General features: G+C 40.9%; 1 protein-coding gene across 4 annotated transcripts; it reads right to left on the bottom strand.

Moving 5' to 3' along the window:
* Positions 1-13,154: 13,154 nt before the first annotated feature.
* Positions 13,155-69,136, bottom strand: plppr2b (phospholipid phosphatase related 2b). Of its 4 annotated transcripts, XM_031285952.1 has the most exons (9): positions 68,544-68,648; positions 67,420-67,549; positions 63,769-63,879; positions 40,890-41,078; positions 21,704-21,824; positions 20,990-21,240; positions 18,956-19,132; positions 14,645-14,775; positions 13,155-13,657 (listed from the first exon to the last, which is right to left on the bottom strand). In XM_031285952.1, the coding sequence occupies exons 3-9, from the start codon at positions 63,877-63,879 to the stop codon at positions 13,549-13,551; spliced, it is 1,089 nt and encodes a 362-aa protein (XP_031141812.1). In that variant the 5' UTR covers positions 67,420-67,549; positions 68,544-68,648; the 3' UTR covers positions 13,155-13,548. The 4 variants fall into 4 exon arrangements, with proteins under 4 accessions (XP_031141812.1, XP_031141814.1, XP_031141813.1 ...); XM_031285954.2 differs by lacking the exon at positions 67,420-67,549 and having other exon boundaries at positions 68,544-69,136; XM_031285953.2 differs by lacking the exon at positions 67,420-67,549 and having other exon boundaries at positions 14,629-14,775; positions 68,544-69,135.
* Positions 69,137-71,347: the final 2,211 nt, after the last annotated feature.

The following is a 71,347-nucleotide window of genomic DNA, read 5'->3' as shown; positions in this document are numbered from 1 at the left end:
TTTAAAAATACATTTTAATAATTGCTGCACTTAAATTCAAAGGTGTCAAAGACACTGGCAGTGCCAGTTTCAAAGTAAAATGTATGTGTGCACGGCTATTGATCTACTCTCCAGTGACATCTGTGACCGTGACACATCTTTAGGAGTCCAGTATCCATTCATCTCTACAGAGCACAGGATGTAGCAGATCACAAATGAAAGAAGACACAGTGTAGCGAGGCTGTGCACCAGGCAGGGCTGAGTGATAATAGATGAGATGTGGAGTGTCTCCATGCGCGCACTGCTCTGTGTATTGTGTTTGATGATGGACCCCAGCTGGAGAGGTATTGACGACGCCTTATGAAACATGCTGGAGGATGATTACAATGGAGAATGATTATCACTTAGTCTCTCGTCTGTCTCTGCACGTCCCCTCCCACTCCCTCCCCCTCTCTTCTATATCTCGCTCCTTCTTTCTCCTCTCCCATTCAGCACGCGAGGTCAAGTGTCACTCCGTCTCCGTTGTCAAGGCTGCCAATCACCCACACAGTGAGTGCGAGGCAACTGTTGCCAAGGAAACAGCGATTTGGTTGCTAGGCACCTGGAGCTGTGCTCACAATAGTCATTTTGTTGCTTAGAAGCACACACACATACATACAGAAATACACACAAAACCACAGAAATGGCTTTGCCAAATCAACAAGTTTACACAACGTCAGTGTAAAATTCGTATAAATTATAATTACAAACTGTGCTATTTGGATTTGCTTGCACAGTAAGAAATCATAGAATAGTACATGAAAAGAGTGTAATTCATCATGGGCACATTTGCAGACGGATGCTAATATATTGCTGAATTTGCAATGAAATGTTGATTTTCTAATTTATAATACTTAGCAATAATGCTAATGCACCAAAGATGTAATTCAGGATGTTTTATTCCAACACCTTTGCTACCTGATTAATCAGCCAACCCTGACGTCCAAGAACTCTTCAGACCCACACCTCAACTTGATCAATAAAAGACATAAACATCCATCATTCTGACTAAAAATAGTTTCCCATAAAATCAATCAATCCCTTATTTCCCCACTGGCACATGGACTCAGTGAACCTAGCTGCAGTGTGTGTGTATTCACACATATGGGGATCTGTCTGTATGCTTGTTTTCACAAGATCCATCAATCCCATATTTCCCCACTGGCATGTAGATCACGTGAACCCTCATGCAGTTTATATACACGTGCGGGGGTCTGAGTCTCCATCATGACAGCCAGTCAGCTGAGCCGAATGCTGAAATGTCAGCCACGGGTGTAAGTCTTGACATGTCCTCATGTGTTACTGTCTCCTGTTGCTGCTACAGGCATCAAACTCTCACACATTTTTAGCATGAGCTGGGGAGTAAAAAATAGGAGTGCAAGAGTAGTTGGTAGTGCAGTGGGATGATGGTTTTGCACAGCTACCAATGTACCATCCCATGGCATCGCAGTCATTTAAGTCCGAGGAGCCAATTTTGCAAACTTCAAATTTCTGTTCAGTATGAGGAAAATGTTTAGTGCAGAGTGTGAAGGTCTGTGAAAGACACTTATCAACTGATAAGATTATAGGCTCACTTGTAAGCACGACTGACTGACAAGGGTATGTAATCAAGAAGGTTTGGAATTAACGTCTGAGTCTGAAGACTTTCGTGTTAAGCTCCCTGAACTAATGCCCGGGGGTTTAGCTTAGTGGCATGGTGCAAGTCCTCCCCACCAGCAGCTCTGCGAAACAAACTCATTTCCTCCACAGGTGTAAAGAGTGACATGGTTGATAAATCTACGATGATAAAACCTTTTCAGTGGCTGGATTTGATTTGGCTAGTCCTGATTGCGTTCTATTTAAAAACCTCTCTGATTGAACAAAATAAGCCTTTCCCCATAAAAAGTCACCTCGGGGTGCTTAAATAAAAACAGCCCAATGTCTGTGTCACCTGCTCAGTTTGACCATACATTTATACTGTATGTGTCTGCCTGGTTTCTGCCTTTGTACTCTACTGAATAGAGTTCTGCTTTTGGTCCACTGTAGATGATGAAGCTTCCACTCGACTACGCGTATTCTCAAGCAATAACATCCACATCTGTATTATCAACCCAAGAATACCCGTGGTCGAGACCGGAGCAAAGAGGCCCACCTCCTCCTCCCTCAATTCCTTTCTCTCTCCTCTCAGCTCTGGATCTCATTCTCCTTGTTTGTGTGCATCCCTTCAGCTCTTGCACTCTGAATAAGATTGCAGTTTGGACGGAGGAGGTCTCTCTATGTGGAGGCATATCTTTATGAACAGCACCTAGAATAAGAGAGACAAAAGAGATCATATTTATCTTTGAATAACAATGCAGCAGTATTGCTCAAGGGTTATAATACACATTTCACGCACACCTCAAGTCACATCTCGAGCTCATTGTTAGACTAATAACCAGGTTGTAAGCTTTAGCCACACACACACACACACACACACACACACACACACACAAAGCAGCCTGGTATGCATCTACAGTACCTGAGCTGCAGCAAGTAAACAGATTGCACTGCCAACAGCTAGTCCTTTTGCTCTCGCTGGTATCAAGCAACCATTTAGCCAAGCGCTGAGGGAGAGGGCACCAATTATCAAATAGGTGTCAGTGTGTGTTATACTGCACTGAGGGGAGAGACTGATTACCAAACAGATGTTCAGCCCTCACCTCCATACCCTCCTCCTCACCTCATGTCTTCCTTCATTCCATTCTCCATTCCTTTTTTTTTTTTCCATCTATCTCTGTTTCTCCTCACTCACTTATTGTTGGAAGGTTCCCTTGTATGTCCCCCATCTCCCTCCCCCTCACACTCCTTCTCTTTTCCTTGGTCTGTCCCATGGAGAATAAGCCTGGCTCTTCCCTATCCACACTTGCCAATTAGAGACACAGTAGTTGTCAATCAACAGCTGAGGAGGAAAAGAGGAGGTGGGGGGGTGGTGGGGTTGCATCACCACCACAGACAGCTCCCCCTGGAAAACTCAGGCTAGTTTACAAACATGACTTGACTGTCTCTCTTTTTGTTTTTTCTCACTTCCCCTCACTTTTGCCCCTGACCTTTCCTCTCTAATCATTGTGATCCCTCTGTCGTCTTTCTCGCTCTCGCCCTGTGTTTGACATTTTACATCTTCCCTACTTTCCCGTCCTCAGATCAGTGCGTAGATCCATCCAGACGCATGTATAAATCATACATCCGTCTCTGTATCCCTTCACCTATCAAAGCTGCACACCATGAAACCTGACACTCCCGGAAAGTTCTCATTTGCCACTGACAATGCTCTCACCTCTCACACCTGTAGCAGTCTACATCCTATAATCCCCTGTCATTGCAAAGGAAGTGCCAAAAAGTAGCTGGGGCCATCATGTCTAGAAGAAGATCTTGACACTCGTCTTCCTCATTACCCATACTCCTCTAGTTATCTCTCCTCATCTATTTCTCCTCGCCTCTTGCCTCCATCCTCCATCCCAACTGTCCATGTCTGGGCTGCTGCTGATGACAACTCAAGTGGACGTGTCTTCTGTTCTCACCAAGAGCTGTGAAGAGATGCACGTAGGTGTCAGAAATCTGGCGTAAAAATATACCCTGCTGCTGCCCTTTTCACTACACAGGACCGATCTGTGTCTTTCTCGCTGTCACTGGAATGTCCCTGTCTAATTTGAAGACATGCTTCAGTGTAGTTTTTTGCAATGTGGGGGCTAAGCTACGAGGGAATGACTCTCACAAACAATGGGTGTGCCTGCAGAAGCCGCTTTGAATGTATGGGCTTTTTTGTCCCCTCAGTTTTACTTTTCCATTCTTATAAACTGACTCTGCATCCATGTATTTACAATGATGCCTTTATTCCCAATAATAGCTATGTAGACTGGATGTGAACTTTATTTCATGGTGAAAGACATCTGGTGTGCATTTATAAGAAAATCCATTTCCTGGGTTGACTTGATTGAATGTGAACTGGCTCCAGCTGGAGGGCTTAATGAAAGACAATCGGTCTGTGTTAGATATTTATGTCTGATGCAACAGACTTATCAATCCTTTAATGTACCTGGTGTTTCAGATGGGATGCAGAATCACAAGTGCACTGTGCCGGAGGAAAAGACAAGACAGGCTTGAGATGGAGACAGAGACTGAGCGGACGCTGCACTGCTGCTGCTGCTTGCACATTACTGCTTAATTGCTTGGAACTAAAGGCACTGTTATGAGGATGTTTATGCTTATGCCTGCAACAGCAAATCTTTCCAGTCATTTTGGCTACACTGTGGAGTCTAATAGTCACTACCCAGACAAAAAATAAATGACCCAGTGATGGCTATTGCAACAAATTCAGCCTAGAGTGCAGAATAAGAAACTACCCTCTCTGCCTTTGGCCACACTTTCAGTGACAAACTTAACAGAGACACTTTGGTTTTCTTAATCTTGCTGGGCCTAAATGCATGGGCTCCAGTTGGCCTACTAGCCCAGATAACCACACACGACCACACACCACTGTACAAATCTCAGACAGCCAGCACCTGTCTTCTACGTGACAGGCTTGGATATTAAGCTTTCTTTGTTTGTAAATACATCCGCTCCCACTGACAAGGAGAACCCAGTTCAGAGTGACAAAGCGTGGATTGAATCTTTAACCCTTTGCAGGGTGTGTGAAAGAGATTTGAACCATCTTTGTTTTTCATCCAACAGGCTACAAAGGAGGAGCTGACATGCTGTTGGTTAAACATTAAGCTGCGTGCAGGTGCAATTCTCGTCAAGTAATTTGGAACTTGGGAGTGATGCTGATAGGACCAACCTGTTCAGTTATCAATTCATAAAGCGTGCCAATGAGATCGGGCGTTAATCCCATACCATTCAGTGCTAAAACCCGGCTCCTTAAAGCTTACATCTATAAGTCTTGTTTTCTTCACTTCAGGGATTTTTAACAAATATCTCTTAATATTAGGACAGTGTTAAGTAATGTGACCCCACGCAACGCCGCGCGATGTGTGTCCAAATCGTTTTTTTTTTTTTTCATGGTAAATAGCGAAAAAATAAATTAACTTACCGCTACCTCCACCTAGCTCCCCCTGAAGAAGACCCTCCATATGCCATACATTGTATCCATGCTGAAGTGTGAGAATTGTGCAGGGAAACGCCCCCCCTCCCCTGCTAGTCCTTTCTCTCGTGTGCGCTTCTCCTCCTGCTTGTGGGAAATCACATAACCACTCCTTGTTTTTTCGGTTTTCTCCGAGGGAGGGATGGAGCCTATATATGCAGCAGCATCAGCATCCCATGCAACTCTGCTGCAACCTCTCACCTCTCCTCTTCTCCTCCTCCTCTGCTCCTCGCATCCTCTCCTCCTCCTCCTCTCTTTCCCTCGTGTCCATGTCCAGCCCTGGAGCCGAAGAGCATGCCCTCTAGAGCAACGGTTCCCAGGCTTGGGTCCGGGGACCTCAACGGGTCCACGATGGAGCTCTGCCGTAGCAAAATAAAATAAAAAATAAAACAGTTTGGGGTTGGCATAATGACTGCACGTGTTAGAGTGTCAGTAGGCTACAAATAGCTTTGTGTAGCTACTGAAGCTTACAGGGGGAATCTTGTCAGATGGGAGCCTTGAGACAAAATCTGTTTAAGGTCTTTTGTGACTTACAGTTTGTGTTTCTCACTAGAGAGTTAATTGGACCTGTTCCATGGTGTTGTGTGTCTCATGCATCTCTCTATAGTATTGTTATTAATGGAGGTGGACGGACCTGAAAAATACAATGCAATCCTGTGCAACAGCCATGAAATAAATAATTAAGCCTGCTGCCTTTTTAGAGGCTTATAATGTTGTAAAATATTGCTTCAACTCCATGGTCATATTTGAAGTCACAGTGTGTAGGCTATTGGTTTGTTTTGTTTACACCATCAGAGTAAGTTAGATGCTTTTGGACAAAATAGCAAAAATGCTTACAATGTAGCAATACAATATAGTGGTATTATTGTTTCTATTATTTTGTCCAAGAAGTGGACACAACAATATTAATACAATATAATAGACATACAATAGGGGTTGTGATATAATGCTGTCCAAAAACACACATTAGAAACCGACAGCTATTTGACACAACATTAAGGCTTTATTGCTGGGCTGTTGCCTTATACAATTTTGCATTTGCAAACATTTACAGATTATCTACTATTATTTTACTTGTTTTACATCTTGATTTGATTCTTTGATTATTTATTTTTTACATATAAAAAAGGGACGGATGTGTCTCAGATGCAGAAATAGAAGAACATCATGTGAGACAAAGCCGCTGCTCTGTCAGTCATTAGTGCTGAAATCATAATAGACTGAAATGGGGCTCAGTTTGCGTGTCCTGAATGGTGTTCCCTGCAGGGTCTTAACAGAGGTTTCTACATGAGTTGAGGTGAGTGTGTGTGTGTGTGTGTGTGTGTGTGTGTGTGTGTGTGTGTGTGTGTGTTCCTACTCCCTACTCCCTACTCCTAATCCAGTCTAGTGGGACCTCTGCATCCGGTTGATGGTCTTCCTTAACAGACATACTGGATGGGATAGGCAGTAAGGCCCTTTATAATCCTCTCCTCGTCTGGTGGCCTGTAAAGGAGCTGCCCCTCGAAACCCAAAATGTGTTTGTGTGAGTGCTGAATGCTCAGTAATGATCCACACCAGCTAAATTGGCTTTGGTCTTTTCTGTAAGTTATTTTTTTAATTCCTTTTAATTCTTTTCTTCCCTCTTTCTTTTGGTGAAAGATGTCAGAAACAGAACAGCAGACCGACAGCAAACATGTAAATTTCATGTTTTGAGAGTCAAAGGCTAAAGCTGTAAGGTTCTGGTTCCTTCAAGTCCATAAAAAAACCCCATAACAGCATATTTCCTCAAATAAGCAGCTATTTACTTTCCCTCTCTCTCTCTCTCTCTCTCTCTCTCTCTCTCTCTCTCTCTCTCTCTCTCTCTCTCACACACACACACACACACACACACACACACACACACACACACACACACACACACACACACACACACACACACATGTACATACACACCACACTCACACAGTGTTAATGGCTTCATAATTGTCAGAGGCAGACCATTGAGCATAATCAGGAGACTGCAGCAAGGCGAAGACCAATATTTGTAATTTACTATGACAGATAGTACATTTTTATTACCCAGGGGCTGCTGGTTTGTTTTGGGTTGCGATAAACCCACACTCATCCATATACTTTGTATTACAGTACTCTTAGTTCACATGCTTTTTTCTTTCTTTCTTTCTTTCTTTCTTCCTTTCTTTCTTTCTTTCTCTCTCTCTCTCTCTCTCTCTCTCTCTCTCTCTCTCTCTCTCTCTCTCTCTCTCTCTCTCTCTCTCTCTCTCTCTCACAACACACACACACACACACACACACACACACTGGTTCAGCCCCAGACAGTGTGTGACCTCAGGGTCAGGAACATTACGCCAAACAGACAGACACTGAGTCAGGGAGCAAAGTTCAGCTCATCACAGGAAATCACACACACACGCGCGCGCACACACACACACACACACACACACACACACACACAGTTTTCTGCATCCTGACTGCCAGCACACACACAATGAGAAGCAATGTAAGTTGGCATGACTGACTGTCTCTTCTGTTGCTGTCCATGTTGTTCACTTTGATGTTTAAAACTACAATTTCAAAATTACCCACAACTCAACTCAACCGTGTTATGATAGAAGCGGCTAATGTATCTTCGAGCTGCTAGCCTCAAGCAAAGTTGAGGAGTGAGCTACAGAGGTCTTTTAAGCTCACTTCTTTCTCCACACCTCCAGACGTTTTTTTTCCCCATTTTCCAACTTGCCTTCAGCGCTAAGCGATGCTGACTCAAGTGACATCCCTTTTATATAGTTATATATCAGATTTATCAAATTTCGCGCAGCTCCCTCTGGAGCCGCAAAAGGCTTTACACTACTTTTTTCATAATATATTCAGCAGTTCTCTTACCTTGCCTGGCAGCTGGATTCTCTGGATATCCCGAGATCACGCAAGAACACATATCATACGAAAATCCATCTTGTCAGGCTTCAAGTAATGTATTTGTGTCTTATATACCAGCTTAGAGCTGATGGCAGCTCTGGGCATGGTTTAGGTGTGTGTAACCTTGTAATACATTGTTTGACAGCCGCAACTGTTCGTTCAAAACAACAATGCCGGATGAGATAGACGGTGGTTCATCCAATCACCTACCAGGTGTTTTTTTAAATTGCCTGCCCTTTTCCAAACAGTTTCCAAACAGTCCAATGGCGGCTTCTTTGATGGATCTGTGTAACAAACCATGCCACGTCAGGCTAGTAGTTCTCCCCAAGACCTAAAAACAGACTTTGATATTTTAAATTGGTGGAATTCCCCTTCAATGTGGTCTACCACACATATATGTTTTTTTCTTAAAAGATAGTAGCCTAGGTACCATGTGCTGGCATACATGCTTATGCCATAATGTACATAACAGTACGTTGTGTCAATCCCGTTCATTTAGGTAATACAAATCACTTCTGTCTCTGAGTAATCACTTCCAAATGTTTAAGTTATCAAATAACTATGATGAGAACATTAAATTACTATAAGTGTGTATATGAATAACCAAAATGAGTTTCTCATTCATTTCTCATGGAGTAAGCCTGGCCTGCTCACAGCAGTGACATGACATTTTATAAAATATCTTGTTTTCCCAATGCGTAGCTTTGAGAGAGAATTACTCATGTCCAAAACACTGATTTAGAATACACATGTCAATTATTAAATTGAGTGGTGCACTCTGGTGCAGAACTTCAAAATGTCAGCGATTCACACTCTAACTGGAGTGGAAGGATGCTTGTGCTGCTCAGTAGTCAGTTTGTAGGATTGGGAATGGGGAAGCTGGCAGTCAGGATGCAGAAAACTGTGTGTGTGTGTGTGTGTGTGTGTGTGTGTGTGTGTGTGTGTATGTGTGTCAGTGTTAACAAGAGAGACAAATAGGACACACAAATAGGAACAGAGAGAGAGAGAGAGAGAAGCAGGTGCATCACTAATGGCTTTTTAAAAAGGTTACAGCGTAGAGCTCTTCTTTTCTAATGGGGCTCCGGCTGTGCTTGAGAAGCAATTTCCGGAAAAGATAATGTTGTCGAGAGAGTGCAGAGCGTTCTGTGTGTGTGTGTGTGTGTGTGTGTGTGTGTGTGTGTGTGTGTGTGTGTTTGTGTGTGTGTGTGTGTGTGTGTGTGTGTGTGTGTGTGTGTGTGTGTGTGTGTGTGTGTGTGTGTGTGTGTGTGTGTGTGTGTGTGTGTGTGAGTGTGTGTGTGTGAGTGTGTGTGTGCCTTGTCATTACAGTTTTTCTCGATTGTTTACACACATTTTCTGAAAGCATGCCTCATACTCTCAGAACTCTACACACAAATCCAAAAACACACACACAATGGGCAGAACCCCTCAATTCTCCTGCAAAATGAAACTTTACATTCAAAACAATGTTATTTCTTCTCAAAATGGTATTTTGTTTTCAAATGACACACACAAACCATCATATCAATAGACATTTATAAGAACCAGTTGAACACTGATGTGCTCAATGTAAAACACTATGATGAATGGAAAACACCATTCATCATAATGACTTAGGCCTTTTTTGTGTTCAGTGTTACACCTACTACAGACAGTACATGTAAAATATTTGAGAATATTGTTTTTATACTCAGAACACACAAATACACGGTAATAAATATATTTTATTTTCCCACAGAAACAATGTACACAGTGTACATCCCAACCAACACAAAGTTGCACATACAGTGGTCTACATACAAAACAACAGAAGAATTTACTGTATACAGTTACAGTAAAAAAAACAAACAAAAAAAAAACTATGGTGCATCCTCTCTTCTGTTTCGGTCTGGCCACAGCACCTCATCCACATCACAAGCAATGTTTTCCCTGGCCAAGCAGCGGGGGAAATATCGCCTAGCATGGCAAATCCAGCCATGAAAAGCATCAACTGCTATATCTCCACATGCATCTTCCATAGCTTGGAGAAGGGGTATACGCGTTTGAGGATTTCGGTCATACACTTTCCATCTCTGGCAGAAACAAATTCTCCAAAACAGAAGAGCTCACCTGTTGCCCCTTTATGCTAAAGCTCTGATTGCTAATTGTAAAACTGTGTGACAGGTGTTTGCCCATGTGATGAGTCAGTGTGCATATTTGAATGGCAGTGTGTTCCTTGTGAAAACAAGAGATTTTCTTCATGAAAATTGTGCCAAATGCAGAGAATTGTGTGTAGTGTTTTGAAAAAAGTGTGTTTTAGAACTGCAATTTGAGTGTAAAGCAGGAATTGTGCTTGTAGTTTAGCAGAATTGGTTCAGGGGGTTGGTGCATGAGTTACATGTTGTGGTCATTGTGTCTCAAGTACCAGTATCTGTGTGTAAACAATTGAGAAAAACTGTATCAAGACTGACAAACACAAACTCAAACGAACACAAAGAGTGGGCGGGGAGACACTAGGGGACAATTGAGAAAGAGAGAGAGAGAGAGAGAGAGAGAGAGAGAGAGAGAGAGAGAGAGAGACATTGCCTGTGTCTACATTTTGGAGTAATTTTGCCATTGCATTGTATTTATTAACTTGATGACTAATGCCTACTGTGGGGCAGCGGAGGTCTTGTGTGAAAAACATTTTTGGTTTCCACCAGGTTTCCACTTTCTTCAGTTCAGCATGGTAAACACAGCCATCTGGTGTCCACAGTACCTTACTGCAACTTTTTGAACTGAAGTGGTCCCCCATCTTTGCATAGAGGAGTAAATCCACTATCTGTAATAGTAATAGTACATTTTTCAGAGCTTTCCATCACAGAATTTACTGTACACATATAATCGTATGTCAGAAGACATATACTAATTACACATTTTAAATCCATACTTAATATCTAAGAATAAACTAGGTAATGGCCACTAAGGGGCAGTATGTTCCCATTAGTATGTCTCAGTTCCTGATTCTCATGGGATTCACATTGGAAAACACAATTAACTACATTAATAGTAAATGATATTGTTTGAGTGTATCATGTAATCAATTGTATGCACAGAAATTGGGACACAGCTCCAATGTTTTAGTTTTTCAAAGCCCTAATACAGATCTTCAGCCTTTACAACCTTTACACAGGTGTAAATACATGAATGATAGCTGAATTCCATGCTGCTGCTTCAGTTTCAGGGTCCTGCTATTGTGCATGCTGGCTCACTGTCACACTGCCATGACTTACTGGGGACATTAAATAAAACAGAGCCATTGTTAATGTTATTAGCGTTGTTATTAGTGTGACCTCTGCTTTTCCTACTATGACAAATCAAAATGTCTGCTGTCAAAAAGGCATCTTGCTCTTAGTTTGATTGATGGTCAATATTAATATTAGGCAGGTGTGTGATATCCCACAATATGTCTCTTTATATTCTAACATACAGTGTTCATGGCTACTGTATTTCAATGATTTGAAGTAACTGTATAAAACAAATGGAACTGGTATAACAGCATAGACATATCCTCACTAAAGTGTGCAACAACAAATCAAGTGAAAATGCAGCTCGGGCAGTGATGTCTGGTAATTGTAATTTATTTTGATAAATAAATACAAAACAGAGACATTTTGAACATGAAAATAACATTATTTGAACAATTATGGTGTTCTCTACCTCTTCAGTTGTTTACAAAAAATTCAGACTGAAAAGTTTCACTGTAGGTAATCTCAGAGCTATAATGAGCACTTGCTGCTATAACAGGCATTGTTAGGACGCCTTGGCAGGGGTCCTTTGAAGGCCTGCATTTACACACAAGCACAAGTGTGTAATTATAGCAGCTACTTTTGACAGTTTAACTTAAGAAAACAGATTGCACAATAAACAGTTATGTTGCCATACAGTGTGCTCATTATGAACATACACACAAATCCCTATAAGCACACACATATACACACACACACACACACACACACACCCTTAATAAAACTGTAGCAATGTCTTCTTTATATAACCCATTTGTGTACTGTCCTACTAGAATAACCTGCCTGCAGTGTCCTTTTGAACAGAGCAGAACCAAAGCAAATTGAGCCAAACACACCAGCTGTATGCTGTTAGGTTTTACACACCTCCGCGCTACATTCCTGCTTTAGACCATGTTCCTACAAGACAGCTTCAGGTATAGCTTCACATTGTTGACACAATTTCAACATAATGTTAATGTAGTATACTGTGTAAAGAAACCTATATACTGTACAAAACTATACAAAACTCAGAGGTCTTACCTGTGTCGTACACACTAGTCTGTGCCATTGGTTTCCTAAAGTCAGTGTAAGGAAAGGATGGTGGACTGAAGCAGGAAATAACTGGATAGATGAATAAACAGTGGCATCAACAACTGATGCCAAACTACTCTTTTATTATTATATACTATTATATAATTATTATATATTCATCTTTGGAAAGCAAAGGGAGTAAATACATTAACATTTAGATAGAGGTAATTTAAAGAAGAAAAAAAGAACAGAACACGAGAGTGTTAAAGGGGGTATGGGAAAAAGAAAGTGAGACATTTATGCAAACTAACACAAACAAAGAACTCCATATGGTAATAGGCAGTAGGTGAAATGATAAGACCTTCCAAATATTTCACAGCATGGACGTAGAACCTACCGACATTTAGAAAAACCCACCTGAATAGTAGATAAAAGATATTTGGAAAGTAAATACAAATGTAGTAGTTCACTTCAGGGATAGATTAACTCATGCCCTAAAACAAATGTGGCATCACAAGCACAGCTCTAGTGTGTATAAATCTATCTTCTGTCACTTCACACAATATACAGCAAGAGATCAAAACCAAATCCCCCAAAACAAATAAGATCCAACACAGTATACTGAACACTAAATTGGTCCATCTGTGCTAAAATTTACAAAGGTGCTTTCCTCTTTGACCGCGACTCGACAGAAATAAAAATCTGTACCATAATACTAGACGGTACCTGCATTTTGATTACGTAAAGGTTTTTGTTTGTCCCTTTTTCCATTGTATTGTCCTGAGAGTTGCAAAATGGTCTGTTGAGGACAATCCACCAGTGATTGGAATTCTCTTTGATTCCCAAACCCTTTTTAGTTTTTTTTCAATTAAGCGTTTTATCAAGTCATCACCAGACAACAGTCTTTAGAGTCACTGTCAGGTCTTTGTGGAAAACAGAACAGGGAAAGAGGACACAGTATTGCTTCAACAGCTCTGGCTTTGGCGATTCTTTCATTCGGTCTTTTACACCTGAAAGAAAAGGAGGCCATCTTGGAGGACAAACAGGACAGAACAGGACAGAAGGACATGTATCCGTCTCCTATTGGTCCTTAGCGGATGACAGGTTTCAGCCATGCTTGCAATGCGCAGATGTTGCTGCTCTGCCTCCTGTGATTGGTGGTCCTTCAGACCTGCGTGGATTTGACTCGTCTGAGAGGATGTCGTCCTACGGGGTGGGCAGGGCAGGGCGGAGGGCATTCAGTGGGCAGGTCTAGACTGCGCTGGTGAGGCAACGCCGTGAGGGGAGGAGCACATCGGGAGGGGCGGGGGACGGGATTGGCTGATGGTCATGTGATCTCAGAATACGGTAGCCCTGGAGTCTAACAGGAGGGAAAAGGACAGAGAAAAGATTAGGAGAGATAGAGAGGGAGAGAACTAAAAAGTAGACATCATTTCAAAACATGTGGGGAATTAAAACCCAAGGGAATAGAGCAGATACATTTTACTTGACTGAGACAGCGAGAGACAAGAAATGCAAAATGATGTCTAGAAATAGGGTGCACACAACAGAGATATCAGACAGAAAGAAGCATAAATCCAGATACAATGCAACAACCAAGGTTATCAGTGAGGACAAAATAGAGTCAAAGATAGCCACGTACACATTTAAAAACAAGACTGAAGGTCTAGAGCCATGCTAGCGTCTTTGTGAGGCTGTTTTTCAGGCTAACATCAGTATTCTAACAGTTTATCATGTTAACATGCTAACATATGTATCTCTAAATGCAAAGCACAGCTGTGTCTGATGGGAATGGTATTAGTTTTTTAGGTATTTGTCCATTAACAATCACAAAGAGCTGGGGATTTTGGTTGGACCAAAGTCTCTCTATCTTGCTAAGAAAATAAAAAATCACACTGGTCTTTCTGTACAGGCTAAAGTCCTGTTTTCCATGGCATCAAGGACACTCTTAGTTGTTATCGATTTTAGTGATACTATCTGCCTCACTGTCCACCTTGTCCAAACTTGACCCCTTGTGTCACTCAGCCCTGAGGAATGTCACTAATTCTAGCTCCAGGACACATCATTGTACCTCAATGCGTTGCATACAGCATGGTAGGATGGCCATACCTTACCTTGCGTAGGTTACAACACTGGTACATTTACATTTCGAAATATTTCACGTCAGTAGGATTATTCTTCTGGGAAACATGACATTTTGGACATTTCCAAAGCCATGTCGTTAAGACACTTTTCAGTCAAAAACAAATACATAATGGACACTTTGTGCTGCTATAGATTATTTCAACTATATGATCAATGTTTTTCCATAATGTTTTTCCCACCCCTTACCTGGAGGACACTTAACTTTTCGAGTGGACTCTCCACGCGGGGCAAGCTGAGGAGAGGAATTCCGATCGGGGCCTCTCGACGCTGTGGGGGTGGAGGAGTCGGCATTGCTATCTGAGTTTGCTGGAAATTGTTGATCACACATGACACCTGATGGAGTGGAGAGCATAGAAAAGAGGTAAAAGAAAAAGAAGGGGAGAGATTCACTCCACTGCACTACGACGATGAAGGACAGATTTTCTGGTGGGTGAAATGACTGTGTGCATAGGAACAGAAACTAAAGAGGACACTTGCCTCTACATGGGAGGTATAGAAAGAGATAAAAGAAAGAGACAGAAAGACATATGGGAGGAAAGACAAGGATGAATCACAGGGATCACTTTGATCTTTACACCCTAGAAATTTTTCCCGAAAATTCGAAAATTAATTTTTTATTAAAGGTGCTGTAGGTAGGATTGTGAAGATCCAGGATTTAGCCAAATAATTTGAACATTGTCAACTTCTCAGTCCCTCCCCCCCTTTCTGCTAAAGCCCAAACGGTCTCCTAAGCCCCTCCCCCCTCGAGGGAGAATGAATGCGTGTGCACGAGCAGTGATTGACACGCAGTTAGACACCCCCCTCTGGCCCTGATTGGTGAATCTAACAGGGAGCGGTGGATTTTTGCAAATCACACTACAGGCTGTAGGTGGTGCCAGAGAAGCTAGATTTGTTTTTAATTACCTGCTTAATGTAGTTCTACTCGAACATAGGGTCAGTTTCAGCAAATATGAAAGTTAGTTTTATAAGTCTTACCTACTGCATCTTTAAGCGAAGAGGTCCCAAGACCAAATTAATTTAAATGTACCATGTTAAAGATTCAGAACAGTACAGAAGAACAGAACATTCATAGATGTGACAAAGTGTGTGTCATCTATCACACAGGCAGTAAGGCTCTTTCAAGTTTGCCTTAATCATCAGTTCATCCTCCATCCCTCCTGCACCTACAGTATGTCACACCACACTGCTCTCTCTTCTATGATGCAATCCTTCCCTTCTCTCTTCATTATACTACCCTGCCATACAAAGACAAAATGCAGTAACTAGCTATTTAGCCAAAATGAGTTAAGGGTGCATTTTTTTGATGCCTGTATCTAAAGAATATTATGCCACAAAAAGGAAAACAGCATGTAAAATTAACAGTAGCTACACACTCTGACACAGAGCTAAAGCAAGCAAGCTAAGCTATATCAAGTTCAAGCTAGCTGGTGAGATAGCCACAACTAGACTGTTTCCTCATTCATTTATTTAAAGATGACTTTTTTGGGCATTTTGGCCTTTAATTCCACAGGACAGATGAAGACATGACAGGGGAGAGAGAAGGGGAATGACATGCAGAAAAGGGCCGCAGGTCGGAGTCAAACCGCGTCAAGGAGTAAACCTCCATATATGTGTGCCTGCTCTACCAACTGAGCTAACCTAGACACCCTCATTCATTTATTAATTAAAAAAAATATCCACTTTAATAAACCAACATCATTAGTTAGTTAATCCACATAACTACATGAGCCATAGGCTAAAATCAACCATGATGAAGAGAAAAACCAAGCTAAACTCCTGCTAAAGCTAACTAGCTTACAGAAAAATGGTTACTGATATCCCAGGTTTTTAGGGTGACCAGATGTCCCGGTTTGACCGGGACAGTCCCGATTTTCAGTTGTGTGTCCCGAGTCCCGACAAAAGCCTGTCGGGATGCTAAAATGTCCCGGTTTACACCAACCACTATGAAATTGTCCCGGTTGTTGATTGATTACATAGCCGACGTGGTCTTGTTATAGTCGATCGTTAACTAAACCCATGTAGAAACACTAATAAAGCGTCTAGTGTATGGTTTTAACAATGTGTGTGTGTGTCAGTCAATCGTAGCGGTCTGCGTCTGCATAATCTATGCAGCCAGCGTTACAATGTATATTTGTAAACATTGTTGCAATGCCTCTTCTTATCTGTCTCGTTTTAACCATAGACAGTGAAAGAAATGGACACAGCGACGCCTGGTGGAAATGTTCGCGCATTTCAAAAGCAGGGAGATTCTGTTCAAAAATGTAGGTCTCCTTTGTCAGTTCGCCATGTGTCTACTGGGCACAAATGCTTCTGTTGAGCGAACCTTTGTGTTGTCATGAACAACACATTGACTGACGAGAGGAACCGCATGACCATTCGCACCTTAAAGGTGCTACTCATCACACGCGCCAATTTTGCTGACACCTGTGTGCAATTTCACAGTAGACTTTCAGCCAACAAATTGATTCTTGAGCAAATTCACTCCTCTAACAAATATACAGAATTAATGTTTCCATTAGGTAAGCTATCTGCTCTATCAAATGAGATTACATTTGTGTGTGTGTGCTGTTGGTTAGAATAACACTGGTAACACTTTATGGTAAGGGTACATGAATTATCATGAAATGTGGTCATCACTCTTATTTGAATATAACTTGTGCATAATGATGTATCCACCTTACCTAATGCTTTAGTTGATGTGTTGTTCATGCATGAGGTCATGAATGAGAGGCTATGAACTCATGTCAATTCCTGAGGATTCATAAGATATAAAGGAATGAAGTAATGCACAAATCATGAATTAATTCATGCATGAATTCATAATTCATGTACCCTTACCGTAAAGTGTTACCATAACTTTAGTTCAAGCCTGTGGCAGCAGTTCCAATTAATTCGTTTAGTGCCATGCAATGAAAAATACCTTTTCACAAAGTTTTTCACAAGTTCAGTGGGTGCATTTTCCAAAAGAATGCTTTACTTCTGAAAAATAAAGTTGGTCCCACATGAAACTCAGTCAATGTCTTTTAATATTATTTCTTAGTTATGTAGGCTACATACCAAGAGAATTCATGTTGTGAGCAGTTGGCTTACGTGTGCTGTTGGCAAAATTGTGTCTAATCTGTCTGTGTCTATGTCTGACCTGGGCTGGCACATGTTCATGTTAACAAGCCGAAGCGTGTACGTGCACGAGCACTAAGGTCACGCGCAAAGTGTCCCAGTTTTAGTTCCGGGAAATCTGGTTACCCTAGTTTTGACTCTAGTGAGATTAATGCCATTTAGTGTTATTAAGATACCTATGAGTCACATATTTAAATGTATTAAATTGTAAACAGATGTATTTTACTTATACTTGTATTATACTTTTAAATATTAAATATAAATAATAACTGACAGACAGATATACAGCTAGCACAACAGATAGGCTTACTTAATCCCTATGAACCACGGACTGTAAACAATGAAATTAGGTAAGTAACACTTTATTTATATAGTACTTTTAAAAACGGTTAATTTTTTTAAACTAGTTAAAGGAGCAGTGTGTAGGATTTAGGGGGACGACATAAAAAAACAGTCGTCATGGAGGTCGAGCAGCACAGAACAGTTGAGTAGGAGGAGCATGATTTAAAAGAAGCCATAATGCAACACCCGATGGTGACATTATAATCGCAAGAAAAAAGGTGGCTGAGTAAAAAAAGGAGACGAGCAACGCATGTACTGGGGTTTTATAGGGGGTGGGTGCCATAAGGTGCTACCCCCTGAGGCGGAGCCTCACGAGGGTAAACCAGTGGGGTAAACCAATAACGAAGCCTGTTAGAGGGCGGAGTACATACAAAATAGAACTAAGAATTGTTGTGTTTTCGTAGGGAGTGGGTCCTCTTGGTCCTGTTCCCACGGAGCCCACCATGTTGCACTGCCATGTTTCTACAGTAGACCAGAACGGACAAACCAAACACTGGCTGTAGAGAGGGCATTTTGTGTTTATATGTTACCCAAAGGCCACCACTGAATGCTTGGAAAGGAAGAGGTGAGGGTAGGGGTATTCAGTTGGTTGCAATCTACAACTTCACCACTAGATGTCACTCTACACAAGGCTTCTTTAAAATGGACAAGAGAGGTGAAAGAACACAGCTTGTTTGTATGTGTCTACTCACTTCTGAAGATAATGAAAAAGCAGAGTTTAGTATTTAAGGTGTTATTTAGCTTATTTTATGTCATTGATAAAATAATCTGCTTAAATGGCATAAAAGCTAATAATAACATTCCAACCTTTACTATCAGAATAGGAACCTTCCTATTCAAACAACATACATACAAAATACATCAACTTCACTGCATCTGTATTGCCCTCTGCCTTTGTAGGGCAACATCTTTTACTCTTGTCTTTTTACCCTTTTCCATCCATCTACCACTATCTCCCCTCCCTCCATCCTTTTTTGATCCCTGAAATTACACCCATCTCTTTTTACAACCCTCCTTTCCCTCCCTATACCACCCTCCCTCCTGTCCTTCTCACCAGGAAGGCAGCGATGGCCCCTCCAGTGACAAACCCAGCCAGGACATCATTCCAGTGGTTTCTGTGTTCAGTTACCCTCACCACCCCCACCAGCACGGCCAGAGACAGCAGCACCAGGCACAGGGTGGGCTTGGTCAGACGCGTCCCTTTGGTCCGGAAGACCAGGGTCACGTACATCTGAAAGACAAATTCATATTGGAAATGAATCAGGTACAAGTCTTCAGTCAGCCAGCAGAGATAATTCAAACGCTGAACAGCTTGAATAAGCCACAAGAGGCAACGCTCTGCAGTGATTTCAGAGCAGCTGAAAGGTTTGATAAGGTACAAAAGAAAAAAAACAATGCCATGTTTGTTCAATGCTTCTAAAAATGACTGGAACACGGCACTGCGATTAAAGAAAGAACAAAGGCTCCGTGCAGCAGTACTTTAATCATAACTAAATGTTTCTATGGATGTAATAATAGAGACTCACATGCACAAGTTTTATCCTGGGAAAGGAGGTCATGGTGTTCAGGTGATGACTATCACAGAAGGATATTTAATTGTTAAAGTCAGTATGCATGTACAGTAGTACATTAAAGCAGATGTTTATTTCAGTATGTGGAAAATGTGGAATTATTTGTAATGATTTAAAATGTTAAACTATTATTCAAGTTAAGAAAATGTAAATAGATTTAATAATTATGACGGTAGGAACTTAATGAGTAATGAAGGCTATATGTCTAGTCTTCTATCATTGCTTTTAATATGTGTACATTCTTTAAAGGCTGTTGGATGTATTGGCAGACATTTATGTTACTTATTTATTAGGGGGTGGGGGTTCTACTCCCAGTTCCTTTTTGATCATGGAATGAGTATTTTTTGTTACAAATTACATATTGTTTGTTACAAATTACATCTTCACTCATGTAAAACTTTGTGTACACTAAAGTGAATGAAAACAATGTGATAAATAATTAACCAATAAAGTCCTGTTTGTTATAGCTTTATTCACACTGAGATTATAGCCATAATTTAACAGTATTAGGTAAACTGACCAATCAGAAATCGGCAAGCTGTGAGGCTAGTAGCTGTCAGTCGTAAAGAAAGCACTTAATCCTTCCCTTAGGAAGAATATAGTTTTATTTCTGTCGTGTCTGTATTGTCTCGTGTCTGTCGAGGTAACTTTTCTGACACCTCCTGCTTAAAACCCCAAAAGTCAGAAGTATTGTGTAACATAGTTAGCTTTCTATAGAAACGTTGGTACTCCTTGCTAATAGGGCAACCTTTATAAAGGGCAAATATATTGTAACTTAAAGCTTTAGTGTGTAACTTTTTTATAAAACTGAACATCCGTTACATTCAAGCCATTGCCAAGTGAGTTGATACAAAGCTAATTAAGACTATCAGCTCCACAAAACTCTCTCTGTATTTCTCAGTATGGCTATGTTCAGAAAATGGTGTAGTCCGGCAACTTTCGTGCGCAGAAACTCCAGTGAAGATAATTACCTCTTCTGAAGAATCCATCATGTTTTTTTAATCCTCTGTGTCTTCCTTGGCTACAAGGAACTACATGGAGAAGGGGTGGGGGTGGTGCATGATCACGGAAGGCTTGTGTTATGTGGATGCGCTGACAGTGTTGTTACTTAGAATTCATCACTGGGGAGACAGAAACTATGCACTATAGCTTTAAAGTTGTATTAATGGTAAATAAATCATATAATACTGATGCTTTATAAATCAGTTATAAGAAAAACTTTTGGGCTGCCAGGAGAATGAGAGGTGAATTTTGTAAAATGTTTTAAAGTTATTCTTTCTAATGGCTCTTAACTGATGAGGAAAGCACTAAATGATTTACCAAAACTTTTATTCTAAGTTGTTTTACTTCTGCTCTAGTAACATTTTAGCAAAGAAAAAGTATGCCTAGTGGCACACTTTACAGTATTTGTTTGACCAACACAAAAGTCAGGCATCAACATACACAACATCATCATCATATCCCACAATATTTCTGGTGTGTCTCCCGCCCCCCATCGCCCCCCAAAAGTTCCCTACCACTGTGTAGATAGCGGAATAAAAGCTGAGCGCTGCGTCTTTGGAAGGGAAGGATTTGCGGGCGGACGCCACCAGGTATGGGTTTCCTGTGCAGGCTCGGCGCTCTGCGATGTAGTGCAGCGGAGAATGGCAGCCCAGAGCCGTGTAGTTTGGCCTGCAGGCAGACAGGAAGTGAGGCGTCTGGTTTCCTGTCACCACTTGACCTGCATTGGCAAAGATGGTGGTGGTGAAGAGGCCGAAGGAGTAGACACCTATGTAAAAAAAGAAAAGAGAGACAAAGTGAGAAAGAGGAAGAAGTGTGTGTATGTAAACTCAAAATAAGTGAATCAAATGAGACTAGTAAGAGTCAGAAACAAGCACTTAAATGGGAATTAAATGCTTGCGCTAACTGCTAACTGTGTGGGAGTGATAGGCCAGACAGACATAGCCTTTTGTTTTATGCTTTATATCTACAGTCCATCACTTTAAAAGATTCATAACTTAGATAAATACAGGCTACAGAGATAATCAAAAAAAGATCACAGAACATCAACAGAATAGGACATAAAGAGAAGGGAAATGAGTCCACAGGAGACCTAAACTAAGGACAAGGGCTCTTTCTAACCTCATGTTAGAGGACTACTGGTGTAAGTCCAAATGAGCCTTGGTCCCAGAGAACAGAGGCTCTGTTGAGTCAAAGCTAAAGAACCTCTGATATTTAGAACTATAACTGACCCAGAAAACGTACGATCCTTCGGAGGAGAGGGTTGAAATAACAGCAGTCAGCGGTCACTATGGTCTTCTCCTGAGCTCCCTCTGCCTTCACAAAGAAACTGGTCACTTCCCCAATCAGAATCTGGGACAGAAAGAGAGACAGAGAGAAAACACAAATGTTTTTTTTTTTTTTTTGTCAAACAGAAAGCTAAAACTGTGTGGTTTGATCAGCTTCACTGAATATTCTGTCAGTTAAATATGGTGCGCAGCAAAATTATTCATGAGTGTTCCTCCCTCAGCCTTGCAACCATTACGTTTTTCCTTGGCCAGCCTGCTTTATGTTTCCCTCACCATTTGGCCGATTTTATGCTGCTTTAGTAAATCCCAACATTAATACCTCCCATTCACCACATCAGTGGGAGTCTGTCGACCTCAATGTCTCATAGACCTTCTATCTCTCCATTTCTCTTTTTATCTGTACACATTAACTGCAGCTCTATTAAAACCATGACTACACTTTGATTAATAATGTCATTCGGGTTAATACCCTCAAAAGCAAGCATTGGGGGTTTGCCAGATAACACAAATCTAACACATCTTATACTATTTTCATGAAATATTTGAAATATATTAACAAATGTTTTACCCCACCCTGATCACACCTCCATAATATTTTTACTATTATAGCCTAAACACATTTAAACCACCAATGGAAATTTCAGTGAGAGTTGTGGCGCTTGTGTGTCAACATAAATCATGTCTTTGGAGTATGACGCGACCTGAGTGCTGCAAAGCTATGCAGCCCTGAAGTCATGTGTGTTGGTGAAAGTTGTTCTGGGTTCCTTCAGACATCATTTCAAGGTTGTTTTTGCAGTGATCTGCTCACCTTCTGCATAAATCCACAGTAACACTTACTACAAAGTTCTGGCACTCCAGAAAGTCTTATAGACAGGTGCATTCGATCATTAACTCTGACGAGAAAAACACTGCATTTTTGGTTCTTTTATACACAGTGAAAACCTCACCTTGAGTATATGGCATGGTAGTGGGCTTTTTATAAATAAACAAAGAGAGACAATGAGTAACATTTTAACCTGTTCAAACAACTGTCAAGATGTCCTGGTGCAAATCTCCTATTAGGTTAACCCTTACTGGACAGCCTCAAGGTGAGATTGTGTGTAAAATGAAACTGCTAAAGCTCAACAAACCCTCCAAAGGGGGAAAAAAACTATAGAGAAAGAAAAAAATGACCAGAGAATTGAAATGTTCTTCAAAAACTGGCGTACGTTAAGAATTTGCTTGAATATTGTCTTCAACGAGCACACACAAGTTTGACTGTGTCATTTTTTATTTCTGCAGGAAGGTTTGTGTGTAGGGTTAGCCATAAGTCATTATTCCTGGAGCTGGTGGAGGTTTTGGCACCTTGCTTATGGCAGAGTTTATGGATGCCAAAGACTAGAACGCTGGATTATTTGCAGCACATTTTTACCTCCAGGCTGCTCCAAATTCATATCAACCACTGCCCATGATGAAAATGACTCCATACTCCCACCAACGGTACAACTGAAAGCCTTAAGAAAAAGCAAGATGAATGGGTATCAGGTTTGGATGTATGCTAATGTTTTATAGTAAAAGCAGTGTTCATTATGTTCGATTGTTACGGTCTAGAATTGGCTTGATGCTAACATTGGTATGCAACTGTTAATCTCTTACATCTTTTAGCTGACAGTCATTGAACAGCCCCCAAATGCACTACAATACAACAGTATATAGATTAGATCCATCTTATTGTTTGGAACCTGAATGGCACAGCCTGGTCCGGCACACATGCTTAGTCATCATCCCTGTTTTCAGTAATTTCTTGGGTCAATCTTGTTTTTTTTCTTTTTTAACTTTTTTTGGGCAGGGACTGTGTTCATTCATCCTCTCCTGCAATGTCTCGTGCAGAGAGCGAGATGATGCCTATCAGTCCCACAGTGCAAGCTTCCTGTTATGCAACAGAAACAGACTTGCGCGATGGCCTTATATACACTCTACAGCAGGTACTGTGAACAAATGGTCCTACTTGTCCCAGTGAGTATTAAATGTAAAATTCAGTGGGCTGCCCGAACCTGTTGAGCCCGGTCTGTGCTTATAAAGTACGGTCACAATGAGTTCCATTGAGAAAGCAACACTACAGAGGTCTTGGTTTCTACAGGCCTCAGATTTTCAGAAAGGCTGTTTCAGAGCTTTGAGCTGCAGGAAACGAAAGCAGTCTTCCCTCAATTGTTTGAACTGGATTTATGTGGTATAAACTTAAATCAGAGCATCTGTGACCTGTGCCAGAACATATATGTAGTGAGGTGATTATATACTCAGAAAACAAGACACCATGAAGAAAGTATCATTGCAGTGTCTCTCCAACAGAAAACACTGTGTGACCAACTTTAACTTTAAAGATTGACGTGTGCTCTCATCTTGGCTAATGTAAAAACTCTGGTAGTCTATATCCTTGACATTCCACTTGCGGGATTGCTCCGGTGCCAAAGGAAATTTGGCCGGATGCATGTAGTTTCCGTTTCCTTCCGCTTTCTTTGAGTTGGAATTTTAAATTTGGTGGATTAATGAGGACTATTGTTGACTGCTCCTCAGATCTCTGCAAGGTAAATGGAGACAGCTAGCTAGACTATCTGTCCAATCTGAGTTTTCTCTCGCACGACTGTTTTGCAGTGGCTCTGTGCAGAGCTTAGCGCCGCCTATGACGATTCTGATTGGTTTAAAGAAATGCCATTAAACCAGAGCATGTTTTCATCCCATCCCCGAATGCTATGTGGAGTAGCCAGACCCTCCTTCAGCGTGCTTTGGAGGAGGGTCTGGCAAAGCTAGACTAAAACTCTGGCAACAGTGTTCTGAAGAAACTGTTACTGTCCTGATGTATTTCTGGGAGATGCTCTTGTGAAGTGAGTGTGGGGGAGAATAAGAGGAAGAGAAGCAGTGGAGGAGACAGCAGCCACTGATGATAGTCAGCTAGCAGCCAAAAGGGCAGAAGGCACAAGAGACTTTCAAATTATTTTTGTTGGCAATTAATCACCGTGAAACTGAGATTACAGATTAAAGAACAGAGGCTGATTGCAAGATAATTCAAACTAAAGACTCATTCTAAACTTCCCAAACTGCTTTCAACAGCTGTCTTTGTGGCAGCATGGTTAAAACAAGTTTAAAGGTCCCATGGCATGAAAATTCCACTTTATGAGGTTTATTAATTTTTAACATTAATATGAGTTCCCCCAGCCTGCCTATGGTCCCCCAGTGGCTAGAAATGGTGATAGGTGTAAACCGAGCCCTGGGTATCCTGCTCTGCCTTTGAGAAAATGAAAGCTCAGATGGGCCGATCTGGAATCTTGCTCCTTATGAGGTCATAAGGATCAAGGTTACCTCCCCTTTCTCTGCTTTGCCCGCCCAGAGAATTTGGCCCACCCATGAGAGAGAGAGAGAGACATCAAGTGGCAGTTGGTCAAGGCCACACCCCCACCCTCACCCTCCACCTTGCCCCCCCTCTCTCCTCCTCAATAGCATTTAAAGCTACAGACACAGAAATGGCACATCTTAAGTAAAGCTCATTGTGGGACTGGCTCTAGTGGCTGTAATTCTGCACCAAGGCTGAATTTCGGGAAAGAGACTTCAGATACAGTATTAGGGGACCACTAAGGACTATATAAAATCATCCAAAAAGCAGCATGTCATAGGACCTTTAAGTGGTATGCATTCCGACAGGAAGACGCATACAATAGAAAAAGTTTTAGTTATAACTAGCATAACCTCAAAAAGGAAGACATCTCTGCAGGGCGCCAGGATGTGTAACCAAAACGGCTGCTGCAGCAACAGACCTAATTAACACCCACGACGTGTACTAAATAGCTGCAGCACATGCATATCCATACACAATGGCCAAAACATAAATGCAGTGATATTGAAAACAGTGACAAATATAAATATCTGTATTTGTCAACAACGTCAAGTTCCTTAGACAAACCCAGGCAGGACTGCATCATCCCGATTTCTGTGAAACTCTGAAACATTAACTCTTTGAAAATGTTTGCCAATTACCCTATCTCAAGACTTTGCTTTTTACTAGATTGTCAGGTTGCATAGTGACAATAAAACATTTTCTAGAGCAAGCTGAGATTCATGTTTTTCACTCCATATTTGGATTCAACAGCGTGGAGCCTGAGGCCCTTGATGATTCCTTGAAGGCAACATCAAACCGAAGGAATGAAATTCAGAGAGACTGAAGGGCATGTAGGAACACAGAGAGAGGAATTTTGTTGAGAGCTTGCCAATGATATAGAAGCTTCTGGTGCTGGCGCTGACTTGTTGAAACATGCATTTGTGGGTTTACATTTGAATGAATTATTCATTTTTGTTTTAGAGCTTGTTGTATCGTATAAAGCTAAAAGATCGGACACTGAATCGTCTTGTTACTCCTTCTCTGGCATGTTCTCTCACTGTGATGGAGAATGAAGTCTACGTCCTCATCAGGGAAGCGGTTGCCATGTCCACTCCTTTATCATTTGCTCAATTACTTTTTTCAACTACTTCCAAGCTACATTCATGGGCTCCCACCAAGTTGTTATTCTACATTTCTCCCACAGCCATGTATTCAAAAGTATCTAGCATCAATACTAATCCCTTTTCATACTGATCTCACTGAAAGGTTACTTCCTGCTGTTCCACTTTAATCACAATAAAAGGTCTGTAATAGAAAGAAATCAAATGTATTGATCGCACTGGGCTTTGAAGTAACCTTGGTTCTCTCCAGCAGCTTGTAATTCTAAGTCTCTGTGTAGTTATCAATATACATGCAAAGAGCAAAAGCTACAATCGTTTAGTCTTTTACTGAATGTTATCAGCTTGCAGATATTTAAAGCCTCTGAACACCCACACAGGTAATTTCAGTTATTCTGGCTGATTAGACCTCTGCTCAGGTTAAAGGGGGGCCAGAGCTCAGATGGGAATTTATTAGGTCACAAATCTTTTCTAATGAAAAGAATGATAAAGCTGTAATTTGTCCTGCAACAGGTGCAACAAAGCTAACATAACATTCAGGAACATGTCAATCAATCAGTTTAAACACACCCACACAGTCCTAGGAAGAGGTCCAATTAACCAGATTAAATGAAAACACCTGTGTGGGTGTTTAGGGCCTTAACTGATATTTTCACGGCAGCTCTGCATTTAAATAGATATCTATCTAACAGTCAGGGCAGGAAGTTTAATGATCTGCATCTGATACTGACAGCTTTCTACTATCATGATCCTGGGTTTTGTTTTATTTTGTAGGATCTTCTCATGTGTCATGTCTTGGTTTACTTCCTGCCTTGTGTGTTTTCCCGCCTTTGCGATTGTCTGCCCCACCCTGATGTGTTTCACCTGTCCCTCGTTACCACCCTCCTCTCCTTTGTATATTAGTCTAGTGTTCTCTTGGTCGGGTTGTCTGTTTGTTCCTGGCTCTCAGTGTATTTTCCTAGTGTGTAGTTTCTTCCAGTGTTTTGTCTTTCTAGTGTTTCTGGATTTTCTTTTGCTGCCTGCCTGATTTTGGATTCAGCTTTTTGTTATTAAAGCTTGCTTTTTGTTCTATCAACCTACCTACTTGTCTCCTGCATTTGGATCCCCTTTTTGAACTCGCAAACCGTGACATATACTTAACGAATGCCTTGAATTGATATTTGTTCATGCACATTTGTTGCATGTCTTCTGAGCCATCGTAATGGCGTTTAACAGACAATGAATAATGTCCATGGGATGGGATACCTATTCTCTCACTGCTGGTGAACATAGTGAAGCATTTAGCAGCTAAAGAGCCAAATGATACCCTCAGAGTTGATGGAGACCAAAACCGAGCTAAAAGGAGGGTGAATATTGAATTTACATTCGTCAGGTGTGCAGAAACCCAACCCTAATGAAAGCTAAAGTTGATCTGTGTCTGTCAGATGTGTAAATAGCTAACTATTTAACATTTTCACCCTAACAGCTTTAAATAATGGCCAAAAAATGCATTAATGCTGTGGTCTTGTGACCTGCAATTTGCATTCCACATCTTTTTTCAGGTATACGTTATCAGTTTTGATTAAGTACATCTTAAGGCATCACATAAACACTAGCACCAGGATATTTTTGCTAACATACAATGTGCTGTAATGGAATGTATTGTGATTAATAAATAGTCGAGAAAAGAGCCTATGTATTGCAAATATACATAAAACATAGTGTTTAAAGTTTTTTACCCTGAATAATCATAGTGATGACTTTGTTTAAAATCAAACATGACAATAATATACCGTCTTGCTTCATTCTGCAGTGTGGCTCTCTGTCTGCCTGCTTACATTCAGAGCACAGCTTCATTTCAGCAGAAATTCTCTAAAACCTACATACAAACAAAGGGTCATATGCACTAATAGAAAGTGAATGAGTTTGTGTGTATGTGTGAGAGAAGGAAGAATTTTTAAGAGACAAGAGGATCAGACAATAAGTGAGGAGAGATTAGAAAGCAAAGCCACAATTTAGAGGAAGATTGGATGGGCCTACATTCAGCGATCCTGAAATAAAAAAAACCAACAGATTGCCTTTGCTTCAAAAGTAATAGGCTGCCTATATAATGGAGGAGAGGATGGTAATTTGAGAGTATTTTTGAGGTTCAAAGTAGTGCAGATGGGGACTGTCAGTGTGCTAGCATGTAGCCTGCACAGCTGAAATACACTGTCCATACTGAGGGTTCGGCATTCAGTCTGTGGATATTACTTTTTAAACAGTGCATGGTCAAACTTTTGTCACGATAAAATATGCAAGCAAAGAAATGCCAGAGCAGCCTCTAGTTACCAACTAAATAAATGTAATGCCGTGGAAGTTTTCTCTATATACTTCTGGCAGTGTGGGAACATATTGTCATCAGTGCTTCTCTCCCCTCATCTAAACTCATTTAATTGAAATGGTGTGTCAGTTATATTAAACTGGAATTAAATCAACAAACGACTAGAAACAATAGTGCAGCAACCCTCGAGTCTCTCACTCCAAACCAGCTTTTTAGAAAATACTTTCAAACTCAAAATGGGTCATGATCCTGGTTTGAATTCCCTGATAAATAACAGAAAACATATTAGTCACCATGATTGTGAACTAAAAGTCAATGTTGACAGATCCTGGTTGACACGAGGATACTTCACTCTTGAGTAAGAGTAAGCAGATGCTTCTGTTTGATAAGGGAAATAGGTGCTGCGATAGTATTGAAGTAGCCAGTGAAATATGTTTTCCTAACATCTAAATGCACAAGGCTGGTATGAGAGCCAATGGGTTCAACAATAACTTTCAAACTATAATTTCTAAGTCTTAGTGGAAGCTAAAGTTTTATTCTCTACTGGAAATCAACTGGAACAATGTAAAAAAATCACTTGGAAGCCAATTAGATTGAAATAGATGTTGACTGTGTTCTGGAGGCAATCGCTATGCTTTTTTTTATGCATTTATTTTACCCTCGGAAAGTCAGAGTGGTAAAGAGAGATCTCAACTTGGAGATGGTGTGATTAAGATACAGGCAGACGTTTGTGTGTAAACATCTGAAGAAAGAGAAAGGGATGAGAAGACAGAGACATGATGGAGAACAGAAAATAGGGCGGGAGAGAGTTGGAGTTGATGAAAAAGGGCCGATGAAGAATGACTGATACAAACCTTCTCAGAGAGCAGTCAGAGAGTGTCTCCTTCATTGAGAAAGTAGCGCATGTGTTTGTGTACAAACGTGTGTGTGTGTGTGTGTGTGTGTGTGTGTGTGTGTGTGTGTGTGTGTGTGTGTAGAAGCTGTTAGTGAGAGTCTTTCATCAAGAGGATAGAAAATCTGTTTTTTCCAACTCTGACAACTATATCATTATATAGATAAGTTGAAAGGATGAGGGGGGACACAGAGAAAGAAGAACACATTAATGTGGAGAGTGATAGGAGAAACTCTGGAGGCTGAGCACGACTTAACTGGCTTTCTTTGATTTTCTACCTTTTTGTGACATGGTGACGGTTGATTGTAGGATGTTCTCTTTGCTTTCGTGAGCGTGACTCCAAACAAGCATGTGCGTGTGAGTGTGTGTGTGTGTGTGTGTGTGTGTGTGTGTGTGTGTGTGTGTGTGTGTGTGATGAAGCGTGCAGTCTTGCTAGACAAAAGATGACAACGATGATCAAAAGCCGAAAAACGTGAAGAAAGAAAAGGATGAAAAGGTGATGGTAGCATATAAGGAAGGGGACTTCGGGAGAAATACAGTCAGAGTTGAAAACCTAATTTTCCAAGACTGTGTAGTGAGACAATAAGCTCTGACTGTACAGACGGGAACTGTAAACTGGTGTTTTTTTAATAATGTAACCTGGAAGCTCATTCAACCATCACTTTCAATTTACCACCCTGTCTATAAGAAAGACACAAGTGGCTTAAAAAAAAAGATATTAAATCATAGACATATTCACGTTTTCCACACATATAGGGATGTAAACACCATGTACTGTGAGTTAATACTCACAGCAATCAGAATAGGAACAAGTGATGCAGCATTAAATGCCGGTTTGACGTCACAACATATAAAAAAAGAAACTCAAGGGGGAGTGTGGAAATGTACGCTAGACGTCTCCATGCATTTTTTTTTACAGATGTGTTTGGAATGTATTATAATTAACAGCTTGGGGATATTGTGAGAAAACACTAAATTTAGATACGCATTTACATCATGAACTGCTACATGGTGAATCATGTATCTGGTACAGCGTTAGATTCCTAATCTATGTGTTTCTATGTGTGTCATTTACACGTATGCATGCACCTTCTAAAACGATGTAATTCTGACTGAAAGCAGCTCTTCAGTGTGAAAAGAAACACAAAAACCTTCATTAGGATTACGCCATGTCTGCATAAAGTATCACATGACATTTGTTGACATTGCAAGCCCAGTGCTCTCTCACTCACACACACACACACACACACACACACACACACACACACACACACACACACACACACACACACACACACACACACACACACACACACACACACACACACAGCCTTGTCACACACTGGTGATGGTAACCATGACAATTTAGCTGCTTCAGCTTCAACATCACCCACACTCTCTCCATCCATCTCCTTTTCTCTCTCTCACCCTGCTTTTATTCTGTTATTTTTTTCATGCTCCGGCAGCTTTCCCAGGTCTTTGTGGAAGAGAAACTAGGCTACCAGAAACATTATTGACAGTTTATTTCTTCCTTGATTCAAACATAAATTGTCCTTTCTCGCCTGCTTAATGCTCTCTCCTTGTACTCAGTGAGGTTTGAGGTATGACCCCGTTAGTCTTTTCCCCCTATTCTTTTCTTGTCTCTTTGCATTTTTCTCTTTTCCCTCGGGTCTCTCCTTCTCTATCTTTATCCTGCTTACTCCCCATCTCTCTCTCCACCTCCTCGTATTCTAAGCTAATGTACCACAGTGTGAGTGTGAGTGTGAGTGTATTGCTGGATTAGGGTTCTCATCTATGGGTTAGAGCATGTCTTACAGCCTATTGCAGTGGGAGTGAATAGCTGGTCAGGCGTATCAACATGGGGCTACATGCTGTCTTCATCTCTCAATCCTCTATCCAGTGTGATTGGCAGTGACAGGATAAAGCCGTGATTATCCCTCTTATCCCTGCCCTTTTTTCACTGCTCCGTCTCATGAGCATGACTGCTGACGCACTGATCGGCCTGGCTTTCTTTCTGTCTCTGACTTTCTCTCTCTTACACATACAAACACACACAGAGGAAGAGATATACATGGATGGACGGACAGACAGATGGTCATTGTCAATGGCGAAACAGATTATACCAGGATTTTGTAAATTCTCATTTAAGAATAAAACCTATCTTAATAACATCTCTATAGTCAACAAGAGCAACTTAAAATCTGATACAGTTAGTTCCATTATTTTTGGACAGCGCTTGCTCGTCCATGTAGCATTCCAGGATGTGAGAAAATGTGCTCTGGTTAATTGGCATGTCTTTAAACCAATTACAATCATCTCGGCAACGCTAGGCACCGTACGGAGCAACGGGGCCCCTGCAAAATAGCCTTGGGACAACAGAAAAACTCAGATTGGACAGATTGTCGAGCTAGCTGTCTGGATTTACCCTGCAGAGATCTGAGGAGCAGTTAGCCATAGTCCTCATAAATTGACCGGAATTTAAAATTTCAACACTAAGAAAGCGGAAGGTGACAGACATCCGGCTGAAATGAAAGACATCCAGCAGAATTTCCACCGGCACCTAAACAATCCCGAAAGTGAAATGTTGTGGATATAAGCAGCATCTCATGCCCCTTATTTGATAGGTCCTTGACTCCTCGGTCCTCGGCTGAACCAGAAATTGTTTTGTCCCTCCTTGGTGAAGGCCACCTCAAAGCTCTTACTTCTGCCCAAAGGACTGAGGAGCGAGCATTGAGGAGCTATCACCAGGGATACACGAGAGCAGCCTTCCCAGAAGCCATGCAGCTGAAGGAGTTGCTAACTTCGCCCATACAGCCGACAAATTCATGTGATGCTTCAGAGGAAAGGACGTCTCATTCCCCTAAAACACATTTGCTCGTTGCCTCTCTCCTCCAATGATTTCCTGGGAGGCAAGTGGAGGAGTCTGGGATGCAATTTAAGGGCTATGGGACTATTGACTACCGCCTGGGAAATGTCAGAACAACAACTCGGAAAGCTGGCGAAACTTTTGCTACACGACTTGTCGAGTTGACGTAATATTAAATATTGGGTTGATGGTAAAAAACGTTTTATTAATACACGCATTGCATTTCATTTCATTTTCTACTCACATGTTATTGGCAATATGGTATTAGGTTGTAACCGTCCTAGTCAGGTAGAGCAATATTTTAGTGGTTTTAGGGAATGTACTGATGCAGCATCAAGTCATGGAAGCTCTGAGCAATACAATACAACACACCTTCTGTGTGTTTCCACTTTATGATTTAGGAACACACTGAAGTCGGAAGAATGACTTGCCAACTTAGGAGATGGGACCCGGGGTACTTAAATTCACCGATATACCAGCCACTTTCCCTCCGCTCCCTGCTCCCTGCACATTGTCTTTTGTGCTTTTGCGGACAGCCATTCTCTCCTCTGTCTGTCTGTCATGCTGTAAATTTTGTTTTAATTCTATGCATGCTTGTTATAACATCCATAAAAATCACATTTGGTCTTACAGATCTATGAAGTGAAAAGAGGACAATTCAGCTACTTTGCTAAAACTCAGATACAATAGGTGTATTTCATTAAAAAAAAATGTGGGCCCAAAGACAATGTTATTCCAGGGGTCCCCGAAATATGTATCACAAATAAAGCTAAAACAGCCATGAATTGTGACGGGTGGCAAAGCATGATGTCACATGCTGCACTTCGCCAAGCCATGTCAACTCAATACATAAGATATTGTCTGTTTTTTGATTCTTCATACATACACATGTAAACAGTGCCACAGAGTACAAGTAATATGCTGAAACCCAGTGTCTTTAATGGTATCTACCCTGATTGTGTTTTCACAGCACATTTCACATCAGCACCAAAATCACTTTTGTCTTTTTCCTCTCTTCTACATCCTCCTTGAAGAGGAAATCATCAGGGAACTGAACTCCCCACAAACCGATAGAAGAGTTTTAGTGTCACACCCAAATCTTTTCTTCTGCTAGATGGTACTTCCCAATCCTCCTCTGTCTGTCATATGTGACTCCATTATTCATGAAGGATTGTCCCAAGCCTTAACGGTATGCAAACGTCTGGACAATTTGCATGGGCATTGGACTGATTGGACTGTGTGTGTGTGTGTGTGTGTGTGTGTGTGTGTGTGTGTGTGTGTGTGTGTGTGTATGTGCGTGTGTGTGTGTGTGTGTGTGTGTGTGTGTGTGTGTGTGTGTGTGTGTGTGTGTGTGTGTGTGTGTGTGTGTGTGTGTGTGTGTGTGTGTGTGTGTGTGTGTGTGTGTGTGTGAAAACACTTCCCTGGCTTGTGTGGTAAAATACAAGACCGATGACAATTGCAAGCAACTGGAAACATTTCAGAAGAAGAAAAAAAAAGGATGATAGCACGAATGAACTCCTGATTGAGTTCTCCTGATTCAAGATCTATGAAGACGCTTACTTCACTTTACAGTGCATACGTGGGAGTGTGTCATTGTACGTCTATGTGCATTGGTGTGTTTATGTGTGAGCGGATTTCTTTTGGGTTGCTTGTCAAAGATGACAACTCTGATTACAATAACAATAGAAGGTAAATATAGAATAGAGAAAGGCGAAAAATAAGAACAGGAAAAGCCCATTTTTCCCATTTGTTAAACATTAGCATAACAATGTAGCAGTCAGGGAACTATGCTGTCGTAGGGCTCACCTACAGCCCCCCACCGCCAATCACGTGTCTACCTCAAATACCTAAGCAGGGAGAAGACAAGGAAAACAATTTCCACATCCAAGTGTTTATGACAGAGAGAGAACAAAAGTGAGCCGACTACAGTTAGATCTAACATTTCCATCTTATTTCTGAGATTCAATCAAGAAGATTGGATTTGGTGATTTTGCTGCATATTATCATAGCTGGAAGACTAGCCAAATTACTTCATGTCTCCATGTTTATCTGTGTGGGGGAGAAGATAAACCACCAAACAACAAAATCAACATTTCTAAAGCCCTGCTTCCTTTCCCTCTAGCTCACCCTGACCTTTGGCCTCTGGAAGCAAAGATAATCACCTTCCTTAGCATCCTGCATTTGCTTAATTCTGCATCTGCTTTACTTCTGCCAGACTTCCTCTTCAACCCTGACCATTGTCCCCCTTCATCTCTTCCCACTGATATTGGACTATATTAAAACTTCCACACAAAATGTGCCTTTGACCACATCCAGCATCTGTTTTCGAAGATATCACGGCAACAACAGCACAATGCAGTTATGTGTATCAAGAGCTCTCACTTAATAAACTCTGGCATGGCGTGGATGATATGGTTTGCCTCCATGGTTTGCCTCAATCCCCATCTTGCTGTCACATGGAGCTGCATTATGCACAAAGGCTTCTTCTCAAGGTTTACCAGACAGCAGAAAACAAAACTTGGAGCAGCGAGTTGCCTCTGACTGGTATCAGGCGGACTCTCTTGTTCCCTCTTTCCTCTCCTTCACTTTTCCTCCTTTAGCTGTCTCCTTTTTTAGGTTTAGCTTTCTTTTGTTTCCTCTCTGGTACCTCTGTTTCTCCCCCTTCCTCCCATTGTGTGCGCTGCATTTTGAACTCAGTCTGTCTCTCCTCTCAGAGAACACCCTCCCTTTGCCTCCCTGAACAGTTTGAAAGGCTTCTTTTTTTTAGCAGCATTAGCTCTCCAAGGCAAACGTATTTAGCATTATGCTCCTGACCCACATAAAAAAGGTGGTGAAATAAACCTCTTGAAAACTTCATTCATTCACCACCTCATATCCTCTTGCTTGAGCTTACAAGTGTGTGGTGCAGTGTCAGTCTCCACATGCTACAAAGGCTCACATTGTGCCACATGTATCTTAAGCCTACAATTACCATTTGATCCTGTGATTGGTCACAGCTTACATGTAACTGTATCGACTGATGGGTGGGTTTGTAGTGTACAATCAGGACACGCATACAGTCTCCATTACGTAATACACACCCTCACACACACACACACACACACACACACACACACACACACACTAATAATTAGCAATTTTAGCAAATGTAGCGTGTTCTTTCAGCTGTCTGTTGCATGTATTGTATATAGGCTATGCACTGTACATGTGTGTATGTGTCTGTGCGATATAGATCGCTTGTAGCCAATCTGACTAGTATTCAGATCCTAGCACTAGTCAGACTTACACATCAACTCCCACCTGCGCACACAAAAATGTTTAGTGGCAGTGGAGGAGAGTGCGTCGTCATCCACCCACACACTTACCTTCACTGATCCACTGAAACTTACAGCACATTTGCCAAGTACCACACAAGTGCTTCTATTTCACTCATCCTCTCATTTCCTCTCTCTTTGTCTCTCTCTGCCTCACACACACACACACACACACAGTATTCTGCTCTAATGCTAATCCAGTAACTACATCAATATTCAAATTGTGTCGACTCTGGCAGGTGTTGCTTAAATCCTACAGGTTCAGTTTGACAAAGCCCCGAGAGATCACAGCTGCTTTTCAACATTGTCAGTTTCAAGACTTTTGATCAGGCTTAAGAGACGTCGTTGATTTTGTTTTAACCTGCTGCTGCTTTATAAAGCCCAAACCCAATTATGATACAACTCATATTTTCACCTTTTAATGGCCTATGAGTGTCATAAACTGTTTCAAAATCTAACTCCTTATGTTTTTTTATACCTTGGCTGTAATTGGTAAATTTATGATGTGGGCTGTCTTTATTGTCCAATGAATGAGTTGCTGTTCTTTAACTGTTACTACTACTACACTTGGCAGTTTCCTGGCTTGAGTGGAAATTAACTTCAAAAGCCACGTTTGCTGTTTGAAAAGAAATGTGAAAGTGGAGCTCAAAAATAATAATCATAGAGAGAAATTGCAGCGGCAGTCACAGCCATTAGTACAAATCCCCAAGCTGACTGGATATTTCGAAGCTGCAAGCCCAGGGGTTTAGGCCGAAAACCCTCCAGCATTATAGTAGTAGAGTTGGAAAGTGAAAGGATACCGGCAAAATTACCACCTGCTTCCACAGTTTATCTAGCAGGCTTAGGTAGTTAGCTAGTTCCGCATAGCCAGACCTATCTCCACACTTCGTTTTAGGCCTAGTAGTAGTAGAAGTAATGGTAGTAGTTAGCTAATTAAGTGGTTCCCAAACTTTTTCATGTGAAGGACCCCTAAACTGACACAAATTAGAACACGGACCCCCATTTGATAAGATTTTTGCTTTTAGATGTTTTATTTCAGAGAGTGTATAAAACCAATCACCAATTGTGTTACTTATGGATGGAATTATAATGAAAACTTTATTATTTATAAAAAGATGATTCCCTTTTTAGCTGGGACCCCCTGGAACAACCTCAAGGATCCCTGGGGCCCCCCTTACCCTACTTTGGGAACCACTGAGCTAACTAACATTAGTATAGTTATGAATTCAGGGATTTAATCTATTCAAGGACTTTGCCACATAAAGCCAGGACTTTAATATATGCCGTTATAACTGGTTGATTCGTGCAATATTAAACAGTCTTACAATTCAACTGCAGTCATGAGTGATTGTTGATGCAATATTACATGCAACCCAATCTGTCAGTACTGTATATGGAAGACTGTAAAAAATGTATTCCTCACTGTAAACACTAAAAACACACACACTAGTCTTGCATTGCCAGACATTCATCCCTAGCGCTGCGGAGGAGGGCTGGCTAATCCACACAGCATTCCGGGATGGGAGAAAAACGTGCTCTGGTTTATTGGCATTTCTTTAAACCAATCACAGTCGTCATGGGCGGGGCTAAGCGCCGGAGAGAGCCACGGTGCTGCTATAAAATAGCCTCGGGAAGGAACTTGTTTTGGTGGAACGTGTAACTTTTGAATGTACATGTGTATGTTCAAAAGTTGTTTTAGTCGTGCAACAGAAAACTCAGATTGAACAGATAGCTGCCTCGATTTAGCCTGCAGAGATCTAAGGAGCAGTCAACCATAGTCCTCATAAATCACAAAGAAAACAGAAGGTAACGGACATCTCGGCGAAAAGAGCGTGATCCGGCGGAATTTCCGGAAGCAACGGAGCAATCCCGGAAGTGGAACGTCGTGGATATAGACTACACACACACTACTGTCTAGCGTAGCATTGATGCTATGCTGGGCTTTTAAGGGATAAATAATGTGTGAATTTACAAAAAAGATGTCATGCCATCCAGAGTCATGTCTATGATATTGTCTCACTTCACTTTGTGTGCAAACAGCCAAATGCAGCCTTCAATAAGTTACTATCTTTTATAAAGTCATGAATGTACAGTACACGTCAAAGCAGCATATAGTAGATTTTGAGAAATGAAAGTAATCACAGAATGATTTACGTTTATGTCACTTTGGGGTCAACAGCTTTCATTTGAACAGACTTTAATGGCTTGGAATCAAAGCTCTGTATGTACTGTATGTATGGCAAACTTGAAAGCGGGGGTAGCATTATAAGTGGCAGGTGTGGGCAGGGCAGTGGCTACCACAGTAAGTGGAGTGGACTACCCCAGGGCTTAATTTGAGCCGGAACACGCCGGAACATGTTCTGGCACCTCCGACGTTGGATCCGGAACCTTTTTTATTGGATCCGGCAGCTCCTGTGTCACTATGAAAAATTAGTCGCCTAAATGAAAAAAATAAACTGTTTGTGTAGTGTTCAATGTTGTTATCTGTCTTGTTAGTCTTGATTCCCCATTGGAGTTCCACAAAAGTCTTGTGTTTGCATTTTCAATGCGTTTTGAGGTGAATTTTCAGGGTAAGACAGAGGGGGGAGAGGGACGGAGGGAGGGGATCGGCACTTCAACAGCGTGGCGCTGCACTTCAAGTGACACAAGCGCTTGTGCTGGTTGAGGATAAAAATGTCAAAAAGACAACAAAGTTTGCTTAACTTTTTCAAATACGCTGGCCAGTCGGATCCCAAACAAGCAAAAATCGTTTCTGCCGATCAAGAATGTGGAGACCACGGTGGGTTTTATGTTTTAATTGTCCGATGGATAGTTGCTGCTTTTGAAAACGATCGTTGCAGTGTATTTTTAATTTTTTTTACATTTCGCACCGATGCAGTGCACGTTCAGAAATAAAAATAAACATTGCCCTGATGTACACACAGCGTTGTTTAGGCTTTTTTAGTCAGAGTCAGAGAAGCTACGTAGGCAGGTGTAATTTTTGTTTTGGTTCCGTTACCTCCAAGCCCCGTTTTGAGTCGCCGGATCCACCAACCCTCTGCGCTCCGGGACCTCCCACTTTACAAATTAAGCACTGGACTACCCTCAAAGTATTCTCAACAAAGATTTAACAGGTTCACTTAAAGGTGGTGCAAATTTATGCAAAGATGTTTCTAGAGCCACTCCACTGATTTCATCAGATCATGAAGGTTACTACTCAGCCTGTCAAAATGGTTCACTGTATAATATCTTCAGTGGCTCTGAAGGGAGTTTTGTCAAGTTTGAGAAAATAACCCTGGTGATGTCATCTGGGTTATCTCTGATTAAGCTAGGAGAACTACAGATTTAGACAAACAAACAGCTGGCACTACAAACAGGGGGTGTGGACTTGTTTATCATGCAGGGAGGGTCTAACGAGAGACATTTTTGAGTTGCATTATGGAAAGTGCAGGATCCAGCATTTATTGGACTTGACCCACACTAAGGAATAAAGTTCAGGATAACTCAGTCTCTGCTGCAATGAGCTGACTACTGTTTGTATGACCTGCCACTGTATGGAAGTACATACTAAATGGGTGGATATTGTTTTAAATGTTTCAACTTGAGCAGGAAACTGCGGTTTCCCGAGTTGTATGCCTCCCCCATCATTATACAAAGAGACAGCAGCAAAAAGAGAGAGGGTCTGGAGGAAGAAGAGGAGCAGTTTCTGGTAACTTTAAAAATCAGTTGGAGCTGTCACACAAACAGACACAAACTCGGAGTCAAAATTGAGAGAAAAGAGAGATGAATATCTGCTTCTTCTTTTTTATTGTATCTGAACAGAGGCTCGTGGGATGGAGCGCTATCTTGGAGCGAGAGAGAACACAGATGCTCTGACTTTCAAAAAAGCCGCTTCACACTCCAGGCAAAATCACGCTACTCCGCTCCCACTCTGCACAGCTCGCAATCCCTGGTGCCTGCAGCCCCCATCCAGTCCAGTGAATGTTCAACTCCAAACAAACACACAAACACATACAAAGTGCACCTGTGTACCTCACTGTCATATGTGGTCATTTGTGTATACAATTGTGTTAGATACAATCACTAGAATGTGTCTCTCCTTAAGCAAAATCTCTGATCCAAAATGTAAACCATATGATAGTGCTACAATCAAATTTCAAAATACAGGATTGGAATCTCCTATCAGTACCAAATTGACAAACAAGTCTCAGTATAATACCCTAGAAAACATCTACAAATATGTTATAATTGTCGTAGATAAAGGAATAAAACAGGCCTATATTGTCAATAGTGATAAAATGAGAAAATATGAAAATGGGGTGATATAAGAGGAGATTGGGTTCTCATCTATACAGAAGCAAATGACCCAGGGCTGCCTGTATCTTTTTGTGTGATTATGTGCATCTGCGTTGTGTTTTAACTTGTACTTGTATGTGTGTGTTTGTGTGTGTATGTGTGCTGCCCAGATTTGTGGCTCAGAGGCAGCCATGTCGTAATGCCACTTAATTGTTAGGACATCAAAGAGACAAGCCCTGGGGGACCAGACAGACATGGAGTCATGGAGACAGAGCTTTGATGAGAATGTGAAGCTATGTTTCATTATTAATAATATGAATATTCCACTCTACTGACAAGAAAGTATGGCCACTGTAAAGGAATTGAGTCATATATATATATATATATATATATATATATATATATATAAAACTCATAATAATTGCGCCTTATTCATAATATTCATGTTTAACTGATTTGGTGAAAATAAATTACTTACTGTCCATCAATGAATGGCAAAAATCGAGCTGTTGAATATTTATTTTTGATTCTTTGCATGTTGCCAACAACTCATGACCTACAAATTGCAATTCTAAATAGATGTTTAATTATTAAAGGTGCTTCAATATGCATTTGAAAGACTTGGATGAAGATGGTTCGGCAAAAAATAACAAAAACTGCACCTCTTCTTGTGGACGCATAGAGCTGATGTTTTATTCTGTTTTAGTACCGTGGAATCTTGAAATAAGGACAGACTCTCTGTACACTGTAGCTCTCTCTATAGAGGACAAATATAGTGCACGTTGCCATGGTTATGACAGAGAACGCATCCACACAAACGGAGCAGTGAGACCACGAGGATACACACCTACACAGCTCTCCCCTCTTTCAATCCACAAACACCACGTGTAAATGAGGAGGAACTACCGTATATGTGTGTGTATGCATGTGGGGGATTGTCATGTCTGCCGTGTGTTGGCATGATGAACACCTGTGGAAGTACATTTTTTTTAACAAGTTGAACACAGACTCACCGTCACAGTGGGGATGGCAGTGACTAGGGAGTAGACAAGTACAGGCGGCGCCTTGCTGTTGTCCTCTGGTCCTGGGTACGGCTTGGAGTAGGCTTTGTCGAAACAGAAGAAGCCCTGGATGTGCACGGGGAACGTGTCTGTGTACTCAAAGTAGTACGCCAACAGAACGGTCCCTGCCATGATGACCAGCTGGAAATAAAACATATTGGTTCCAGCTTTAGGATTGGATCCACAGAAGAGAGAGTAGGAGTTGGAAAAGAAAAGACAGCCGTAAAAAGAGAGAAGAAGAAAATATTGTCATGGATTTAAAAAAAAAAAAAAAAAGGAGAGATTTTTCCTTCACAGAGCAAAATGATGGATGCTTCCGTAATGTGTAAAATGAATCAAGTGTGCGTGGAGAGATAGTGAGGGATGAGGATGAGAGGGAGAGGGAGGGAGGGAGGGAGGTAGAGATAGAGACAGAGGGAGACAAATAAGGAGAAAGACAGATGGAGAGGGGGAAAGAGAGAGCACTGACAGAGATACAGAGCGAGAGAGAGATCCCTTCAGCGGTGTCAGTATGCAGAGTGGGTGGGTAAAGAAATAAATGGAGACCGATCAAAGAAAATAACGCTGTATGGTGAGAAAGAAGAACTGAACAAGGACGGCAGAGAGTTGGGGGAGGGGGGGTGTGAGACACAAATGGGGTTAAAAAGAGTAGAGTGGTGGAGAAGTCAAGAAGGGAGAGAGAGAAAAAAACAACCCTGGGAAAAGCAGAAGACGAGATGAATAATATATACTGTATATGTGTGTGTGACTATCTGCATAACTTACATTTAAAATACCAGCTGTATGAAACGCACAAGCCATGAAGAATAAAAATATGACTTTCATAACTATTTAAAAGAGTATTTGATGATAAATATGTATTAGCAATGCATAACAGATTGAACTGATCGACTGTAGGACATGACAAACGTAGAAAACATCTAAAAAAAAAACATGCTATGCTGCACAGATGAGACAGATGCACAAGTACTAATTATTCATTTATACTCCAGTAAACAGCATTTTAACTCCTAGTACCCTACAGGAAAAAAATACAGATTTACAACAGCACAGTTACCTTCTCTAACAGAGAACTGAGGGGTTTGTGCAGTATTTGTTTGCCTTTAAGGGGAATACGCCTGAAACCAAAACTACAAGTTAAAAAAGGAATGTGAGTTTAAATATAGTGAGCTGCTGATTAGTAATCATAATCTGCAGCCTGAATGTTTGCGAGATGAACTTCTATTGTATGTGAAGGACAAATTTATCAGCACCAAAACATGAGGAGCCTCTGCTGGCAGGCTGAGCTGGTATGAGGCACATGAGGCAGGAGAGAAACAGCAGTGTGGCGGCTGTTGGCTACAAATTGTTCTGTTACCTTAAAGGAGTTACAATATAAAGGTTAATAATACAATACCATTGTACATTACCAGATAAATAATACTTATAATTGCATGTAACTAAACAAAAAAGACCTCAAGCAAGGAGGTGGTCTGAATAAATCTTTTTCACAGCAGCAGACATTTTGACTTCTATCACAGGTGTAACTAATCCATCCATCCATCCATCCATCTTCGTCCGCTTATCCGGGGTCAGGTCGCGGGGTCAGCAGCTCCAGCAGCTCCAGCAGGGGACCCCAAACTTCCCTTTCCCGAGCCACATTAGCCAGATCCGATTGGGAGATCCTGAGGTGTTCCCAGGCCAGGTTGGAGCTATATATCCCTCCACCTAGTCCTGGGTCTTCCCCGAGGCCTCCTCCCAGCTGGACGTGCCTGGAACACCTCCCTAGGGAGGCGCCCAGGGGGCATCCTTACCAGATGCCCAAACCACCTCAACTGGCTCCTTTTGACGCAAAGGAGCAGCGGCTCTACTCCGAGCCCCTCACGGATGACTGAGCTTCTCACCCTATCTCTAAGGGAGACGCCAGCCACCCTCCTGAGGAAACCCATTTCGGCCGCTTGTACTCTGGTGTGTGGTGGTGTAACTAATGACATTATTAATTGGCGCATTGCAATAATTGCTGGAAAGGAGACATCATTTCTGTTAGTTTCACCTGTGCTCTTCCTGCACGACAGGTCAAAACATCTGTGGTAAAAAAGTCTGTGGATCTGATTCATTTGGGAATGATAAAGGAACAAGAGTGCTCTAATGATGACACAGCTATAAAAAAAGAAGAAGCAAAAACACGTGTAAAGTCCAAGATGCACAGTGTTTTCACAAGATGAACAGACGCTGTTCATCAGCAAACAACATCAGTAAAATACAAAATATGAAGTGCATACACACTTTGGGCAAAATTTGACTTTGGACAAATTGACTTTTGACATTAGAAACTAATGAGAAACAAGCTGTTCCTGCAGTTTTTGACAATGTTATTTTAAGGCCCTGACACACAAACCCGATGGCCGACCGTCAGCCGAAAAGGCAGTGTACGTTCTGCGCATGCGCAAGACGTAATACGTCTCCATAACAGCAGGCGGCGCTAAAATGAAAATCAGAAATGACGAACGCGTCACATGGGTCTGGCTTCTCCAGCCGACCATAATGGGGATGACGGCACGGAACACACCGAACAGACTCGAGTCACTGACCTCGCCAGACTGTCCGACAGCCGATTATCGTGTTGGTGTGTCAGAGCCATTAGTAATGTTGAAATAGGGCAGTGGATAGCAATAAAAAGAGTGTGTTTGGGATTGTGGATATTTGTTTTAAATAAGTTATATCTATTGTGAGTGAAGCTTTAGAGTAATAGCTTGACATTTTGGGGAATATACATTACACAATTTGTTTTCTTACTGAAAGTTAGATGAGAAATTCCACTCTCATGTCTGTGCATGAGCTGTGCGTTAAGCTAAAGCTAAACCTAGGAGTCGATAAACTTAGCATAGCGTAGCATAAAGACTGGAAGAAGGGGGAAACAGCTTCCCTAACTCTGTTCAAAGGTTGAAAAATCCACCCAGGAGAACCCCTAAAGCTCACAAAAAAACATCATATCTGCTTTTTTTCAATCTGTACACAAACTGAAATTTAAGTTGTGGTTTTCATGGGGAGTTACTTGGCAACCAGCGTAACACTGTGCTAGCTGACCTTCTTATATAGTGCTCAACTGGAAAGCAGACAAGTATATTTCCCGAAATGTCAAGCTATTCCTTTCATTTTCAGCTTTTAATGCGACAACATATAAAACCACATTCGTTTTAGTTGCCTAAACCTTTTTGCACTCTTCGATTTTGTTTTTATTTATTCAAAATGATATTTTGAAGGATTTGATGAAGAATCATCTTTATGGTTTACAGCACAAAACAGGAAAAGTGGCAGATGGCTGAACAAGCGAGATACCACTGAGAGAACATCCTCCAACATGTTTATACTCTTCAGCAAAGTGACAGAGTACCCACTAATGCTATAGGGAGGGGAAGGGGGGGGCATGTTACATGTAACACATTTCAGCTTTAAACTGAAGAGTCATAATGAACAAGGGAGAGAGAGGGTGGTGACCATACATACTCCTTACATTACACGCTCCGCTGTCAGATCCTTGGAACTTTCCTTTTACTGTTTCCCTTACAGCCACTGAAAATATGTGAATGATTCCCTTTATGAATTGGAAAAATCAAATAATTGATCTGTACGTTCCCGTTGCAATATACAAACCTAATCTATTTAAATTTGTTTGTGGCAGACGATGTATTCGGTGACAACATACATGCCCGAGGTCTTTAGAAGCAAAATCGTGAGGGACACAGAAACACACGCAAACATGCACACACACATTAACGCATGCTGGCAAACCATACAAACACCCCTAGCTTGTAGTTTATATATAGTCCAAGAATACCAAGCAGCTCCATATTTTTCCATGTTCTTTTCCATCTACATGCGCTTTGTGTGCTTTTGTGAGTGGGTGGGTGTGTGAGTGTGTTTATCCATGTGTGTGTTTGAATATGTCTGTAGGCATGTGGGTGCATTCCCATGTCTGAGGAGGAACTCTGACACAGGCACGCTGTGTTGAAAATGTCTCTTCTTGCCAAGCTACAGAAGGCTTGAGGGAGGGAGCGAGGGAGGAAGGTGTAGAAAGGTGGGAGCAAGCGAGCGAGGGAGGTCTATGAACACCCATCAAAGTTTAAACAAACATTTGAAGACAACAGCGGAAAGCCTCCCTGGGAGATTATGCATGTTGTTTTGCATCTACTTCTGCGCTACATGAGCATTAACATTGGCTGTGCTTATTGAGGATGTCAGTCTGAGAGATTTAACAACCGTTTGTGCGGAATAATACATGAGAAGACACGTTATAACACTTAATATTCATTCTGGGACAAGATTATTACAGGAAAACTTCTCAGTATGATTAAAATACAAACGTTTCAGTAAATGGAGCCATCTCTTTTCTTATTAACACAAGAGGCTTAGGCTTAGAGCTCTTAATGACATTACATCTCCCTTCCCTGCCACATGAACAAATATCAACTTCCTGTACACTCTGCACTCTGTTGTTTGTCTAAATATTAATAAAGGTCAAAGCAACTTCAAGTTGATGGTTTCTAATTAGCACATCCTGCACAGGTCACCTTGGAATAATAATTGGCATAATACATTATTTCTAAAGCACCGTGTGCATGTGCAGTTTGAAACTACTGTGAAACTTCAGCAGCAGGAGGGTCAGGGAGGGTCAACACAGGCTGACCTCATTCTGTCTCATCTCCAAGCAGGTTGTTTATTCAGGGTCGTCACATGGCAGCTATCTCTAAGTGTCAGTGCACACTTTTTGAATTTCACACAGAAACTTATTTTTCACAGCCAGTGCCGATTCATTTCTGTTTTATTGTCCCCAAAATCTCCCAATCGTGATTAAAATAAACAACATATAAATGATTTTTGAGTGATAATATAGAACTGTATTTCTTGTCTAATATGCCTCATCCTCAGTCTGTCACCTGTCACCTCCACTAAGAGGACTGTTGACTTTGTTGGTCCACAAGTCCTTACCTGACCCTTTGAGTCTCTTTCCTTATAATCATTCAGATTTCAGACCTCATATCAACTACCTCCCCTTTTCAAAATGAGTAAAATAAATGATTTTTTTGATGATGTATTTGTAGGAGAAACATTTCAAAGCAGTATGTTGCTGTTCTAAATCCAAAGTTTTAATTCAATTTAACTTGTGCTGGCTTTATACTTGTCTGTTCAAGATTTACTCTCAGTGATCTCTCAGCTCAATCCAAATCTTTAGTGATCATTTGGGAAATCTGGCTTGCAGATAGGGTTTAAGGCAAAGCACCTACAGTAATAAATTGCCACATTGAATAGAATTGCCAATTGATAAAACCAGCATCAGAGTTACATCCATATAGTGCGACAACAAGTCCTCTAAATTAAAAGACAAAATCCATCATTTGTCCATGCCCTCTAGAACAACACATAGAATCGTTTTCTGATCTTAAGCTCCTATCGGCTGGACAACATCATTTGTCTTTCCCTTTAAAACTATTACAAATCAGTTTTATGTAGGGCTGTCAGCATTAACGCGTTAATCGTGATGCGATTAAGGTAAGGTGACCAGATTTCTGAGACAAAATCCGGGGACATTTTCAGCTCAGAAGCGTAAATACCTCCAAAACAGGTAATTTTTTTATCTTTGTAAACTTAAAACGGGGACACTGCCCCAGGGGCGTCACTAGACCTAGAGCTGCACTGGGGCATAAGCTCCCCTAGGGGGGGTCCATGGGCATGCTCCCCTGTAAGAAAATGCATCAATCTGGTGCACTTTGAAAAGAAATTCAGAGGTTAGACTTGATTATTCATATATTTATGAATGGGAATATTTGTGCTGTAGCCTGAGCTATTTTGCACTTCAGAATTTTAACCATGCACACACAGGTGGAATAGTTTTTTTCTTCATATTTTTCCATTAATGTCACTAGGAAGCATACCAGTAGAATATATTCATATTTGTAAGTGGGATACATATAAGTAAGTGGGATTGTCTGGAATATGGCAATATAATAACCATTATGGTGGAATACACTGGCTAAGCAATTTACAAAAAACATCTGTGCTGACATAAATAGTTTACATGAGAATACATTATAAAGTTGTAGACCATGTAGAAATTTTGTTGCAATTTCAAAACTGGATTACTCAGGGACCGCTTGTTGTACTGATGCATGTGTTGAGTGAAGAGTTTGTGAGATATTTCACAGAGTAATGGGTGTGCAGAGATTTATGCAGAATGCAAATATGATAACATTTCATGTAAGTTCAGTGTTAATTTTCTTGCAATTTGTCACAGCAATGGGGTTAACACTTTTGCATGCGCCATATCCATGTCACATTCTCATTAAGGTCTGAGCCCCCTAAAGGTCTGATCCTAGAATCGCCCCTGCTGCTACTTCATACTTGTACTCACTACACCTCAGAGGGAAATGTTGTAATGTTTACTGCACTACATTTATCTGAGAGCTTTTGCTTTATTGCTTCACGCTGGGCTTGTTTCTGCAACAGCTCATTGAGTATCGGATACAATTAAAACTATTGAGGAAATATTTTCCTTTGACATTGGTCCAGTATTAAACGAGATCACTGCAGTCGGCAACGGCGAAACAAGCTACAATGTAAGTTAATAGGACGTCAATTGTACAACTTGTTTTTACGTTCATAAAAGTGCCTGTTTTGCCACTGACAGGCTCAGATTAATATTCTAAGTGTCTGACAACATTATGGAAAGTATTTCTAAGGAGGTCGACCTTTCTGTTAAAGAGTAAGATCCTTTTTTTAAAATATAAAAAGTCCGCGAAATTGTGTTCTCTGAGGCTTGCTCTGGCTGTCTTGAGCCTGTGCGTGTAGGGTGCATGACTATTTCATTCCAATTTCGGGTCTGTCAGTCACAGTGAAAACCGGGGACATTTCCGGGGACAGCTCCAGCTGGGGACAGGTCACCGAAACCGGGGACTGTCCCCGGAAACCAGGGACGTCTCGTCACCCTAGATTAAGGGCCAAGCATAATGCGTTAATTTGTTTTAATTGTATTAATCGCATTAATCCCATTTATTAATTTATTTTCACTTCACTTGGCTTTGCGTCGTGCCTAACAGGCTACTATTTTGCCGTACTTCCTCGTAACACATCCTGCTGCTGCAGAAATGTAGAAACTTTTAAAATACCGTTTTAAAAGTACCGCTTTAGCACCGGTATCCAAACCAAACAATACCCAACCCTAATATTGACTCTAGATTCAAATGTGTGACTAGATTAAATATATAATAAACAAATACAAATCTTAAAATCAAGTTCATAAAGTAATTTTCTTTGCATTCATTTGATTCCCAATCAAGATACACTGGTAAGAATTGCTTTCCATTGTTAATATGTACGTAAAAACAGTTCTGAAATGCAAAATAATAGAATTTTAATCATGTGATAAAACATGCGATTAATCGCGATTAACTATAGAAATTCAACGATTAATCGCGATCAAGAAAATGTTATCGTTTGACAGCCCTAGTTTTATGATGACAACGGTATGGTTATAGTCTGGCTGGGTTTAGGCACGAACACAACTTGGTTAGGTTTAGAGTAACATCAGGAGTTGGGTTAAAATTACTATTTTGTAAAGGTAAGAGGACCTTTGTAGCCATGGTTACAATCATAAACACATGGTTGTGGCTCAGGTGGTAAGAGCGGTAGGGCGACCGCTCTTACCTACCGATCGGAAGATTGGTGGTTCGATCCCTGGCCCTGCATGTCCATGTCGAAGTGCCCTTGGGCAAGACACTGAACCCTGAACTGCGCCATCAGAGTATAAATGAGTGTGAATGTTTCTCTGATGAGCAGGTGGCAGCTTCGGCCACCAGTGTATGAATGTGTGTGAGTAGTCGTTAAGACTAGAAAAGCACTATGTAAATACAGTCCATTTTCATTCCCATTCATGGTCATGGTTACAAAACAACAATGTTGATTATAAGTATGAGAGGAGAAACAAACATCGTTTCCCGTGTTAACGTCTCCGACCTCATTCCAATGCAGACTTTGTTGCTCTGTAATAACTCCCCTTACTTTTTCTTCATAGTTATTCTGGCTGCTAGAGGGCTTTGTTTCTTCTCCAATGTAAAGAAAATATAAACTAGTGTAGGTGGTTGCTGGTACGGCTAATCCCTGAAAATCAACACTAGGGATTCACTGAATCCAGATTTTTGGGGTTCGGCTGAATACCGAATCCACTGGTTAAGATTCTGCCGAATCCGAAGCTGAATACCGAATCCTACTCCCATTAAATATAACAACTTAATGTTGAATTCACATGCTCTTTTTACATCGTAGGGAAGCACATCGCTATAGCCAGATGAGTGACAATTTTGTTTGGCAAACTTTCGCTAACCAGTGTATGATGAAGGTGTTGTGAAATGCACTTAAATAAGAAATGCACTTAAATAAGAAATTCATGTTGTTTAGTCTAAAGGAAATGGTAAATTATAGTGTGATTCAAACTCACTATTTACATTATTTACAGTGCTTAATTTACAGCTGATATGTGAAAAGATACACAACCTTATTTGTTTAACAGTAATTTAGTTTTACTGCGAACCGTCACAGGAAGTGCTTTTATTTTGAAGTAGCCTACACGGAAGTTGTCTGTTGTGTACTCCTGCTAGCTTACTGAGATGAATGTGAGATGCTAGATGCAAAACATGTCATCAAGCTTAAGTTGTTCACTTTGTTTGTAAAACTGCAACATATTGAATAGTAAATGTTAACAGTAAAAGACAAGCGTTTTTGGTTGTCATTCGAAGCCATTCCACTAATTAAGGCTTGTTGTGTGGGTGAAATTAGAAAGCTAACGTTAGCTAACGAGCAGCAGCCGAGTAGGGTTCGGTTTGGTGGAAAAAAATTCTAAGGTTCGGCAGAAACTGAACCCCGTCAAAAAGCCCAATATTCGGCCGAATCCGAACCCGAATCCTGGATTCAGTGCATCCCTAATCAACACCCTTAACACACCCAAAGCTCTGTGCAACTTTTGACCATTGTCTGCACATTGTTTTCATACTCAAGTGTTTATAGATGAGAAGCTCTGTCACTTAACTTCCTCAATATACAGTAAAACTATATACTGTAGACAGCTGCACACAAACACACACAGCAAGTTTATTCATGTCCTAGATTACCCAAGCCTACTACTTCCAAACACAAAATGATAGAAAGTTGAGGTAAACTAATGCATAAAGCTGATTATGTATAATCTATAGCAAGCTAAAGACCCATATGTTCATAGACTTAAACACATGGCAATGACACAATGTTTGCTGTCATCTCTGACTCTGAATGTGAAAATTATTAGTTAGAATGGTTCAGCGGTGCAAGCATTAAATCTGGTTCATCTGTTCTTGTGAAATGAGAAAAAAGGCCATAATTAAATATCATACAAGATTTCCCCCCTAAACTCTTTCTCATTCTGTTTCATCTCAAAAGATCTGGCAGTTTAAGATAAAGACCTCAGACACTAACCCTGTCTGTGGCCTCTTCTTCTAGCAAATCACACACTCTTATCTTTTCTTTTTGAAATCAGTGGTACACCCGTCCAACTATAGAAGGACAAGGGCTTCTGTCCACATGTACATTTGATAAAACAAATCTTAAGAAGTATGCTTTTCAAAAATGAAGAAAAAAAAATGAAAGAAATGCCATGCATGTTTGAAAGCACAACATACAATACAACTCCCACTCAAACATACCCAGGTAAAAAAGTAGTATACTTTAGTGTATTAGAAATATGAATAAAGTACATGAAGTATAAAACAAGTATGCTTCTACTTGTTGTGCTTTATTTAAAGAGTATTTAATATGTACTTTTTAAAAGTATACTTCAAAATAGATGTAATTAAGTTCAACTTCAGAGTCCAAAAAGTAAGTATACTAATTTAGCAGTAATCAAATTATTTTTTAAATGTACTTTTTGAAAGTGTACTTTGTTGTTAATGTATTTTAAATTGTATAGAAGTTTATTTTTGTATAGAAGTGTATTAAATTTGACATACTTAGAAGTTAAGTAAAAGTTTCTGGGAGCAAAATCTAAACTGGTATCATCCTTTAGTATACTATCAGTGCAGTTTATATTGTACAATGCTTTTCATTATGAACAGTCACAGGCTCTTTTTGGTGTACAAAACACCATTGTCTAACTGGCATGTTTATGTTTTCTCCTTGTCACTACGTTTCTTTCACATTAGGATGTAACTGACAAGGACTCGTACAGTTAAACTCCAGTGGGAATTCTCTGCCTGGGTTGAGAAAATACCCAGCTCAACCCATTCAGTGTAGGGATCATCTTGGAAGGGTCTGTGGTAATGGATGAACTGACCAACCTGCCTCAGGCCTTTTGTGTCCTTTTCGTTTCACACACACAGCCGTTTCGGGTTGATCTACGCCCTGCACCTGGACTACCCCATGTGCATGAAAAACACTTTCAACTTTACTCAGCAGGTAATGCTCAAACTGGGTAGAAGTGAGCTGGAAGCGTAAAACGGGGTTCGAAATGGCTTTACTACTGCTCCAGATTTGTTTGCCCCAGTTTGTAATGTTGGACTTTTGTGTTGTATATGGCTTGGGGTATATATACATGTGTCCTATGGTATTTGCACTGATTTTTGCGCAATATTCCATGACAGACAGGCTCTGATTACATTTAATTCAAATGAGTTGGATATTTTGTGTGTTACTTTTGTGTGAGTAATAAAGATCCTTTTCTGAAATGCAATTTGTAATCTGTTGTTGTAATGCACTTGAAATTAATTGTAATATAATATACTTGTAGTATAATAGCAACATTTATGCTTAAGTATAACAAAATGGGGGTAAAAGTACAGATGAAGTATACTTCAAACACAATTCATTTCTTGCTAACACTATAATAACATTGCACTGAAAGTATGTGTCTATGATGTTTAGGTTGTTATTGAACTTCACTTCAAATACATTATTGTCATAGTGGGACACTTTAAAAGCACTAAATATAGTTAGGAAGTGCATTTATAGATCACTTGAAATATTACAGAGGCATACTAAATTAACATAGTATATAGTAACAAGTATGATAACAATATATACAAAATGTACTTAAACACAACTATAAGTTGAGCTGCAATGCCTTTTTAAGTGTATTTCCATTAGAATGGCGATATAATGCAATTGTACTGTAAGTGTGCTTAATTGCTTATGAATCTAGATTTTCATTAGTGTATTTCAGTGCACTTGAAGTTTGAAAAAAGTTGTTCCATTTTAGCATACTATTTACACTTGAAGTGTAGTCAAATATATGTTAAGTTGAATACACTTAACTATACTTGGATTTGACGAAAAAAGTACAAAATGTAGAAAATATACTTAGTACACTTTATTAAAGTATATTTTTAATAGATTTCTTTTTCACCTGGGTAAACAGCCTTGGAAACATTCAACTCAAGTGTGAAAAATAAGACAGCAATTTTACATGCTTTTCTTTGATAGAAGTAGAAAATGTTGGTCACACTCACTGTAATAAACAAATGTACACAATCTGCACATGTCTGATGCTTTCTGCACTTTTGACTTTCAAACCAGACCCTGCTTGTATCACAGCAAATGTAGAAATTTTGGTGATTTTTGTGTGATTCATACAGATTTGGTATTGCCAACTAACAACTTAAAAATCTGAGGTGGTTTCACCAACAGACATGACAAATGAGGGATTACATGCAATGGATGTCATGCAATGAACCCCAATTTGATTAAGCTACTAAAATCTGTCAGCATACATTTAGCCATAGGATGAAACCAGAGTTTTACAAAATAAGGCACATTAAAAATTATGACCTCTTTCTAGCTGACCCAGTAAACAAAAATGACTCATCAGGCCGTGTAATTAGGACTTAATGCTCATACCTCTGCACTTCAAAGGGAGTAAAAGCAAGGAAATCAAAGAGGCTAACACAGTATGGCACTGATGTGACAAAAACAGTAGAAAATATCATGCCCTCAAAAGCCCTTTAACCAGAAAAGGGCAAAATAAAATGCGACAATGTCTCCTGGGGCCAAACTGTGAGCTTGCACATTGTTGCATGTCTACCTTTGGTCTGTGTGTAGTGGCCAGATGGCAGAAAAGTCAACTGATAAAGTCAAACATGTTTACAGAAGGTGAGAATGTGTGGACGGAGGCTGGTGTTGAGATGACAGCACCCCGCTGGGAGACGACGAATGTCACACTGCTCAGGGAGAATAGGAGACATGCTGCTTCGTTTTGCTCTGATGATGTCTGATGTGTTTTTTGTCTAAAACGTTTTCTGTAACTGCTGATCAGTCCTACACATCGGCTTGGAGGATTTTGGTCCATTCCTCCTCACAAAACTGCTTCAACTCAGTGATGTTGGTGGGCTGCCTTGCATGAACTGATCTCTTCAGATCTTTCCACAACATTTCAATTGGATTAAAGGTTCAGTAGGTAACTTTTACAAAAAACATTTTGTCATATTTGCTGAAACTGTCACTATATCCTGACAGTAGCACGAGACAGAAAAGAAAAAAAAAAAATCTATGAAAATAACTTTCTTCTGCCTTCTCCTGGTGCTCCTAATGGCATTTGCTAGTTTTCAACGCACCCAGAAAGAAACAAACACACACCACCCTCTCCTCACACATACTCACTCATCTGCATAAATCACATGTAAATGATGGAAAAAAGCCACAAAAACAACCTACTGCATGACATAGAATGGGTAACAAGCAAATGAATGAGCTTGACTGCCGCCTGCTGTCACTGGATTGTATTACAACATACTGAGCAAGACAAGTGCAAGATAGTTGGGCCAACTGACAGAGGAAAGTGGACGAGCCAGAGGGGTTGAGCCTTAAAGAGAGAACTGGGAGAAGCAGCAGAGGGAAAGTAGAAGAAGATAAACAGACTGATAAAACGGTTACTGAGACATTAGTATATCACAGAATACACCGGGGTGAAGTCAAGTGTGCTGCTAGGAAATAAAACCAAGGAAGGCAGCACAGAGAAGAGAAAACAAAAGGGCAGAGGAGGTGAAAGATAGCAAATGAGGATGTATGAGAGGGTGAAGTGGAGAGAAAGGAAAAATACAAAGAAGGAACAAAGGAAAGGGAGAGGATCAAAGCAGGCATTCATCTTCTGGGCACCCACATGCCCTCCCCTCTTTTCTCCCTCTCCCTTCTTCCACCTCTTTTGTTTGTCTGGGTGTGTTTTATCACCATGCCTAGTTGATCTTAAACTCATCAGCTTTTTTTTCCTCCTTTCATTATCTGTCAAAAAACATCTTTACCCAAATCATTTCTTAAACCCACGCTCTCTGTGTATCCCCTCTTTCTTACAGCATTTCCCTCCATGTCTCTCAATCATCCTCACTGTCAAAACTCTATCTGCTCTCAGACACAAACACTTTGTCTCTGTATGTGCTTCGCTCCCTTCAACCATTATTTCTCCTTTTCACTTGTCCTTCTCTTTAGGCAGCAACAATCAAATAATTCTACAAAATCCCCAGTCCTTAAGCAAACATGCCCCCGCATCTTACAAACGGAAGAATAAAAGCAGATGCAGGCTCGCACACAAACATGTTCCCTGAATAAAACCCTACAGTGCAATTAAACGTTTCATTCCAGAGCTCTCTGCTTACATATATAAACAACTATTATAATGTATTAATTATGTTTTAATAAACTATTGTCTAATTTGCATTCCTTTCTTCAGAAATAAAGACGATCGGTGTCTTTTAATGTGTTTTTTTAAGCACAGGCAATTCAATAATTTCACTGACAAGTTTGACTTTGATGTAATCTGTCCTTGAGCTGGAAAGGATGTCAATTTCATAAATGCTGAATATCTTGATTTTGGAACTCCACTGTTTCAATCTATTTAGCTGACATCATTCAGAGCAACATGGGCAGCAGTGAGAATCAGTCTGCATTTCTGTATCCTATAATTGCATGTAGCTCAGAAAGAATCAAGGGGAAAGATTTTATCTTACATAAGCAATTTTTTTTAGAGACATACTCCAGCAAAGATCTTATAGTTCTGTTTCTGATAAGATAATTTGGCCACGGCGCTGCAGCCTAGATATATAGGCGGCTATTCTATTCAATATTCACAGATTATACAAGCCTATGTTGTGATAAACGGGGTCTCTCGTCATCCCTCCCTTCCTCCCTGAATTGATAACAGGTGGGAAGCAGCCAGCTAACAAGTGTTTTAAACATCCACCCAGAGTGCAGAGAAATCCCAGCGCAGCAGACAGGCGGGCAGGTGCTATTCTTAGAGTCTGAGAGATAATGAGGGGGAAACTATAGGGAGAGAATAATGTGAAAACGAGCTGTTACTGTGTCTTTGTGGCGGGGTGTGTGTGTGCAATAATAATAATTTGTGCAAGCATTTTCAAAAAATGAGCATGAAAACACCCGAGAATTAATCAATAAAATTATATATATATATATATAATACGTTCAGGGATGTGATTCATTATTTTCTCTTTGCTGACTTTCTTATGTGGTTGAGACAAATTATTGAAAAATAGATTGATTTAAAAAAAGATGTTAAAGATAATCATTAGTTGTATAGTTAAAAAAACGGCTTAAAGGCAAATTGAAGTTAAGCTGCTTCTACATCAAGATGTAGTCTAACAGAAGAATTTGTAAGGTAAATCTGGAGTTAGTATGAAAAGGAGCACTACTAGAGTAGTTAAGTAAGCATTTTTTCTGCTTAGATACGAAGAAGGTGCGGGCACAGTTTGGTCGGGGGTGGTCTTGGCAAAAGTACAGCTGTTTGTAAAAAAAAAAAAAAAACCTCTTTAGAAAAGAGTAAACACATGCAACAAATGGGTTGCTCGGGGGAAGGAGATGTACTGAGGCATTATCAAACCCAGTAGGGAATATGGATAAGGTAAGCACATGTAGAGAGGAAGATGCTTTGTTGTAGGGAACTGTAGCAGTAGGTCTGATGCATTTAGGATGCTGTTCATTATTGGAGCAACCGATGCTGTGCTGCCTTCACACCTAAACCAAAAAACAGTGAAAGATGTCACTTGCTTTCCGTGCTCACACACAGCAACACGAATCCTGTCAACAAGCAGGGTAAGGTGTTTCTTGAAGTTGATGCACTTGGCAGCAAAATCAAGCATTGAAAAGCCTATGATCAGCAACAAGATAGATGAAACACAATAGAAGTTTGGTCTGTAATAATTTGGAGCAACCCTTTCTCCTAGAAATTATATTTATATACTACTAATTTTGCCAGATATTTCATGCAAGAAATACAATTGCCTTGTTGGATTATGCTCTGTGGCAAAGCTTCTTTAAATGAAGGAAAATCTGTGTTTGTGTACCTAACACAAGTTGTAGAGGGTTGGTCACACACATTTAATATCAACATTTTGGAACCTGCCAGACGTGTTTAACAATGTCTGCTAAGTATGTTGATAGAAAACCTAGTTGGGCATACAAAGTGCAGGAGACCGGGATTCACAAGGATCAAAATTGATGCACCAGAACCAGTGATCATTCTACTTCCTTGTCAAAACCTGGCACCTACGTTAAATCACAATGTAACTCTACCTTCAACAGTTCAGTCAGAGATTCAGGTGTGTTATGCTACAGTGGGTAGTAGCTGCAAATGTAGCCTCAAGCCGCTAGCCTCAGGCAGAGATAAGGAGTGGGTTACACAGGTCTGGCCTTGTATTCTTCAGCCCCAACCAACTCTGACTCGAGTGACATCACTCGAGTCAGCGATTTTCAGCAAAATCTCCCTGGAGATCCCTGGAGATTTTGTAATTCTGCACAAGACTTTATACAACTTTTTTTCACATACAGTATGCAGTAGCACTCCCAAAGACCTGTAAACAGACTTTGACAAGTAAAATTGTTCGCCTTTCATCTAGTACATAAACATAACCATAAAAAAGTTTAATCCTGCTTTAGTTGCTACAAGCGAATATCGCATTGCAAGAACTTGCCAGATATGTTTAACAACTTCTCCTCAGTATGTTGAAATAATACAGTTGAGGCAGAAATATACTTCCTTTAAAACGTATTTGCTGTTGCTAAGTAGCAGTATGCAAACTGAGATAGAAACCTATGCACCAAATATTTGCATAAAGTAAAAAAAAGTCATGAGAGAAATATTATGGACTAGGCAGAAATGACTGAGCAGGCACAAATTAAGTGTCTATAGGGAAGCTAGGCAATGAAAGATGTAAGCAGACATGAACCGAGACCTTAAAGTATCATCACAGACAGCACTGGGCCGTAGACCTACAGTAAAACATTATGTGGTCCGATGCTCAGCAGTCTGTTTACTCTACATAACTGGCTGTGCCACAAGAGGATGCAGCCAACAAGGCATGAGGAAGGAGCAGAGAGGAGGAGGAGGCTCAGCTACTCTGAGCTGGCAGTCGAGGCTGAACAGCAAAGCCAGGATGCAAAGGCTAGGTGCCATGAATTAGCAGCTATAGTACATCCACTGTAATGATTATCCTACTATACACGGGTTTCCTGTTTACAAACAATACTGGGTGCGTGCACATACCGGAGGCAGAAAGCCAGATTGGTAAACTAGTCTGCTACTGCGACAACCTTAAGTATTGAAGCTTTCCTTATTGTTTGTATTGTTTGTATATAAATACAATATGATTTTAGTTGGATCTGTTTGTCTGTCTTTAATTTTGCAGTGTTACTGTGATATATATGTATGGCTATAATTATCATTTTAGGCTAATGTAATAGCCAATGTTAGCAGCAGGGTTACCCCTGAGTATACCCTTATGGTTGGTTCATCTGCATCTGCATCTGCATCATCATAGCAATGTGTTGATAGCGTCGTTGTTTTCTTATTATAGTTTGATATGTCGCTATCAGCTGGCACATAAGCACTATTACAACTTGTGCAATATTGATCATTTGTTGGTAGATGGCGCGATCCATTTTGTCTAGCAAAACTTTGTTCGCAAATGTTTGCTTGAATGTTGTGCGATTCAGTGTGAAAATGAATGGAAACACCTTAAAATGTCTCAAATCAATTCGATATACCAATTTGACCACAAAACAGCATGTGACGTCATTACGCACAGGTTTTTATTCGCTTTAAAGCCGTTGGATGGAAACACACTTTCACCAGCTTTATTCACATGAGTTTTTTTACCGAACTTCAGATAATTCGATTGACAAGTGGAAGGAAACTTAGTCAAGGTCGTGGTTAGCTTGCCGAAACTCTACTGCCGCTGTCTCAGCAACGTTAGCTAATGTCTGCTAGCATACGTACAGGCAGTTAGCTTTGTGTGTAACGTAATAAAAACCCACCCATCTCGTAGGAGCGAAGCTTAATATTTCATTCAATAAAATTATGGTAGAAAAGAAGCACTAACGCCACAGGTCTTATGTTGACAACGTGGACGCAGATATAAGAAACTCCGAAGGCAGTCGTAATATTTACCTAGGCTAACACTGTTGCGCTAACGTTTGCAAAACATCGGCGTAGCTTTAGCTAGCAGTCTAAACTTGTCTCGAGTCCGGACCTTTAACTGTCTATGGTCCGGACTCGAGTACTACAGCCCTGACAGGTAGATATCACTTAGCTGAACAATTGAACAAGCTGCAACTTTTCTGATTGATATAATGGGAGCCTGACTCTTGCATATGACCCCAATCTGCCCTTCTTATGGCTTGAAGCCATAACCTCCGCCGGTTTTTGGCAAAAGCATGCGTCCCCCTAGGTATGTTAAACATCAGGCACCCATCAATGGCTCTGTTTGTACAATTACCATGCAACAACTCCTTGGCATTTTGACTTACACTATGTAAGTCGCTACTACTACTAGCAACACGAAACACGTCTTCTTTCTGCCTCCCGGTTGCGTGCGCAAGCAGTGATGACGTTGCCGAGAAATCCATGTTATGCTGCGTTCATAGACATCGGAAAAACATTTGTCTGAGTGAAAATGTCATCATTCACGTCCCTTCCTGTGGAAATCAGAGGTGGGGAAACTCTAGATTTTGCTAACCGAGTTTCCCAGTTGGTGACGCGTTGTTGACAACTGACGTTTGATGTAGGCGACTTTGGTTCACTGAACATATTTCAATGACAATAAACTGTTTAATGTGGACAAATGCCTCTGCCAAGAAACATACACAGACATAACATGTTTCAAATTATTCATAAATAGGCCCATGTATAAAAAACCAACACCTTATCCGTGTCCTTTCCCATTCGTTGTCCTGCAGATAACACAAACAAACACCTGTCCGTGTGCTGTTTCTATGCTCGTATAAGAAAACAGCAGCAAATCTTTTGTTATTGTGGCCTCCATGTTTTCACACACCTGATGCTCTAGACTATGGCCAATCATTGGTGGCAGTCATGCAACTAGTTGTTATGCCAAACACCAATATAACAGAAGAAGAAGAACACGCATCCTGGCCATGTGAACACTGGCAGATGGAAAAACAACGTAATCACGGGAGCGGTCCCTGTTATTCCCAGGTGGCATGAACGCAGCATTACAGCTGATACCACACACTACCACTCACTGGCTGCAAGTTGTATGCTCAGTAAGATCCACTCAAATAATCCACTTGTAGTCACTCTGACTTTCAGAAGTCAGCTTCAGTACATATGTTCACAGGAGGCCTGTCTGGCCTAGATCACACCAACTTACAACCCTCCTTCCATCCACCAGTGTCTATAGCAAGTCAGAAATCAGTTGTATCAAAATTACTTTTTAAAGAGGGTCCTTTGAAGCAGTGCATCTGTTAGGCTGCAGCCCAGTCTCTTGTGTGGCTTTGCAGCATGATGGCAGCAACAGCAGCAGCATGGAGTGAAAACAAGAGAGAAGAGTAAAGACACAGAGCTACAGTATGCAGCTAAAAGCAAAATTGTGTGAAATCTCACTCGTTTGTATAGGAAACTGATAAGGCCAGTTGTCACATTTTAATCTAGAAGAAGAAGAAAACAATTACTATGGGAGACAGAGAGAAGACAGTTGAAGGAGAAACATGGAAAGTGAAAATAGAGGAGCGAGAGATACATTAATCAAAGTTAGAGACAGTAGATTTAGGGGCTATTCACACAGAGACGTTTTTTGGTGTAAACGCACAATGGCGGACTACATGCTTGTGTTCCTGCTGGAGAAGATATTGAGCCTATTAGGGTTACTAGGGCTGTTTGGTTTCTTCTTCTACTGTCTGTTTGTATACAGCGCGTAAGCTTTATGCGCATGCTCCGCCTCTTCTTCTCCGTTTTTGGTGAATTTCTGTAGCAGAAACAGCGCCACCTATAGGCCTAGAATATGAAGTAGCGTGTTGAGTCATTTACAAATGGATCCGTTTGGATGCAAACATTCTTGAAACGATGCCAGGGAAGACAGGGGAAAAAAAGATAATTTTGGTACGTGTGAACGTGGCCTAGGCAGTGTTGAACTGACAGCAGGACTTGACCGCGAAAGAGGAAAAAAGCCATCAAGATAAAATGATAACGGAAGAGAGAGCCTGACAGTGAGAGACAGAGAGTTAGATTGTGGTAAAAAGAGGGAAAGAGAGAGGGAGTCAGCAAAAAGATCACAAGAGAGAAAAAAGAAATAAGACTGGCCGTTTGAATCGGGAAAAAAAATTGGGTAATGAGATGCTAATGTAACAACAAAAGAGTGAGTGCCCTCCGGGGGGAGCTATGCTACAGCAAGCTGCTTCAGTATGAACACATTAGAGGGGGGAATAGAATTTAAAAATGCCCTTTATTAAACTACTGCAATGTACACAGATTCATTCAAGCGCATATATAGTCATTAAAGTCAATTTAGATTTACATCTCCCCACCTCTGGCCCTGTTTAAACAAAACAAAAACAATAGATGCACCCCTGGAGAGAGGGGCGATTACAGTAAGGTGACAAAATGGGATAGCAACTGCAAAGAGCAGAGACAGTATCAGCTGCACGTAACTCCTCCTGCTGCACTCCACAGAGTCTAGATGTGCATGTTACCCTCCGCTGTGTGATATGAGGTGAGCATGAGGACAAGGTCTACGTGCCCTGAGAGGAAGGGGTGAACAGAAACGAGGGGAGAAATGAAAAGAACAACGAAGAAGCGATGGAGACCCACGAGGGAACATGAAGCTGGAGAGGAGGAATGGGGAGAAAGGAGGTCTTTGTGATAGCAGACAGGCTTGTGAGTGGGAGGAGGAGATGAAGCTTTACAAGTAAAGGGGTTATAATGGAGAGATCCATCGTGCAAAAGATGTAATTACTCAAAGGAATAAATGAAGGAGAGGAGTGATGTGGAGGATCTGAATAAAAACAGTGACTGGGCAGTACTCAAGAGACCCTCAAAGAGAATACTGGAGGAGGGGAGGAGCACCATTGACAGATATAAGCCTAAAGATAGCATAGACACACTAAGAAAAAATTAGAAAGCTGGAAGATCATTATAACAAGTCCTCAAGAGGATGCTGAGAATGAGCCAATACCAAAGCATGAAAAACAATGAAAGAAAAGAAAAGCAAGCTAAGACCTGCAGGGATTGTGAGATATTTGTGCTATAAACAGATGCAGCGGTAACAGAGGTGTGTGTTGTTGAGGAGTGTTATGTGGAAAGAGTGTAGGATTCATGTATTTAGTGAGGCACAGAGAGCGGATGAAAAAAAGCTGTACTGTGATCTCAAGAGGATGTTGTGAATGAGTGAATGAGTACAAAGAAAAGAGAGGAAGAACGAGGTTGAAGAAAATCCTTCAGGAGATTCCGTTGAGGTGCTACAGCAGGTGCACTAAAGAAAGATGCAGTTTACACTAGAAACTTTAAAAAACCCTAAACGAGGCCAAGTTTTCACAAGATCTGTGTTTACCTAAGTTTGTTCAACCGGTGGGACACAAAAATGTCCATATCTGTCCTGAGCTCTCTTGTTTGGCTCTGGGCTATATCTACAATTGCAAAACATGAACCTCTGACTCATCTAGTCAACTTTCTATGGCACCATTTGACTTTCCACCAACCTCAAGCTTTAATATTTTAACCTGTATAAGAATGCAACATCAAATTTTTTGGGTGAATTCAAAAGACTGTATTTTAGTTCATAAAAACAGCTAATTCAGCTATCGTTGCTGTAGCTCAAAGGACCTGCAGGCCTGGAGCGTGTTAGCGGCAGCACGGGCTAATTGGGTTTCCGTTCTTAATTAGGCCAATTAATTAGAAAATGCAGCTGAGGCCATGAGCGCTCCATCAGGTCATTTAGGGATTACAAGGAGAGAAGAAGAGTCTGGGGAAGGGCAGAGGAGTGGAGGAAAGGAATTGAGCAAAAAGGTCACTCGAGAGGGTCTTTTTTGCGGGAATACCTCAGTGATAGACCCCTTCACCCTCCCGCTGAATGTTATCTCAAATTGATTCGCAGACTGAGGTTAATTACCCATTTGTGACAATATAGCTAATTCATGCAATTTCCCAATTGAAGCTCATTGTTGTTAATCTGCCATGAGAAACGTGAAATGATGGAATAAAGAGATGTGGGAAGAAATAGAAGAGAAGAGGAAGAGGAGCATTCAGAGGCAGAAGATGGTAAATGTGCTTTCATGTGTCCATCAATTTGCTCTGTGTGACTCCACACAGTATATAGCTAACTCTTCATTTCTGCCCACTTTCATGTACAACCTGCATCTACACAGCATACTGCACATAACTTTGCCAACTGTACAGGGGCAGCTGGTCCCCCCCACTGTAGGGCCTTGCCCCCCCCCCCACCTGCCCCCCTAACTTTGGTGTTCCAAAAACTGTGTTTGTAAAAACAAACTGCCACTATGTCCAAAAGCTTCTTAAAACATTGAAACAAACAATTACTTTATATTAATTAAAAATAATTGTAGATGTAATCTTAGACCCCTGCCTCTCAAATATTTAGCTACGTCCCTGCATCAAACGTGCAGAGCGGCATTCGCAAAGACTGGAGTGACTGAGCTGCCTCCGAGCCTCTGAAGGTGAAGTCAGTTTCCCCCGGTGAAGTTTAAACACGTTTAATTAAATTAAATTTAAAGTTAAATTTGTAATAAATGTAATGTATGCTAAAGGCGAGTCAGCATCAACAACAGCACGTCTAAAAGCATTCTGCCCTTTGATTAGTTTTGATTTTAGATTTAAGACAAAAACAGCATAATACAAAATATTACAAACTGCCATGTTTGAATTCACAACGTTTACAGAGGGTCGCCGTTTTAGTGGTAAATATGATCAAGCCATTTAATTCAATTCCAGCTAAATTAAATTTTATTTATAGTATCAAATCGTAACAAATCATTGGTTCTCAAGACACTTTACAGATAGAGTAGGTCTAGACCACACTATAATTTACAAAGACCCAACAATTCCCCCAAAAGCAAGCATTTGGTGTAACAGTGGCAAGGAAAAACTTCCTTTTGGGCAGAAACCTCAGACAGACCCAGGCTCTTGGTGGGCAGCCATCTGCCGCTGCCGGTTGGGACACAGAGACGGATACAGATATAGAGAATTATGAATCATAATAATTATATCAGTTGGTATGATGAACGGTGGCAATTATAGTAACAATAACGATAATGGAACTATGACTAGAAATAATAGTTGTAGCAGTTCAGGGCGTAGCAGGGTGTTGCGGTGCATAATTGGGCATAGCAGTGCGTTTACATATGGGGGTTCCCATTTATCGTCTTCCCCTGCCACCCTGCCAAGATCTCTCGCTACCCCTTTGCCACCCCATGTCAAATTTTCTAGACTGTACAATATCAGCACAGTCAAGTCTGATGAACAAAACAGGTGAACCATGGTGCTGCATGCTGGTCCCTCTTGAACAAAATGTGTCCAAACACTCACCTCCACAAAGAGGAAGCAGGGCACGATGTAGGTGCTGGTCTTCTGCTGGCCGCTGTCTTCAGGAAGGCTCCTCATTGCTCTCCTCTGTGCTGACAGCTGACTGTCAATCATCTGTGGGGTCAAAAGTCATTGCAAAGCTTTAGTTAACTTAGTTCTGTTTAAATCGGAAGGATATGCTGGGTGCAGAGCTACTGAGCAGTAAAACACAAACTACTTCATGTTTGGCAAAAACTACAATTGCAAATTTTGAACTTGACATCGAAAAAATATATTATCACTCAAGCACAGACAAATATGTGAAATTCATAAAGATGTGGATCAAATAAAGTTGTGGAACATCTTTGATCATTTTAATGTAGTGCTCATAATAATAAACAATAAATGCAGTGTTTACTATGAGGGCAGCCTGGGTCTTTAAGAGAATTCAGAATTCAACCTTAAACTCATGCCAAGTCAACCTGTACTGTAAGTTTGGCTGTGGATAATAATTGACTTGTTTGTAAGGAAAGAGACCTGACTGGCACCTCGAATTAGTCATAACTTTGTGACAACAATTAGTCACTAAACAGTCGTATGAGTTCTAGAAGAACAAATAGTCTTTTTATATTCAGTGTCGGGCTGAGAGTAAATCTTAGGGTGAGAGTTTCATAGTCTGTTGAGTCGCAAAAGGAGTATAACTCTTTGGTGAACTATTTCTTTTTTACCTGAAGGTTCAGTATCTAGATCCTGTTTACACTTGTTTTAAAATGTGTTTCAGTGATCCAAAGACAAGTGGACAGCCAAAGCCCCTTGCCGTTCACACCTCATACGTCTCTAGCTGACCACTTGTGTTCAGATTTCATTACTGCCTACGTCACTTCCACTAGAAGATTAAAGGGCCCCGCGCACAGTTATTACGTCCACACGTTAGCGGTTGTGACGTTACAGCTGGAGATATTGTTGAGAACAGAATCCAACACATCTCCTTCCTTCCTTTTCTTTGAGCATTTGTGTCAAAATATGCTACTAGTTTAAAAAAAAACACACAAGTAAAACCTCCTAATACACAAAAATGTCCTTTGGCAGAAACATTGGTGCTACTCATATAGGTGATGCAGGGCAACAGTTGCCTGCATGCTATTATGTTCAATGCCAACATTCAAGGCCCATCTCAGCAAATAATTAACCATAAAATCAAGCAGTGGTGAAATGTAACTAAGTACATCTACTCATACCACGTTATGCTTCTTTATGCTTTCACTCCATTTCAGAGGGATATATTGTACTTTTTACACTTTATTACTACATGTATCTGACAGCTGTAGTTACTAGTCACTTTGCTGATTCAGATTATTAATACAAACTCAAAATCTAATGCAGTAATATGTGTGAGATCAAACCTTCACCATAAACAATAGAAGTCCATGTGTCTAACTTATTAAGATCTTCAATCATTATAAACACTCCTTACAGCTGGAGCTCATAATGTGATATCCACCCATTAGTAAACCAGGGAACTTCAACACTGCTGATAGCCTGTGTGTTCCATGTTGTAAATTTTATGAATAATTATGTCTGAGCACGAAAAGAGAATCCTCTCATCATCTCTAATCAGGGTTAAAACACCTATTTTTTATGTGCACAGCTACGTGTACACATGCACGACAAACACAAACTCACTAATATGCAGAGATGCCCACAAAGATACATTGTGCATCAATGCAATCACATGCACAGGTGCGTGCGCACAAACACGCACACACGTGCACATGCGTGCGTGCGCGCATACACACACACACACACACACACACACACACACACACACACTGTAGGCAATCAAAAGAATTGGGGTTGAGGTTATAAGGAGGAGAAGTAGAGTGGAAACAGAGGAGCGATGATCAAAAACAAAAACCTGACAGAAAGAGATAAGAGAGACAAAGCCATGATGCAGACGTTCAGAGACTCTTCAGAAGTGAAGAGGGTCGGGTGAAAGCAAGCAGACTCAGCAATGGGAAACAACAGCAATCAGGGGATAACAGGTAGAAGTTGAGGAAAAAAGTGTTAGTCCCCAAAGTGAGAATAGGAGACAGGGGAAGAGATGGTGGGGGAAGTTCGTGCAAGGAAGGACAGCTCATGAGATGCTCAGGGTTTTCTAACATGCTGAGTAATATCAAAGTTTTTGTTTTTAAGTTGAGGGACGCCTCAAAAGGCATTCAAGTATATCCTCTTTGAATCAAACAGCAAAGGCAGGGGTGGCCTCTAGCTCACCCAGTAAGAGCATTCGCCCCATGTTGGCCAAGTCCTGCAGCGGCCCGGGATTGAATCCGACCAGCGGCCCTTTGCTGCGTGTTATCCCCCATCTCTTTCCCCCTTTCATGTCTATCCACTGTCACTATAATAAAGGGAAAAAGCCCCCAAAAAATAATCTTAAAAAAAATAAAATAAAAAAAACAAAAGCAAATGCAGTTTTTCTTTGAAATCATGATTTTATCAATCGTAAAGCAACTGCCCTCAGCAGTCTTCAATATGATTTATCCATTTAAACACCAATTGGTTCTCCTCTAAGATATCGAGCCTATTCCCTCATCTCCTTGACAACAATTATCTTGCTGACTTTATGCCTGAGGGGAAATCTCCGCTGCTGTGTCAGCCCTTTCCCCAATCAATGGTCGTTTTTGATGAGCGGGGAGGAAGCCATTTCACAAGGTTGGAATGCGTCCATGTCTTCATCAGTGATATAGTAAAATGATACATTTGAAACAAGAAACATTGACAGGAACCACATTTGTTTTTATCTTGGAATTAATCCAATTCTTCAAAGTTCTTTTAAAGTAAAACATTATAATTCATGTTCACTCAAATACAAAAAATACGCCATGCAAAGTATTTACTATTAAGCAGTCTTGTAGTACTCGAGACCGGTCTTGGTCTCAAGACCAATTTTTGAAGGTCTCGTTTCGGATTCGACCGCATTTTTAGTCGGTCTTGTCTCGGTCTCAGATGAAGAGGACTCTGGATTTTATTTCAAGACCGGTCAAGCTAAATTGCCTGTGCAGCGTCTGATTTATGCCTACGTATGTGTTAAAACTTGCAAATGTAACCAGAAATTCGACTTATATCTAATTTGAAATGTGTCACCGTAAACCCCCCTCTCCCTGCCCCCTTTACACACACTCCCAAGAAAGTGAGAGCGGGAGACAGGAGAAAAAGCTCTGGCTGTCTAACACAAATCTGGTCTTGGTCTTGAGTCGGTCTTGATACACTCTGGTCTTGGTAATGACTTGGTCTCGGTTTAGGGTGGTCTTGATTTCAACACTGCTATTAAGTATTGCTGCAACATGTTTAAAGGAGAATTACACTATATGCATTAATAACTAAAACATTAAAGATGTAATACTCCCAGTAACCTAAATTCACTTAGATCCTGTCTCATCTCAAACAGTTTAACAGAAAAATTTAACATACATACATATTAAAGATTACTAGACTCCTAAACCAGCAACAAGCGGAGATTCAAAGAATTATTCAAATGTAGATATCCTTTTAAAAAGTGTATACAAATTGTAAAGCAAGCTGCACACCAGGAATACACCTGTCTGTATGACACAGCTACTGAATAATGTTCCTTGCAATTTTCATGTTGGTGATCAAATTCCTTCAAAATCACCTCACCTTGAACTTCCATTATCTGGCAATGAAGTCCCTCTCGGCTGTTTCTGTTCCACATCAGATATTTATCATCACAGTCCCCTATTTGTAACTTCACATGAGACTTGTTTATGGCAGCAAATGGTTGAAATGTCTGTAAATTGCAATGTTTGCAATGCAACAACTTAAATTTGCACAACCACACATACAGTATTTCAGTATGCATTGCGAAATGTTAGCTGAGTGACAGAGCAATACAGACTGCACTCGCTGTGTTTAAGTGTGTTAATTATTCATGCTGTGGTTCATGCTTGTCGCCTCATAGGAGGCACTATCCCACTACATTACATTACATGTTATTTAGCTGACGCTTTTATCCAAAGCGACATACAATTGCTCTGTATGTCAGAGTTCGTACGCCTCTGGAGCAACTAGGGGTTAAATGTCTTGCTCAGGGACACATTGGCTGATGTATTGCAGCGGGAATCTAACCCAGATCTCCCACACCATAGGCATGTGTCATATCCACTGCCCCACCCCCACTACTATCCCTCTATTCCAATTTAAGTACAAGCTTCTACTATAGTCGAGCCTCAGGTACAGCACAAAGTGACACTAAGTAAAGAGAAAACAGGTTGTGTACACACACACACACATACACACACAATGAGAAGCAATGTAAGTTGGCATGACTGACTGTCTCTTCTGTTGCTGTCCATGTTGTTCACTATGATGTGCATCTTTAAGCTCCGCACTGGCACCACGGCAACAAAAGACCCACTCACTATCTCGCTGGCACACACACAGGTGCATTCACACGCTTGCAGAGACTGATATTTAAAAAAACACCTGTATGCACAGGCTCACTCACACACACAAGCACAAGTGACCATCATCACAGTATTCATTACACGTCAACTTGTCCAACAAGTGGTTCCTTCACAGCTGATACATGTGCGTGTGTGTGTGAGACAGAGAGAGAGAGAGAGAGAACATAATGCACAGAATTGCTCCTGTGCTGCACCTCAGGTTCAACAATGTGGGTCGGAGAGATGCACGCACGCACGCACACACACACACACACACACCGTTTCCCAAAATAACAGTAAAAAAAAAGCAGGGCAGTTACTGGTTAGAAAAACTCTCACCTTAAATCTCTGTATGTTGGAAACAGTGCTGCTTCCCAGTGACCGCTGCCTCCTCCGAGTCTCCGTCTCTAGGAGGATTTGCTCCTGCAGCAGACTGCCATTCTGTGGTTGCGTTGTGGTCTCGGCTCTGCTTCTTTCTCTTTTCCCCTTTTTGTCTCTTTCAAAGCAAAACCACCCCTCACTTCCGCCGCTCCGCCACTGAGAAGCCCGCGGCACTGAGTGAGAATAGAGAGAGAGAGATAGAGAGCTTGCCCACTGCCAGGCACCCAGCCTCCAGCCAGCCTAGTCTATATCTGTCTGCACTCTGCCGCTAGGTCGCTAAGCTAAATATGATGATCTTCAACAGCACTTCAAGGCTAATTAGTCAAGTGAAGGGATCCACAGGCTTGGTGAGGGAGGCTGTTGCCGGTGGATATAAGGATAGAAGAGAGAGAGAAGGAGAGAGAGATTGTGTGTGTGTGCATCTGTATGCATGTAAGAGAGAGAAAGAAAAGGAAAGGCAAATAGGAGGAGGGAGAAAACAGAGAGTGGGAAGAGGGAATAAGAGAATGAGACAGCTGGAGAGGAGATAGAAAGCAGAAAAGAGCCAGCATGTGTATGAGAGAGAGAGACAGATGCAGAGAGAGTAAGGGAAAGAGTAAGGGAGATAGAGAAGGAGGTACTGTATGTGTGTCAGAGTCTGAGGCAACACAGTGGCTAGAATGGGAGCTACTGTGCACTTTAGTACCCCACAAAATCACTTTGACACTGGAAGACACCATAGGCTCTCTGAGAGTGTGAGTGCACAGGTGTGTGTGTGTGTGTGTGTGTGTGTGTGTGTGTGTGTGTGTGTGTGTGTAATTATGGGAACATGGAAAGTCAAAGCAAGAGTGAAAAAAAGACATTCTGAAAGTACAGTGTCAGTGTTTTGGTGTTTGTGTACGATGACAATAATAACAATGACAGCTCAGGTGAACTGGGATCACAATCCGGCTCAGCCCTCTGGACAGTAGACAGCGGGTTAATGATGCATCGTCAAGTGGAAAAGTGGAACGCATTCTGCACATGGCCTTATGTGGGTCAGAGGCGCTCAGGTGCAAGCTCACCAGCAGTATTTGGCTGTTGTATATGTGTATATGTGTGTGTGTGTGTGTGTGTGTGTGTGGCATGGGTTTACCTTTAACAAATGTTCTGCTAAAACAAAGACAGTGCATGTTTCTGTATATATATATATATATATATATATATATATATATATATGTATTGATGTGTGTTTGTACATGTTAAGAAATGCTACAATGGCACCAGTGGATTGTCAGACAGTGGGAAATTTCCCTCAGGCATTGCCACAAAGGTCTGTACTTAGTGTGGAATATTGTACATAATAGGCTGTGTTTCCATCCACCTGTTTTTGTGCACATTTCATCATGTTCTTCATTTTTTCCCATCATTTGGCGGTTGACTGGCGCTCTTTTAAGCATGTCATCTCATTGCGGCCTCTTCTTCTGCAGTGGTTAAATGGCACCTGACTCCCAATATTCGCTTAACAGTAGAGGATGGAAAGGCACATAAATTCACATTTTCTTTTGCTGATTTTCTGAATATTCGGTTACAATTTGTGTTTCATTTGGATGGAAACCTGGCCATAGTTATTCACGGCTGGCATATTGAGGTTTTATGCCTTCAATTTTGCATTGTATGTGAAATGTATTTAAATATGGGAAAATACGCTTAGTCACTTTCTTGTCAAGAGTTAGATCAGAAGATTGATACCACTCTCATGTCATGTCAGTAAATAGAACAAAATCCTCCTACCAGTACCTCTAACGCTCACTAATTAGCATGTTATCTTGTTTGTTTAATTCATACTTCATTTCTTGACCAGACGCAGTCACTTCCTGGAGTTTCAGATGGACAAAAAGAATAGTCCAGCATATAATCCCCCATAGAACCATGTTAGTTGTTTTACTTACTAGATTTTTGTATGGATTAAACAACCAAAATATAACATGTTAGTTAGTGAGCATCAGGGGTTCTGGTTGTCAGATTTAGTTACTTTTGGACAGAGCCAGGCTAGCGGTTTCCCCCTGTTTCCAGTCTTTATGCTAAGCTAAGCTAACCAGTTGCTAGAGCCTCATATTTACCATACATACACGCGAGTGGTATCAATCTTCTCAACTAATCTTTGGTACAAAAGTAAATAAGCATATTTCCCAAAATGTCACACTATTTCTTTAACATTTTAGGAAAGTAAATTTTATCGCCTCTCATATTTTAAATTTAGAATTAAATAAAATCTCAGGAGAGTAGGTGGCAAAGGAAAAACTGCATCCCTCTTGCCAATACAAATTTCCAAATACATATCCATGTCTTACAAAGACTTTTTAGCCAAATGTGTAAGGAAACAGCATTATAAGAGCTGTCCACCCTCTTGCTGCACTCAATCAAATTGTTTACAGCTGGGGAGGGCAAGGAACACTCAAAGTACAGTGTCTTCTTTTTTTCTGACAGAATAATCAAATCACGTGGTGTCACGGATGTCATAGTTCCCATGGCAACCCCCTGCATCCACAGAGAGAAATGACAAGCGAGGAAATATGCAGATATACACATACACATTTTAAAGTACGCATTCCAGTGTAGAGGAAATAAGGGCCACTTAAAAATGGCATTACTACAAACCATTGAATTCCCATAGCTGAATGACACCCCTCCCACAAGCTCACACCAAAACACACGTAATGTAACTAGCCTAACTCAATGCTGTCTGAGGCGACCAAAAAATGTGTGTGCAGAAGGTGTGTTGAGGCCAAGGAGCACTTGCA

Source organism: Sander lucioperca, chromosome 4 (genome assembly GCF_008315115.2).
Source record: "Sander lucioperca isolate FBNREF2018 chromosome 4, SLUC_FBN_1.2, whole genome shotgun sequence".
In the NCBI taxonomy this organism is placed as follows: Eukaryota; Metazoa; Chordata; class Actinopteri; order Perciformes; family Percidae; genus Sander; species Sander lucioperca.
Note: the sequence above shows the minus strand (reverse complement) of the source record. Positions and strands in the feature narration are given on the sequence as shown.

What these genes read in the sequence shown, in the direction of transcription:
- plppr2b (XM_031285954.2), bottom strand. Translation starts at nt 63,879, where the DNA reads ATGATTGACAGTCAGCTGTCAGCACAGAGGAGAGCAATGAGGAGCCTT. An exon ending in AAGGATCGTACGTTTTCTGG is followed by an intron (nt 21,241 to 21,703) that starts GTCAGTTATAGT and finishes TTTTTTACATAG; the next exon opens with GTGTCTACTCCTTCGGCCTC. An exon ending in GTGGAGAGTCCACTCGAAAA is followed by an intron (nt 13,658 to 14,644) that starts GTTAAGTGTCCT and finishes CCCTCCTGTTAG; the next exon opens with ACTCCAGGGCTACCGTATTC.